The sequence below is a fragment of the Saccopteryx leptura genome, chromosome 1, assembly GCF_036850995.1.
Source record: "Saccopteryx leptura isolate mSacLep1 chromosome 1, mSacLep1_pri_phased_curated, whole genome shotgun sequence".
NCBI classification, from domain to species: Eukaryota; Metazoa; Chordata; class Mammalia; order Chiroptera; family Emballonuridae; genus Saccopteryx; species Saccopteryx leptura.
This window is the reverse complement of record NC_089503.1, coordinates 132,887,685-132,939,825: the sequence shown is the minus strand read 5'-3', so window position 1 is coordinate 132,939,825 and position 52,141 is coordinate 132,887,685. Positions and strand designations below refer to the sequence as shown.

Below are 52,141 nucleotides of genomic sequence, written 5' to 3'. Positions count from 1 at the left end.
GGCTAGGCAGCTCTGCTCTGTGCTCCTGTGAGACAGGCTTCCTTGTCTTAGCTCCAGGGACAGAAAACCCATTCTCCAGCCTTGGCTGGATCAGAGGGGAGCTGGCTTATATCCACCAAAGTCCCTGCCTCTAGTCTCTGATTGGATTGTCCTCATGCGGATTCTGCTGGCAGAATCAGTGCAGGCAGGCAGTTCAGCACAGGGGCAGGTAGTTTAGAGAAGAGGCTTCCCCACAAAGTGCAGTTTATGTGAGAGGCCCCTGTGCAGAAATGGCTGCTAGGCTCTGTTATTTTGGTTTTTTGTTTGTTTGGTTTTTTAAAATTTGAACTCAGCCACCCAGGGTTCACATACTTTACCTGCACCTCACCTGGCTCAGGTCATCTGGCTTTAACTAAACTGTCACAAAAGGCAGTGACCTAGCATCATTGCCAAGAAAAAACAAGATGAAAAACAGTGGGAATGGCATGGGCACAGGCTTCTCCAGCGCCAGTAGCAGAGTGGCTCCTCCTTATCCTGAAGCATTGTACACCCCCCCCCCGTGCATGCACATGTGTGTGCACACGCCTCTACACATGTGCATGCACATAAACACCTATACCACTCAGCCATGTAACAGGATCTCTCTGCCATGACACTAGTGACCGCAGTGGATAATTTTCTTTGTAGTGGTGCACATGTGTGCTTCAGATCCTAAACTCGGGAGATGGGTGTCCAGTCTGAGGGCCCCCTGAGGATTAGATGGAACTGCCAGCAGAGGGCCTGCACAGAGTAGGCACTCCCTTCAGTGTCGGGATTTAGGATTTGGCTCTTCCCACAGCGGTTCTGACAGGCAACTGCTCAGGAAGAGAATGGGGGCATTGGCTCCTGAACCCTGAAGGTGGCTGCTGGGAAAGGGTGTGTGGCTGTCAGGGGGTCCAGGCACAGCCGTGGTCCTAGGAAGAAGGACATCGACCCTGCAGATCGATCATATGGATCTGATTCCTAGTGAAGGCACTTTATTCCCTACATCTAACTGGAAGCCTCAGACAGGAAATAGAGTTTAACTTCTCAGGCCTGCATATACCTAACTTCCTCTGAGTGAATAACTGAAACTAAAAATCTCCTGAAACAATTCTTACCCATGCTACATGCAATCCATGGTTGTGTTTTCCAACTTGTGTAATAAAAAAAGCGTCTGTCACTACTCATTGTACTGATTCTTGATCCACTGCTGGCTACCTCACGCCCTCCTGGTTGGAGGCCATGGTCCCTGCATTTCAGGTGGGAGCACAGAACAGGGCGGCGATGTCTACTGCATGCAGGCCTCACTGCACACTTCAGGCCTCTATTGCAGGAACTGGGCATGTGCTGGCCCATTGCCTCTATTTCCTCATGTTCCCGTGAGATTCTCCCATCAGTGCAACCACAGCACAGCGTCTTCCCAGACCCCACCAGCTGTGCTCAGACATGAGGCTTGGGGCTCTTTGCGCAGCTGCACCTGTACATTTGCTGGGGAGGTTACTCAAGTTGAGGGTCTTGCTGGGTGGCCTGTGAACCCCCTAGGACTTGGCCATGTCTGTCTGAGGCCCATTGTCTCTGCAGTACTGCACAGATGCCTGGTATCTAGCAGGATGTCACGTGTGTTCCCTGATTAGATAATAAGGGAGGAGAGGTGTATGAGTGTCCTGGGGCTGCTGTAACCACAAATCTGGAACCAGAAGTTCGAGGTCAGGGTGCTGGCAGGCTGGTTCCTTCTGAAGCAGTGAGGACACTCTGCTGCAGGCCTCTCCCATCTTCTGGTGTTGCTGCCGTCAGCCATCATTGATGTTTTGTGGCTTTTAGAGCATCCTGTCACCTCTGCCTTCATGTTCAGGTTTCCTTGTGTGTGAGTCTGTGCAAAACTTCCCATTTTTTAAGAGTAGCAGTCCTATTAAACAGGGTCACCAACTCCAGAGAGGAGGGGAGGCAGAGAGACAGACTCCCGCACACACCCTGACTGGGATCTATCCGGAAAGCCCACTAGGGGGTGATGCTCAGCCCATTTGGGGCATTTGCTCTGTTGCTCAGCACCTGAGCTCTTATTAGCCTCTGAGGTGGAGGCTATGGAGCCATCCTCAGCACCTGAGGCCAACTCACTAATCGAGCCATGCTGTGGGAGAAGAGAGAGAGGGAGAGAGAGAGAGAGAGAGAAGCGAGAGGGGGGAAAAGTGGAGAAGCCGAGAAGAAAGTTGAGTGCTTCTCCTGTGTGCCCTGAGTGGGGATTGAACCTGGGACATCCACACGCTGGGCCGATGCTCCGCCATTGAGCCAAATGGCTAGGGCCCAGCTTGGCCTTCTCTTAACCAATACATATACTAAGGTCCCATTTCCAAATAAGGTTACGAATACAGGTACTGGGGTCAGGACCACATCATATAAATTTGGAGGGCAAATGCAGCCCTGTTAGGTAGTGGGATCATGAAATCACAAGGGTGCTGCTCAGGTTGCCTGCCCGTCCTCTCCCCTGGGCCTCCTGCCCATGCTCTTTCTTCAGTCCCAACTCAATTCGACAACACTCAGTCCTTCCTGGCCAAGAGCTTACAAGCACACCAGACTCAGCCAATTCCCAGACCTGAACACAGGAAGTTCAGTGGTCACTTCAGGGTCCCTTGAAAGCTTAGACCCCCCTGCCATGGGGCTACTCCTCTGGGGAACATGGAGCCCTCTGGCCTGTGCTGACTTGTGGGGGTTGTAAGCCCCACACTCACCCTCATGCCCCATCCAGCTCAGCTGTGGTTTCCCAGTCTGTCAATTGTTCGTATGAGAGTCGCTAGAACCCACAATGCAGTGTAGTCCTCTGGGAAGGCTGGGGAATGAGGGTGGGAGAAGTCTGCCCTTAGCCCGGAGTCTAAGCATTGGCCAGTCAGTTGGCTCCAAGTCAGGGGGTGCTGGGTAGCATTTTGACTCCTGTTGGAAGCAGCCAAAAGGAAACCAATATGCACTGGAATCAGAGGTGAGGTCTGGGGTCTGGGACTCAGGGCAAATCACTTGTGGGGTGGGGGCATCTGCATGTGCCCCTAGGCTCAGCCAGGCATCCGCTGAGACACCCACAGTTGCAGCAGGTCCAGCTGCAGTGGGCCCAGAGCACTCTCCCATCCCCCACCCCACATTGGAGGCTGCGGGGGATGCTGATGCTGTGGGAGGCATGACGTTACCGTAGAAGGAGACCTGGTCACTACTGTGGACAATTTGTGACCAGGGTAGAAGCTCTCCATGGGAAAGCCCTGGCCCATAGTGTTCCAACTCTCAGCACCCAGTGATGTGCGAACATGGGTACCTTTGCTAAGTCAGCAGGTGACATGCCCACAAAGCCACGATGGTGCTGAGGTCAGAAACAGAAACAAAGGCCAACTTATTGGTTCAGATAAAAGTGCATTTCTAGTTAGAAATCAGAAAGAAGCTATAGAAAACTATTACCTGGGTTAAAAACAACTTTTCCCTGTGCTAGCAACAACTAGTAACTGCAACAGATAATGTGATCTTGTTAGCAAATCACTGGGAAAAGCCAATGAAAATGGCACTACATCAACCATCCCATGATCCAGGCTTCCCAGCACCAGGCACTCTGAGCATGCTCATACTTAACTCATTTAATAGTTTCAAAACCTCCAGGTGGGCCCAGTGAGCATCCGCTTACAGATAAGTAAACTGAGGCACAGGTAGTCAGGAACCTCACTAATTAACTGGGCAGTGGGCCCCTTCCCATCCCTCCTCCCACCTCCCACTTCCTCCTCCAACAGCTTTGGGGTGGACAGAGTACAGGGCAGACATGGGGTCCAGCACTAATACAGTGAGACAAAACCCTGTGTCTCAACGAGACGCAGGGACATATTCAAAGTGTCGACATTTACTTTGCTGCTGTGGGGAACGAATCTATAGGTGACTTTCCCCCTTTTTCCTCCTAACCTTTTAAAATGATCATTCTGTGGTATTGTAGAATATTTAAAATTTTAGATTTAGTATCTATGTGTGCAAAAGGCTTAAAGAATATATCAGAACATTAAATAGCTGATGGTTGGTAATGCCATCTTTGAACACGTTTATGGAAAAGCTACTCAAATATTAACCTTTCATCCAGACCAGGGCTATCTCCCTGTGAGGACCCTCAGGGCATTGCCGGCTGGCACATGCGGCTATGTCTGGGCACATAATTTAAAATGGGATAGTGTGTGACTATGTTTACCATTCAAATTTAACCTAATAAATGTTCTGCCTGATGCACCTCTTCATCTATACGACAAATAACTTTAAGGTAAGAGAAACTTAGCTCCCGGAATAAATAAAACGATTTAAATTCTAGATAAATACGTTCAGTGCATGAGTGGCTTTTTGGCTTTTAAAGTTCAGTTATATAAACGGAAACAGAAGCTTTTTGTATTTAATTTGGCAGAATGAGTGTTCCAAGCAAATAGGGTTTGTGGTATTTTCTCCCATGCCACCTATTTGCTGGGTGGGCAGCCTCCTCAAGGAAGACCACCCTTACTGAGAAAGGGGAGGGGGCTCCACTCAGGGTGGAATTTCCAAGGGTCTGCACTCATTTCGGTTACCTGCCCACACCTGGCCAATCTGCACTGGTTTGATGCCCCCGGGCGCTGGCCCCACTGGAGCCCTTGCTTTTCACTGCAGATAGCAGTGCATGTGAGCACAGGGGGGTTGTGAGTGTCCTGAACAAGAAGTTACCTTGATATTTTCTATTTCGTTAAAATATTTTAAAGTATGTATTGAGCCAGACTCACTAAATTGAAGTACTCTGACATTTTCCCATTCTATGTGATGACACCAAAAACTGCGGGTCTAGCCCAGTGCAGTGGTTCTTTTTCTTGTCCACATGGGTTACCTGGGCAGCAGTTAGTTGGCCTGGCCCCTCCCAGCTACCTGGAAGGAGGGGGTGGGTGGCTGGAGGGCTGGAAGCCGGTGTGTGGCTGTCTGCTTGTGTTTTGTCTTCCAGCTCTGGGTGAGCCTTCTGTGCAGCCAGTTAGCACGGGCGCACTGGGCTGGTCTGAAGGACCCTGATCTGTGAGGAAAATGTGGTGCCTCAGCCTCCTCCTCTGGAATCAGGGACATGGAGGTGGCATTTGTGACCCTGAGGAAAGAGGAGGGGAGCAGGTAGATCAGGGTGTGGCAGTATCATCCATGAGAACAACTAAACATAGGACTTGCTAATTAACTGTCTCAAAAAGGGTGACCTTTTTTTTTTCTGCTGCTAGTAATCAGGATTTAGATAAAGGCTGTGAACTTTGGGCTGGTCAGATTCACTTCTAAAGATTAAAGGAGGATTGTGGAGTAAAAAGCAAAAAAGTCAAATGCAGAGAAATCTGTTTACCCTTTAAATCATTGATTTCACTGTTGCTGAACCTTAAATTAAAATGCTTCCCTCAAAGGAAAATCACATGTCTTTTCTGGGGTTTAACTTGCAGACTTTGTGTCTAAAGGTCATTTGGCAAACAATGTAAATGTGACAGTAAACTATAGGATGGACAGAGGGCTCAGACTACCCACTCAACAGAATTGGGGGCACAGGCAGGCTGTCCCTCCCAGCGACCTTGGTCTCTGAACATGTTGGCATGAGAAGAACATACTTCTTCAGGTGTTCTGAAATGGGCAGTATTAAAGAGCCTGGCATCTCCTTGGAGAACAAATGGCAAACACAGCATTCCTGTGTCTAGCCCAATAGGAGGGTCTGTATTGCGCAAGAGTAACAAACTTTTAGATGTAATATAGGACTGTCCACCCATCCACCTACCTGTTCATCCATCCAACTTCTCCTCTGTTTACCCATCCACCTATTATTCATCCCTCCATCATTCATTCATCCATCAACCCAACAACCTGCATGTCAACCATCCATCCACATGCCTTTCCATCTATTCACCTATCCCCCCATCATCTGTCTATTCATAATCCATATCTACCTGCCCATCCATTCTTCTACCCTTTCCTCTCTTTCACCCTCCTTTCTCTCCTTCCTCTTTCTATCTACCCACCTATCCCTTTGTATCCATCCACCCATCCACCAAACATACACTTATGCATTCACTCACTTGTTCTGCAAACACACAAGTGACACTGTGTACTGTGTGCCAGGAGGACTATTCAAGATATTGGTAGAAGTGAATGGGACCAACTCATGTCTCGTTCTCAGAGGAGCTCCCAGTCAACCAGGAGGAGAGATGAGGAGCACCCCCTCTTTCATGAGACACCTGAGGAGAGTGGGCATTCAAGGAGCACTGACCTGGGGCTGGCACCCAGAAGGAGGGATTGGAGCAGGCTTCCAGAGGTGGAATGCTGTTAGGAGTCAGTGGTTGGGAAGTGAGGGATGAGTTGAAAGGAGATGATTCTAGACAGGGAACAAGTGGGAGGCTCAGGAATCTGGAGATGTGTCCGATTAGGCTGAAGCCTGGAGTGTGGTCTCAGGGACCATAATTCTACTCAGGGTAGATGCTCTCTCTCTAATATCCCAGCAGGCTCACCTGTTTTAGTTTCCTGAGGCTGCTGGGTCAGCTGAGGGGCTTAAATCAGTGGAAATTTATTTTATTTACCTTATAAGAAATTCACCAATTTTACTCCATGGTTCTGGGACCTGAGTTTGAAATCAAGTGGTTGGAAGGGTGGTTCCTTCCACAGGGCCCTGAGACAGTCTGTTCCACGCTTTTCACCAAGCTTCTGAAGGAAACTAGTCATCCTAGGCATTATGGGCTTGTTGCTGCCACTCTCATCTCTCCCTTGGTCATTACATGACCTCTCCCCATGAGTCTCTGTGTCTTGTCTCTCTCTTCTTCTTATAAGGTCACCAAGTCATATGGGATCTGACCTTCCCCACTCCAGTATGACCTAATCTTAACTAATGACATTGCATTAAATGTATCTTCTGTGTGGGAATATCACTGCACATCCACAATATTTAACACTTAAAAGATGACAACTCTTTGTGTTAGTGAGTTTGTGGAGCAGCAGGAACTCTAACACTACCCATCCTCTAATACCCCCATATTCCTGTAATGCTACACTCTAACACTCTTGTATACCCTCTGGTACTGCACTAAGTAATAGTAACGATATATTTCCAATGAGTTACTGGGGGTTAGGATTTCACTGTCTCTTGCTGGGGCACAGAAGTTAACCTCTAGTGCTCCACATAAATCAATGGCATCTGCTAACAAGTTCTCCCTTACTAGTTGAAATGTATTTACCCCATGTTCACCAGAGATCCGATAGTTTCCCATGTTCCATTCATGACCCCTCACAAGTAAAGTGTGTCCTGACAGACACACGTGTGTGTGTGTCCTGCTGGGCACGTGGTTGGGAGTGGAATGGTTGTGTTTGGAGATGTACTTCTCCTTAGGCTGGAACTCCTGAGAAGCAGACTCAGGAAATGAGGGTTCCCTAGACTCAGTAGAGGGAGCTCTCAGGAGAAAATGGAAAGGAAGTGGGGCAAAGGGGAGGAGGCTAAGAATAGGTATGGTTTCAGGAGCAGTCAAACCCAGCCTGCCTCCAGGGCACTGTGGGCACAGACCCACCTCAGACCAGGGCTGGGCTTCTGCACACGGTCAGTGGTGGGCAATCGGATTCCCATCCCCAGACAATCCTAAGCCCAAGCCCTAGGAATCTCTGGGCGAGGGACTCAGTCACCCAGACAGCCCCTGGTCATTCCAGGTGTGAGCTGTGCACACTTGCAGCAAGTGCTACATTTTGGCAAAACAAATCCCCTATCCCGGATGGGGAGCTTACAGCGTCTGCTACTATGATTCAACCTCACAGACACACAGTACTTTCCATGTCACATATAATTTACTCTCTTGCCCCAAATGTGTTGGAGTTCCCATTGCTGAGCCTGCTCAATGATGTGGGGACTGTCCAACCTCTCAGGTCTGCCTGGTGTGGCAGGCTGAGCTGGAGTCACACTGTGGCAAGCCCTGCATGTCCTAGGTTACTGATGAGGTTGAGCATCTCTTCATGGGGCTGTTGGCCATTTGCACTTGCCTCCTCTTGTGTGCCAGTTTAGATTCCTGCTCACTAATGGGTTGTCCCTTTTTTTCTTATTGATTTGTAGGAGTTCTTTACATATTCAGGTATAAGCCCTTTGTCATTTCCAATTGTGGCATAGTTATGGGTAGCATGTGGCTGTCTGGCTGGTTGTCTGGCTGGCTGTCTAGGAGGCAGCCGAGCCCAAAAGCTTGGAGTCAAGACCATGGAAACTTCCACTGTAACGAGTGGCTGCTGAGACAACAACCAGAGCAGTTCTTGGGTGGCCTGGCTCCATGGAACCGCTCCCTGGGTCTGTCCATAGAGGTGTGGAGTTCCCAGGCTCATCATGAGGCTCTCTGCTGACTGCAGTGGATTCAGTGTATGACTGTATATCTGTACATATGCATGTTCATGTGTGACATGAAGCATTCATTGCATGTGCTTGTATGTATGTGTACATGCAGGTGTTCACATGTGGTATGGTATATGTAGGATGTACAACATATGTATGTGTGTGACACATGTAGCATGTGTGCTGTGTGTATTTGTGCATGTGTGTCTCTGTGTGGGAGGATATGCAAGAAAGAACAACGTGGCCCCCGGGAGTTCTCCCTACCCTGGAATGTCACACCTGGAAACCTCCATGTAGGCTCTCTGGCCACAGTCAGGCCTTTGTTACATGACCTTCTCCCAGGGACCTGCAGGTGTCCACACTGCACCTGGGGCGAGGGCACAGCAGAGACAGAACCGGCCAGAGTCACGTAAGGCTATGAACACTTGGTCAGAGTGGGCCACGCTTGTTCCCGAAGCACTCGGTGACCAGGGAGTAGAGTGTACATGATGGCGCTGAGGTCAGCTCACTTTGTCTCCTTGGGGCAGGCTCTGTGTCTAGCCCAAGGCCTGCTGTGATGGCTCACAGAGGTGGAGACAGCTGTGGAGCAGAGAGCGGGAGGGGGTGGGTCATAGCTGCAGGGCAGGCAGCAGCCCAGGGAAGCGGCAGCAGCAGAAAGTGCTGGACAGTTGAGGTGTTGCTCATCAGCATGTGGCCAGATGGGTGAAGCCAAATGGACAGATTCTGTATGGGTCTCGTGGTCCCTGGGACAGTGAGACCCAAAGGAAGTGAGGATGTCCTTTGGGGACCTGGGGCAAGAATAATCACATAGGGGCGGGGGCATAAAGTTCCTGATGTGGGTATGTCTGCCGGATACCCTGGCTGAAGGCGGGGCTGGAGAGCCTGGCAGGAGTGACCAGTGTCCTATCATGTGGGCCACAGCCTGGCAGGAGTGACCAGTGTCCTATCATGTGGGCCACAGCCTGGCAGGAGTGACTGGCTACCTGACCACATGGAACACACAGAACTGTCATTTATCCCAAGTTTAATGACAAACCACAGAGGTCTCCTCAAAGCTGTGGCCTGAGCTGACTGGTCAGGCCACTTTAGCTATAGAGTGGATGAAAGACCCTCAGGGTCCAAGGACAGGGAGCCACTTAAGACTGCTGAGATATCCCTGGAAGAGGCACTTGACCCAGGTAGGAGTAGTGGTCAGAATGCAGGGCCAGCGCCTGGCCATGTAGGAGCCTGCAGGGAAGCTGATGAGGCACATGAAGGCTTGAGAGAGGCAAGCAGGACAGTGCTTGGTGGGCCTGAGCCAACAGGCACCAGGGAGCCTGCAGGCACGGGCCTGGGGCGGGGTCCAGGTTAAGCCCAGCAGACCTCAGGGCCCAGGCTCTGCTCCCTCTGGACTGGGGAGCAACAGGTGAAGAACTCACGAGGAAGTGAAGCTGTGAGCCCGAGGCAGCCGGCCCGGAAAAACAATAGGGTTTAGCAAAAATGTGGCCACACAGCCAGGGTCATCTTTCTCAGATACATTTTTTATTGTTGGTGATGCTGAGTATGGACGCAGACAGACACTGACAACACTGGTGCTCTATGTGGAGCGCTCGGTGCTCCCCGAGAGGAGAGGGCGGACCCAGTTTCTCTGGGCTACGTTGCAGACAGCCTTCAGCTGACAGGCCAGAGTCCCTTCCCCCACCTCCCAGCAGCAGGTCTACACGGCCTGGGGCCATGGTCCAGGGCAGGGGACGCCCAGAAGGCTCTGCTCAACCAGGACAGGCGTGGGATTTGTCCGCGGGTACAGAGCTGTGTCTGAGTGTACAGTCAATATGCTGACCCCAGGGCCACGTTCCCTCAAAGCAGACATGAGGCGCTGGGAGGAAGGTCCTTGGTCAACAGACTTTACTTGGTTTTGCTAATATTCTAATAAACAACAACTGGAACACCAGCAAACAGATCTTCAGAAACTAACCCTGCATTCTGAGAATTAGTTTTGATTTACAGGTAAATATGATTTAAAAAAGCCATTCCCTAACTTAAAAAGTGTTGTTATTGATGTGATGTGTGCCTTAGAGAAATAAAATTCTGGCGGGGTCTTATTCCCAAGGTCACGGCTCACGGCTGCACCTAGCAGGGTCATCGGGCTGCCTGCCTTCTGGGCTCTGCATGGGTCCACAGGCTGGGGACACACTCCTGCTCACTAGGAGCACGCTTTCTCCTGGGGCCAGGGTCCACAGGGAGGTGACCATGAGCTGACTGGGCCCCATATCAGACAGGGGTGGTGGCAACCACACAGATTCCACAGGGGTTTTGTTTTTTTTTTTCAGCTACAAGCAAATAAATAGCGTTGTGGTCACACAAGGGACCCTCGCCCTCAGTGGCTCTGAACAGACTGCGTGTGTAATGTGGAGACAAGAGGCCCCCACTTTATCACCTTCTGCACAGTTTCTCCCATTTCACCTTCTGCACAATTAGGCAAAATGTGATAGTTGGCTTTTTTAACATGAGCAAAATAAACGACTTGGGAAGCTGCTGTGAGCATTGGGGCTCTCGCAGAGCGCACCTATAATTACCGTATTTCTTCCCGGCACACAGAAGGAGTGAGACTTGTGCTCCGGGCAGCGGCCGGGGGTTGGGGGAGCCACGTTACGGGAGCAGAACATGATGTTTCTACCTGTGGGAACGGGCACAGATCTACTAAGTGACACAGCGACACAGGATGAACGGCAGGCCCTCTTCCTGTGGCACAAGGGTGTAAACAGCAGAGAAAGCTCCTGTGTGTTTCCAGTGAAGCAGAAGTTAAACAGAGCAGCCCTCTTTTCTGTCCAAGCTCGGACTCTTGGTCTCGGTTTGCTTCTCTCCGCAGCGGGACAGCTGCCCAAGGTCTTCCTGCTCCATGCCCCTCTACACCATGAGCCAGTGGCGCAGCTGTGAGGGAAACAGGGGGATTGGGAAGTGAATCCGGATGCCAGAGGTTAGCTGGTAGCTGTGAGGGGTCTCAGCAGAGAGGAAGGCGGGGACGCAGCGGGAAGTTCACGGGGGCCGGGCCAGTGCTGTGCCTGGGGCACCCTAGACCTGATGCTTGCTTAACCTCATCTAAATGAGTCATCACTCGACAAAGAGAAGTTGGGGACCACAGCTGCCATGATGGGCCAGCTCACAGACTGGCGCGTGGTGGCCTCGACCAGTTGCTGGACAAACTGCACACCAGCAAACCTGGAGCTGGTCTCAGAGGACACCCCAACCGGAAGTGTGTCCTCTGAGATCCCCCGCAGCCCCCACAATTACCATCCTGGAGCCTCTGGAACATCCCAGTGAAAGGCTGCGCCCTGCAGTTCCATCTCGCTGATGTGATCCCGGCTGGTGTGGAAGCAGGCCTCATTACCGTTCAGGAGGGATGAGATCGACAGGACAGCTGTTTAGGCTTCCTACAAATGTCATTGCCTGTTGCACAGCTAGGAGTTTAGCCTATTTTTGAGCACAAGCCATTCAATCACACTAAATGGCAAGAACCACGCTTTTAAAATGTTTTCAAAACAAGAGCATGCAGGGCTTCTTTCTGACCCAGTCAGGATGAGGATGGGAAGATGCTCAGTCTGCTGCTGCCCCACTGCAGGGCTCGTCCGTCAGCCACACAGGGGTGGGCGCTCGTGGGGGCCCGCAGCGATGGGCAGGTAATGCCAGCACTGGCAGAGCCCACGTCCTCTGGGAAGGAAGCTGGTGGGCAAGGGAGGCCATGCCTGGGACCCCAGCTCTGAGCCCCAGCTCTCTGTTCTGGCCACGGACAGCAGCAGAAGGTGACCTCCTCTGGAGGAAGACGCTCTTAGGGACAGCTCAGAACTCCTATAGATTAAGATTGAGCCATGAGATTGTGAATAAGAAGACCAGGAACATGGCTGCAGCCCACCCTGAGTGAGGTCAGAACAACCAGAAACTTCAGAAATTTCAGATCCTACAGAGCAAAGAGGTTGTAACTGTCAGATTATGGGGTAGCTATGTAAGACATGTCTTTTTTTTTTTTTAATTTTATTTATTCATTTTAGAGAGGAGAGAGAAGGGAGAGAGAGAGAGACAGAGAGAGACAGAGAGAGAAGGTGGGGAGGAGCTGGAAGCATCGACTCCCATATGTGCCTTGACCAGGCAAGCCCAGGGTTTTGAACTAGCGACCTCAGCATTTCCAGGTCGACGCTTTATCCACTGAGCCACCACAGGTCAGGCAAAGTAAGACATGTCTTAAAAGTGATATATGCAACTTATAATGATGCACATTTCACAAGAAACAGGTGGGCCAAATGCAACTTCCAGGGATGAAGTGAAGCGTAACTGTCGGTGATGTGGGACAGAGTCAGGGAGCCATGAGATGGCGGATAGGTGATGTGGTTGTGGCAGGGTTACACAGTGAATGCCGTGCACCCGGCAGAGGGAGTGAGCCACAGCCAAACACAGAGATACTTCTGGTCAGGATGGAGTAACAGGGACTGAATTTATTCTACCATCTGAAATTACCCCAAATGAATAAAACATACATAATAATGGTTGTCAAGACACCGGGCATCAAATGACAAGGACAGTGGTAGTGAGAGAAATAAGCATGGGGGCTGTCAGACTGCCCAGCTGGATGCCTCCAAGAAATCTCTAGGCTGCTGTGTAGGGGAGGGGAGCCCGGCACAGCCTGTGTGCCCCCCGGTGCTGGGGACAGAGCCCGGCACAGCCTGTGTGCCCCCCGGTGCTGGGGACAGAGCCCGGCACAGCCTGTGTGCCCCCTGGTGCTGGGGACAGAGCCCGGCACAGCCTGTGTGCCCCCTGGTGCTGGGGACAGAGCCCGGCACAGCCTGTGTGCCCCCCGGTGCTGGGGACAGAGCCCAGCACAGCCTGTGTGCCCCCTGGTACTGGGGACACCAGGGCAGCTAGAGTTTGCAGGATGAAATGGCCCCGAGTAGAGACCTGCCCAGGGAACCCTAGGTGCCCTGAGAGAGCACAGGGTCCCCCACTGAGGGTTCAGCTGAGGACTCAGTGCACATGGGGCCAGAGAAAGAGCGACCCAGCAGGATGAGAGGGAACAGCCTCTGAAATGTACCCAGGATTGGAACCGTACCTGCTTCCCCGTCACAACTGGAAAATCCTGGGTTCCTGGGGCACTGGGAACAGTACTCATGAAGGTCTCATTTCAGTAGCAGGAAATAGCTCTACACTCAATGCTGCTCTGGTCCCACCTGACAAATCTTAAAAAGCAAGTTCCCAAAAGATCACACTGTCCCCAAGTTACTTGACAACGTCCCAGGACAGAGCTTGAGAACATTTAAAGGGATGCAACAATACCCAGCACCTAACAAGATAAACCTCACAACAGTTGGAATTGAATTAAAAATCACCAGATATGCAGAGAAACAGCAAAATTCACTCCTAATGAGAAAAGTCAACCAATGGAAACTGATACAAATGTTAAAAAAGCATGATTATACCGTAATTGCACTCAAAAAGTTAAGCAGAGACAGGAAAGCTGTGGAAAGATCCAAATTGAACTTCTAGAGAAGAAAAGTACAATATGTGAGATGATAAATTGCTGGATTATCAGAAAATTAGATACAGCAGAGAAAACAAATAGTGAACTAAAATAAAAAGCAAAAGAAAGCATATGAAATAAAAGTCACCAGAAAAAAGAAAATTAAAGTGGCCTAATATATGTATGTAATTGGAGGTCTTGGAAGAGGTGGGGCAGAAAAATGCTGAAGAAATGATAGCCAAAAATTTCCAAATTTGCTGAAAATGATACACACAGAGTTACAAGAGTTTCATTGAATGGTGGGTATAAGAATCAGTAAGACAGAAAATGTGTGCTGTTACTACACATGGGGAAAAACAAGACCCCAAAGATTAAGTCAGAATAATTCCCTTTCTATAAAGTCCAAAATAACTGAAGAGATGCCACAAAAAATATATCGTGCAAAGGACATGGGAATGTTCCAAGCAGATTGAGGTTGAGATGGTGCTTACGTTAGGGGCAGATGGGAGGGGGCAGATAGGTGGGTGAATGTGGGTTACTATCAGTGCAGAGTTTTCCCGTGGGAGTTCCTAGAGGCTTATTTTGTTATGCAGATAAATAACTAAAAAGCAGCTGTGTGTACTAATGATGAGAGTGCATCATACAGCTGTGCTCCTGAGACACAAAATTAAGAAAACATCTGAGAGAGTAGGAGACCTGGAGGACCCTGGTGAGTCTCACACACCAGAGCCCCGAAGGAAAACAGAGCAGTTGGCTGTGACATTCTTGGAACTGACAAAGATCACGGACCCACACACCCTGGACACATGAGCTATCCCCAGAGAGATAAATAAATAAAACTATTTATAATATTTTTACAATAATACAAACTTTAAAAAAAATCTATGCCCAGGCACACCACAGGGAAATTGCAACACCAAAAGCAAAAGAAACAGAAAAGGGCCCAAGGCACGTGGTGATCACGCCCCACGGGACTGCATGTTCCTCAGTGTGACGATAGAGGCAGCAGTGAGAATTAATGTCTTCAGAATGCTGAAAGATGATGCCTGTCAATCCAGAACTCGGTGCCAATGAAAACTCTCTTTCATGAATGAAGGCAAAAGAAAGGCATTTACAGACTTGCAAAAGTGTGGACGTTTATCAGAAGATCGTCTTAAAGGAATGTCTGAAGGAAGTGTTTTTGAAAAGCAAGAAAATGATCCTCAAAAGAAAGATGTATTTGCCAAAAAATATGACGAAAAAACAAACATTAGACATGCACATTAATCCAAGGGAACATTTTTGTACAAAATAGCAATAGTAATAACAACAATAATCCTGTCTAATTTATGGGTTTAAAAAGACAGAAATGGGCTATGGGGCACTAATAGCATATTAATCAGCAGAAGGAAGACTTAAATTCTTATAATATTTTGAATGGGGGTTGAGACATTGTTTAACTATATACTTGAGATGAAATATGCATGGTACAATTTCAAGTATTGCTATTAAAGGAATAGAATAAAGTATATTAGTCCTAAAGATTTAGAAAGAAAAAAGTAGAATAATAAGAAAAATTTCCCCTAAACTCAATCCATAGAAGAGTAACAAAGGGGAAAGTAAACATTAAAAATGGAACAAATAGAGAGAAAAAGATAGTAAAATCAATACTTACAACAAATGTAAATGGATTAATCTGCCTGATTGTCAGAGTAAAAAATTCCAAGTGAATGCAAGTTTTGAAAAAAAAGAAACAAAATCCCTGAAACTCTAAGATGCAAAGTTGAAAGTTAAAAGTTTGCAGAAGATATTTCAGGCAAACTCAGAAGAAAACTAGTGCAGCTGTATTTGGTTCATACTAAAAGAACCTGAAGAGAAAAAGTATCACACGGGAGAGAAGATGGCTCAGATGGACAGGAAAGTGTGATCATCCTAAACATGTAGCTACCCCAGAAAACAGCTCAGACACATACAAAGCAAAAACTAGTACAACTGGACACATACACTATCAAGGTGGGATATTCTGTAAACTTCTCTTTATTACTCATGGTCAAGCAGAGTGAAATTAGTAAAGTGATAGAAGATTTGAACAACAGGATATATAAGCTAAGCCTAAGGGCAGAGGGAGAATTATGTATCAACAATTAGAGATACACATTCATTTAAAGTTACATGTAATGTTTATACATTAATTAGGTATTCTGCTGTAAAAAAGGCTCAACATACTTCAAAGAATAGGTAGCATAGGTGTCTGGACACAGTTTATAATTAATTTATAAACCAGTAACAAAGAGATAAATAAAATATCCCTACATATTTGGGGATATTTATTCAAGCGGACTTGAATAAACACAATAAATATTAAAATGTGCTTAGAACTGAATAATAAGGAAAATACTGTTAAACATTGTAGAATACAGTCAACAGGGTATTTTGAGAAAAATTCATAGCCTTAAAGCCTTATTTTAGAAAGCTAAAAGGTTGAAAATTAGTGCTCTGAAGTTTAAATTAAGATTTTGACAAAAGTATAACAGTAAATACATAGAAAGAAGAATGAAGAAATAATAAAAAAAGGAGCAGAAATCAGTGATAAAAGCAAAGCAAGAATAAGTACCCTGCACCCAGTCATCTGCCTTTCAAATTGTGTAAGAGAAAGTTCTCTGTCCCAATACACCTCCCTGGTCCACCCCTGCCTAAAATCATGCCCCTTGGATGGCTTTTGAGTCAGTGCTGCATTCAAGTCCTCGAAAGACTGGCTGCTCCGCATAAGCAGCTGACATTAGCATCCTGGCCCAGCCCTCACCTGGTCTGGGGTTGTCTCACAGGTGGTGGGAAAGTGAGTGCCTGCCAGATCACCTTGCACCAATGAGCTGTGTGACTGCAGGGTGTTCCTTAGCCTCTCTCTGCTTCAGGGGCCCTCATGGTAGACAGAGTGATGACTTACCTTGTAGGGTATGGGAGTTAAAATGTGTCACACATGCACTCTGGTTCTCAACAACGTTAGGGCCATTTCTGCAGCTGCTCCATAGCATGTGGTCAACACATGTGGAAGCTCACACATGCTCAGACGGCTCCCAGTTGTAAGGTGAGGAGGAAGGATAAACGCTGCCACGGGCTTGGCATGATCCCCTACTTTCTCTCACCTGGAGCCTTCCCTTAGCTCCCTGCAGCCCCACCCCAACAGAGCAGCCTTAGTGACCCTGTGAAATGTCAGCAGATCTGGGCTCCATCTGACCCCAGCTCCAGGCCTTCTGGGGCCTTCTCACCTCCTGCTATGACCAGCGAGGTGGCCTGGGCTGCTCTAGGCTTTTCTTCTTCACTTGTCCTGCAGGGAGGCAGGCAGGTCCTTTGCTGATCCTACTGTTTGCCCTGTCTACCTCTCAGGGCCTTTCCCTGTGATGTGCACCCACCTAGAAAGAAGGCCCCTCCCTTCACACAGATATCTGCTCAGTTGCTACCTCCTTGGTGGCCCCCACGTCATGGTCACGCTCTGCCCCCTTGCTGCTTTCTTTCTCCCCAGGGCCGTCTGCACCTGATACATTTCTTCTGCTGCCTGCCCCTCCTCAGGTGAGGGGTTCTCAGAAGGTGTTGTTAGGGAACGTTTGCTGGATGACTAAACGAGCCTCCCAGCTTTCTGAGGGCTGTGGTTCAAGGTTAAGGCTTGCTCTCTAGATCCTTCGGCATCCAGCCGAAGGGACAGTGGGGAGAGCAGCACGCACTCACCGTGAACTGGCGCACCTCCCCGCTGTCCACCAGCTCTCGCTCCTTCTCAGGGGTGATGGCGTAGGCCACTTTCTAGGAGAGATGGAGAGGCCATGGGCACCAGCATACACTCAGCGAGGTGACTAGGCTCCCCGGTCAGCACGTGGTCAGCTGCAGGCGCTAACATCGGGTCCCCTAAGGCCCTGGAGCAGAGTCCAGCACAAGCTGGAAAGGTAGATGCTGGAGAAGTTTAGTCTCTGCCTCAGCACACAGTGGGCTCCGAGTGAAGGTAAACAGCACGCACCCCCACTGGCCCAGGTCGAGCCCCAGGGCACCTGGGGCTCACATGCCACGCAGGAGGAAAGGCACATTCAGCTTCGGAAAGCTGGCTTTCCTTCCACGTCCTGCCCCACACGGCCTGTGCCCCAGGGCCTGGACAGAGAATGGCTATGTTCTTTGCTGGTCCTCCAGGGCCCCTCTCAGCAGATGTCATCTCGGACTCTGAGGCCAGGTTTCCTCTCCAGTGCCGTAGCCCTAGGGCACCTTCCCACAGCCTCACCTGTTTTGGGTACTGAGATTTTATGTGGTTTATGTTCAGAGTTTGGCTGGTGAGAGGTGAAAGGCCAGTTAAGGTAGTTGGTGGCCTCACGACCAGTTGACCGGGATAGGTCGGGGATCCTGTCCATATACGCACCTCCCGCAGGGACCCAGGCAAGCTGCAGAACTTGTAGGTCGCATAGATGGGTACCATGGACATGGAGGACGCTGCGATGGCCCACCCCAGGGCATTGGCCCACTCAGGGAAGATGTAGTCTCCGTAGTGTGGGGGCCTGAAGGTCACGATGCTGACCACGACCACAAACTGAAACCAAGAGCAGAGGTCAGGTGGCAGCAGTCGGCTGGCAGGTAGGACGTGTAGAGGTGGAGCGGAGCCAGTGCCCGGGCTCCGGAGGCCACAGGGCGTGTCCCAGCCAACTCAGCCCTAGGGGCCCAGACCTGCAGACCAGGGACCTGGGCAGTGGGCTTATTTCAGCAGCTGTTTGGTGGCTCCCAGGCTGCTGTCACAGGATGGCGTCCCTGAGGTGCACATCCCCTCAGTTCTCAGTGTGACTGGTGCAGATTCCCTCAGCTGTCCTTTGACAACCTTCTACCTTGCGTATCTGCCCCATCTGGGGGGCCCAAGCATGGAGAGCAGCACGCGGACACCTTGCCTGTCTAGAGTTCGCACACCCACCGCCTCTACCCTCTGGAGTGCAGGGAGGTGGACATGCTGCACAGGCCTCAGGCTGCCGGGCAGGGCAGGGGCGAGGCGGACAGCAGCTCCCACACATTTGGGCTCAGCTCTGTGAGAAGCGCTATTTATATCAGGCGCTGCTCTCCTGATCCCTCCAGTTCCTTCTGTCTCACTAGCCCTCGGGCTGCCCCTGACGGGCCTGTCCATCCCAGGCCTGCCCAGAAGACCGGTGGGCTCACTGGGCTGAGGAGAGCCAGGGGTCAGGGGCTGCTCATCTCTGTGCACAGCTCCCAGACTCTCCACTCAGACCTGGACTTGGCCTCGAATGGCCACCTGGAGTCACCTGTCCAGACCTGGGGGACAGTTTAGGCGTCGAGAGCCATCGGAATCAGTCACAACTGCTGCAGTGTGGAAGGAACCATGCAGCCCGTAAACGCTGGGTGGCTGTGTTCTAACAGGACTGGCACATGTGGAAATGGCCCAGGTGGTAAAAGCCAGGCAGAGACTGGATGTGAGAGTGCTGCCTGTGTCCGGGTTCCCGAGGGCAGAGCACTGTGCCCTCCAGCGCTGGTCACCCCAAAAGGTCTACATTCTATCTCAGTCTCAAGGCAGGAAGTCAGTACCTGCACTCATCTTGGGTCTCCCCTCCAATGCAGAGGTGTGGCCGAATGCAGGACACACAGGGTCTTGATGGGGGAGATCACCCTGGATCCCACACGAGGGTTCTCAGTGGGTCTGGGGGTGGTGGGGTGGAGCAGGTCTTTAGGAGACCAGAGGATTTCCGGGGCCAGCCTGCCCTGCCAGCGTCATGCATGACGGCTGACTCCTCTGCCTCAGAGACCCTGGTCTCCAGGCAGCATGGAACCCCCTCCCTCAGCCACAAACACATCCACTTGCTCAATGAAAACCCGCCTGCGGCCACCAGGACGGACCCTGGGGTAGGTGTGAGAGCTGGGGCAGAGCAGGGACACGCATGGCCTTTGGCCCCTTACCAGGAGGAAGCAGGGACTGACGAACTTCCAGCACAGCCGCCAGTAGAGGCTGGGCCGCTGCCCGGTCATCTGCTTGATATCATCGCTAAACTGCCGCACGCCTGGGGAACCAAGCAGGGGGGTAAGGACGGCACTTTCCCTGCGGCCCAGGCAAGCACCTTGGTGCTTGCTGACCCCCAGGCTTACCCCACTGGACCTCAAGCCCAGACTGCCTTCTGTAGGGACCAACCTTACTCCAGACCGCCCACTGGTCTTGCCGACCAGGGGTTCCTCATGCGTGTCCCCCATGGTGACACTGGGTGACATTTGCTCCTCAGATCTGATGATCACTCGGGGAGGGCTGTGGGGTACCAGCCACTCCATCTGCCCACTCTCCACCCTCTCCCTCAGCTCAGGGCTTCCTCCCCGTGTCCCACAGCTGTCCCTGCCTCCCCCCTGCAATCATTATTTGTTATTTTTCACCTAAAAAATTGGCCAAGTATATATAACATAAAATTTACCATCATTAACCATTGTTCTGTGAACAGTTCTGTGGCATCACGCCCATTCACATTGTGTAGCCATCACCTCCATCGATCGCTAGAATTTTTCCATCTTCCCAAATTAAGACTTGCTCTCATAAAAGAGTAACTCCCCCTCTCACTTCCCCAGGCCTGGGAACCGCCCTCCTATTTTCTGTCTCGAGGAATTTGACAACTCTAGGGACCTCTTGCGAGTGATTGCACACAGGATTTTCCCTTTTGAGGCTGGCTTATCTCACTCAGCAAAACGTCCTCATGTTGTAGCATGTGTCAGAGTTTCCTTTTTTTAAAGGATGAGTAGTATTTCATTGTAAGTATATAATCATCATCCCTTAAGAAAAGCTATTTCTAGATGACCAGTATTTTCTGAAGGTGATTTCTCCTGCTCAGAATTTGGCCAGGGTTCTGGTTGTAAAACCACGGCTGGTTTGCTGAGCTTGTTGGGATAAGTCATATGTGGGGACATATCAGAAAGGCCCCTCCATTCAGAATTCCTTCTCACATTCCAACCCCATCAAAACCTTGGACATGAAAATGTCCTGGGGGGTAAAGGGGAATGGACTTGGGCAAACGCAAAGGCCAGAAAGAGGGAGCATCCACCTGGGTCCCCTTGGCCCTCTGGACTTGGTCTCACGAGCAGGTCCAGGGTGGCCCTGCCTGGCACTGGGCCATCAGCTCTAGGACCTACAGGGACTCTCAGTACACTGAAAAGGTTGGTGTATTCTGGTACAGTCTTATTGGAAGTGCAAACTTTGTTTCACTTAGATTAGAGGAAAGTGAGTTGCTGTTTGGAGAAATGATACAGACCTCCGTCCTCTGAGGCTTTGGGGAGCACACAACCACCGTCCAGCCAGCTTCCCCCCAGCCTCCACCAGCTAAGCTCAGGGCTGTGGGTGCAGGTTGGAAGCTTCTCTCTCTCCATGAGGTATTATTTTGGGGATGGGAAAGAGATGACAATATAAAATGATAGACAAGGTACTGAGTCAAGGTACTGATGAGAGTACAAGTTCAATGTTTCCCTTTTCTGTAGAAAAAAACAAATTGAAAAAATAAAACATCTCGCAATGCAAACTATCAGTGAAGCCTCTCAAAGCCAGGGCATGTTAACAGGTTGCAGTGTTCATGGCTCTGAGGCAAAGATTATGACCCCTTCTCTGACACGAGGGGTCATGTGAAGCTGGGGCTTGTGCAGCACTGGGCCGTTAGCTTCAGCACATACATGTATGGAGCTATGGGTCTGTTTCCAGAGCTCTCACTGCCCACTCCCTCAAAGGCACCTGGCCAGGTGAGCTGAGTTGGCACCATGACCCGTTTTATGGAAGAGAAAACTGAGAGAGGAAAGGTGGGTGGCTTGCCCAGGCCAGTGCTCAGGGACGGGACAAAGCCTCCTCCAGGTTTTTCTGATGCTGTTAAATGACACTCGGTCACCACCCCAGGAGGGGTGAAAGGCCAAGGCTGCAGGCAGGAGCCAAGCCTCATCTGGGGGCCATCTGCTGACCAGCAGGCCCCAGCCTTGGGGGGCTCATAGTTCTTACTCATGAAGAAGTTATCTGGATGTGAACACTGAAGTCAGGTCAGCAGTGATGTCCCTGAGGTGTAAGGAATTCTGCACCTGTAGGAGCCTGATGACAGGGTCACTTTGACACATGATAAGTGATGAAGAGCATTTGTTAGTCACATTCCCCGGTGAGGAACAGGCTCGGCTTGTTTCTTTGGTGTCTTGAAGGCTAGTCACCTCCTGGTTAGCTGGACATGAACTTCACCTCCACCAGCGTTAGTGTCCCAACATCCCGGGAAACTGTTCCTTCTTAAGAACCAATCAGAATGTCTTCACAGCATAATTAAGTGGCCACACTGAACCCTTCTGATCACAGTGAGGATTCTGGGATACCATCTGGGCAGTCATTGATTCAATGGAATGACAGTTGCCAACCATCTCATCTCTGTGACGCTGTGATCACCATAAGTTAAGCTTCCCAGAATTAATACGCATCTCTTTTCAAGCCAGATTTACCGGAAAGGAAGCAACACCACAAAGCAAGAGGCACCAGCCCTGCCAGTCACAGGCATGGCCGAGTGGCTAGGTCCTCCACCCGCTAACACTTACCAGCCTCCAGGAAAAGTTTTGTCCTTACCATAGAACCAGGCCACCCCGATGGCCTCAATGAGCACCCCAAAGAGAATGGAGGTGCCGGCTGCGAAGTGGTCCAGCAGTGTGAAGACGTAGATGCCACCCTGGAAGAGAAGGGAGCGCCTGCTGAAGCCCAGCTGCCCGGGCGTGGTGTGCTGGCCCCGGAAAGCCTTGCCCACACAAGTGCTTTTCCCCAAAATAGACCTGGCCTGTGGGTTCCGTTTACAGACAGATTCTGTTTTATTCCCTATAAAGTTCCATTTGAGTCACTAAAATTCAATCCATATGCAACTTCTTATGGACGCGTCTATTACAAAATAATTATAATAATAATAATAGAGACGACCTCTCTTCTCCTTTCTCAGGGTTTCAAGTGCCATTAGAAATAAAAGCAACCAAATGCCAAGCTTGGCAGAGCCTCTATAGGGAGAGGGGGTGGCCTAGGCACCCTGCACCCCAGAAATCAAACAGGTAGATGGCTTAGCCAAAGGCTCCTCCGAGGGAGCTGTCCAGGTACTGAAGTAACTCTAAGCCAAGTTCTACTTGTGCCATGGCTATTCCTTGTGACCATGGCTGCTATGTGTTACCACTGCTACCCTGAGTGTGCTCGTGACTACCTGAATATGACCACAGCTACCAGAGAGTGACCATGGCTGCACCATGAATGACCTCATATTCTTCATGTGTGACCATGGATACTCAAGTATACAAGTTGAGTGTTGCTTTTTGGGAGGATGCAGAACTTAGAGAAGTTGTGGCTCTGTCTGGCCTGACAGCACCAGCTATGCCACCCAGTGCTGAGTGCTAATGAGACACTTGCAGGTGAAGCTGAGCCTGTACGTACATTGGTGACACAGAAGAGAGAAAGGAGGAAGGTAGCCAGGACGATGAAGAGGGTGAAGAGCTCCCGGTGCCTGTGCAACAGCTGGAACTCATCGATGAGCCCGGTAATCACCGACTCCATCCCGCCCATCTGCAGACAACACAGAGCAAGGGATGTGCTGGGGGCACCTGACACCACAACCTGGTGTGATTTACATGTAATTCAGTGTATGTTCAACCAAGAAATGAACACTGAGTGGGAACTGCACAATGTCCAGGGTTCAGAATGCCCTAAGACAAGATAACTCTCACAAGGGCTTCTCTCGTGACATGGCCACTGGAGAGAGAAGACTGCGGGTGGACACTCCATCCACAGGTGGTGACTTTCTCAGCCACTATGAAGTCTTGGGGTTGGGTGGGGAGAAGTGTCATGTGACTAACATACAAAGCCTTCCTGACTCTGAGTGTCATGATTCAGGGTTGCCCACATGGCCCTGGCTGCTTGGGGATCCTCTACCCCCCTCTGTCCATATCACCTCCCCCAGGAAGTGCCACCATGGCTGTAAACCCACCAGACATGCTCTCTAAGGGCATGGTCCACCCGAGGGCCAGTGACTGGGCTGGTGGGAGAGGAGGTGGAGAGCTATGCAGTGTGATCAGAGCAGTGTGATCAGTGTCCTTATGGGGGGGGAGGGGACTCTGCACTTTCCAGGAAGTTCAGGTGAAACATGAGGACCTGAGGCAGTAGCTGTTGGTCATGAGCAGGCAGTGGGGAAGGAAGCTGAGGGAATCTAGGGGGCCCAGGGCTGAATGAGGGCCCACAGCCCATCCCCCTAGCATACACTACACACACACCCACACCCATGCAAAAGACACACACAAAGGACCACACATAAGATATTATGTGTGGGCCAGGCCTGGACTATGGCTGGAGACTTCTCCCTACATTGCAAATGCAGCCATCTCTCCTGGCAGCTGAGGGGTCAGGGAAAGTGATGAGTCATGAGGAGCCTGCCTTGATTCTGTGTGGTCATGTCACCCTGTTTTCCTGTGCATCCCTCTAGTTTCATGTGTGTTTAAGGTCCATGGTGGCTCAGGCAGAGGGTGCAGCTGGTGCCCCCAAATGAAAGAAGAAGGAGTGAGTTGGTCTGAACACCCCATCCCAGGAAGGGTTTCAAGTAATTGTGGGACCCCTCTCTGCCCCACCTGTGGAGGTCTGTGGGATCACAGAAACTTTAGGGGACTGCCAGGGAGCGTCTGCGGCTGCAGACGAGCCCGGCTGTCACAGGTGGGGCGTGGGAAGGGCTGGTGTCACTCACAGCACTGTCGATCCCCAGGGTGAGCAGCATGATGAAGAAGACCACAGCCCAGGCTGAGGACAGCGGGAGCGTGGCGAGCGCCTCTGGGTAGATGATGAAAATCAGGCCTGGTCCTGAAAGCAGAACCTGTGGTTGCCACCGAGTGTCACTTCACATTTACACCCTCTCCCCTGCCCCCAATAGGCCAGTTCAACCTCTTTCCAGTGCAAAATCTTTCCCATTGTCACCTCTCTTTTCCTCCCTCCTGTGAATTTGGCCCCTGGCCCTGGATTCTAGAGAATGGAAACAGAACCAATGGGAGACAGATTCACCTGCCCCATTCTCAGTGGCCACAGCCATGCCCCAAATCACCCCTGTCCCAGCTGTGGAGGATCTGGAGGAGGAGAGGGAAGAGCTTTGGGGTCCTGCCTGTGTCCCTGAGCACACAGAGACCCTCTGGGTTTGTTCTTCCTGACCAGGTCACAGACACACAAGCACACATACTCACACACTTGCATTCACTGTGGGTCATGAGTGATAACGCTTGTGCACACACAGTCGTACACACTGTGGCTCATGAGCGATGCACTGTAAATATTTCCTGTGCCATAAACTATTCTAAGAGTGAGCTTTAAAAACCAGAGACTGAATGCAGAGACCACACTCAGGAATGCTGTCTGGCGCGTCTCTGGGAAGGCGTCGCTCCTGTGCGCACACCAGTTCTCCCGGATCTGCCCTTTTACAACATCCTGGGGCTGGTATTGCTGGGTCAGGACAGGCGCTGTGGGCAACCACAGCTGCTCCTCATCCCCAGAGGTGGGGGCTGGGTGGAGGTGAATGCCGTGCGCTTGGACAGAGAGGGGGATGGGAACAGCAGGATTCACCTAAGATGAGATGCAGTTTGGCCTTGAATGATCCCAAAGTAAAAAAATATACTCACAGGAAACTGGTAATGACTGTTGGTTGTCAGTTGGTTGGTTTAGAGTATGTGCACTTAGCTGACTAGCACTGCCTGCCAAGTTTCAGCTGACAGAGGTGGCTTAAAGCTTTTCTGATTTCTCACAGGCCTGTGTTGGCACCAGCCAGGAACGGGGTATTTATGGTCTTTCTAGAGCATGCAACAAAGGCCAGAGACAGGCCAACTTCCCAGAGGCTCAATGGACCCTGAGGTCAAGCTGTGGGCTCCGATTCCTGATGGGCCATGGAAGGGGCACCGTTTCCAATGCAGGGCCTGGGGGTGGCTCTTTGAGATGCTCTAAAGTCTAAATGTCATAAAGCCAGGAGCCCAGAAAGATATGCGTCAGTTCCATTGAACTAATGTCAACACCCTCACCTTTCATTTCTGTACCTGAGTTAACATTTCACCCTGTTTTCTTGAGAATTAGAGCCATAAATGACATTTACTTTGCTTGTCATGTAAATGCATAGAAGACATTCACCTTTCCTTTCAGGGGTTAATAGAGGTTTTGGCAAGTTATTGCTATTTATCATAATAAAGGGCAAAGAGGACGGTGAAATGCATAAATGCAAGTGAGTAAATTTCACTCTTCTGTACTTATTTGCATTCTGTTCCCATTCTCCCACCTTTATTAAATTTTCTTTTTTTCCCTAGAGGAAAATATATGTGCTTGAAAACATGCAGAGGTTTCATCCCAGCCCCTGCTTTCTCTGAAATTTCAGAGGAGTCCTTTTGGGTCTGGGTCTGGGATTCTCTGTTCTACTTTCCAAGTGGAGGTCTTAAAGCTCAACTCTCCAGGAGTCGATGGGATGATGAGGCTGCCCGCTGAGAGCTCAGGGCATGGGTGGAGTGAGTCCCCTGCTCCCTGCTCCCCTGCCTGAAATTCACTGACTCAAGAGTAAAAGGACCCAGGAAGGTCCATTAGTGGCACTCACAGGGCTTTCTGAGTCTAAGGAGCGGCTCCAGCAGAAGAGGGGACTTCCCAGCCACCAGGAGAAGGGGAATGAGGCCTTCAAGCTCAAGTTAGGTGCCCCTGAGCCTGGCGTAGTCTCCAAGGGGAGGTCCCTCACCGCCCACCTGCTGAGTAGTCTGGAAGGCAGGGGAAAGGGTGCGGCCATCTCAAAAGGCCCGCAGCCTGCACTGATCCCATTCACGCTGCCTATGCCACGGTTTCCATCACAAACTAGAATCAAGCAGACCCCCAAGTGCCCAGGGGGCTGCAGCAATCAGAGTCCCCCCTCAGCATCGGCATCTGTGCCCAGCCTCCCAGCTCCCCCTGCCTGGCACACTTCCTGCTGGGGCCGAGCCTCCACCTTGCCAACTCCCAGTGCTCAGACACCCTGTGCTGGAGGGTCCAGGGGTTCCTCTGAGTGCTATCCAAATCCCATCGAAACGTGTCGTGGTCGCTGGGTGCATAGAGGCAAAAGCTTTGGGACAGACTAGCTGCTCATGTCAAAAACGACCCAGCTTCTTTTTGGCTGACACGCGGAAGCCCAGGGCCTTGCTGCTTGGAACAGCTCAGCTCTGCCAGCCCTGCTTGTCCCTCCTCAAGGTGTAAACAAAGACTCAGGGATCCAAAGTAACTAGGGAACCAGACCTTCATTCTGCAGCCCAAGTGGCCTCTGCAAGAAGCATGCGGAGAAGAGACGAAGAGCCGCTGGCTGCATTGTCCCGCAAAGGGGGCGGGAGTGGGAGGAGGCGGTGCTAGAGGTGTCTTGCTTCCAGGTATTTGTCTTGCAGGAGTCCAGCCCTTGAGCACGTGCAGTCGTTCAGATAGCAGCTCATGCTACCAAGGCCTGTGCGTCTCCCCCTCATTTTGCAAAAAAATCACCTTTTGAAAACTACCCTAGAGCAGGCGGAGGTTTAAGGGCCCCAGCCTGCCCTTGGGGACTCACCATCCTTGGCCACATCCCCAATGGGCACGTTGTGCTTCTGGGCCATGTACCCGAGGAAGGAGAAGACCACGAATCCAGAGGAGAAGCTCGTCAGGGAGTTGACCGAGGTGGTGATGATGGCATCTCTGTGAGAACAAGACAAAGACACCCCGTCCCAGCGCGGAAGCAGCTGCAATTTCCATTGTTCTCAATTTACTGTGTCTGTTTCTCCACGAGCCGCAGAGCCTGTCCTCTGGCTGCCCTGCCTGTGGGATGAGACTTCCCACCCAGGATCTCTTGCTGTAGGCTCTGGGTTCTGGGCATGTTACTATGGTGACCAACCATTATATTTGCTTATATATTGCACAAGATGCTCTTGGGACAAATGACTTAGTGCTGAAGGCAAGACAGTTCCCACCAGCAACACTGGAGTTCTGGGTGGATAGAACAAATAGCCATGAGGGTCCCCATCTGTGCTGAGGGGGTTGTCAGGCAGGGGAGACATTGTTCAAATGCAGGATCTAATGGGGTGGGTCTGGTGGGCTCCAGATGACCTGTTTTCCTGCTGCTTTTGGGGGGCTGGTGCTGCTGGTCTGGGGACTCCACTCTGAGGACCAGAGGAGAGCAGGGGGAGATGGGGGTGGGTCAGCCTTCCTGGGAGCTACATGGAAGTATATCACAGAGTGCCCTGCCTGGGGGTGCAGGTGGGTTCGGCAGAGCTCTCTTTGGAACCGCCATCCAGAGTTCACCCCCTGTGGGGCCCAGGCAGAAGTCTGTCTGGTCATTTTGCTGTGCACACTGTCTTTGTATTTTTACCCCATTTTATCCTTAAGATATGAAAGATATAAATGTGACCCTGCAAAGGTCAAAGAAAGCAGATAAGTTCTGTTTCCGTTTTTAGAAGGATTTTGGATCCAGCTTGTGGCTGCAGGTAAGGCAGGTCATTCTGGGCCCGGCGGCGTAGCTGAGATGCTAACAGGCTGTGGGCACATGATGCCGCCACTTTCCTGACGATGGGTCACCTTGGTGCCTCTGCACAGGGTCTGGGACCCAGACTGCCAGGTGCAGACCAGAGGACACATGCTGATGCTTTATTGTGGGGAAATCTGGGTGACAAGCCTGAGCCTGGGCTTTGGGAGGAGGAGGGCAGCAGGGACAAGCAGGGAGGGGGTGGAGGAGGGAAGCAGGCGTGGAGTCTCGGGGGGAGTCTGCTGCTCCTGGAATCTAGGAGGTTTCCTTGCAGGGAGGCGCTAAACATCTCCACGTGTTTTAAAATCTTCCTTAAAGCAAGAATCAACATTTTGCCTGTAATTTCCCCATTTTAATTTCCACTTAAAAAGCCATCTGGCCCAGAGGTTTTGCATGCACAGTTTATTTTCCCCTCCCTTCAGCCAGGGACATATTATGACACCCACCCCCATATCAGTGATGCCCCCTTGATTTTGCAGACCCTCTTATGGAAGGGGGCAGGATGGGAGCTCAGGACCTACCTATAGCAGTTATTGGTGAATTTATTATAACTGGAGAAGGCGATTAGCACCCCGAACCCAACGCCCAGCGAGAAGCATATCTGGGTGGCAGCGTCAATCCAAACCTGCAGCCAGAAGGGAGACAAGCGGCTGTTAGAGATAATTGCAGGAAGGGAGAGCCAGATGTCACCGAGGCCTCGCTCCCTGTCCTCCCTGCCGGTATCCCCAGCTGAGATGCCTCCAGCTCCATGGAACAGAGTTGAATTTAAACTCAACATCATTATCAACTCTATGATCAGAGGCAAATAATGGATCTCAGGGAATAAACCTTCCCATGTCACTGGCCGGATGGAGTGTGATGAAAAGGGAGTCGCATCTTTGTGCATTCTCTGCAATTTCTCTTGGACTATCAGTACCACTTTCCCACACAGCCAGTTAACTTGTGGTGAATTAATGCTGGCCTCAGGGCTGCTTCCTCTTGCGAGCCGCTCAGCGTTGTGCTCCGGGGCTTCTGCAGCATCTCCTCTCTCTTTAGTCATCCCGCTCCCTTTCTTCACACCCGTGGAACATGTGTCTAGTGTCATGGCCTCACCTCCTGTCTCCATGTGGGCTCCCAAGCGCCACACTGCTGTCACCCACCACTGTCCTCACCTTATAGGTTGGGTGTCCTGTTCGAGGAGACTTCCTCCCATGGCTCCTGCAGCAACTTCCCTCCGGGGGTTTCCTGGGGACCTGGGGCCATTCCTGCTCACCCTGCTGTCCCATTCCTTCCCATTTCTGCTTCAGGGCTGCTCCTTCCTGATGAGCCTTATACCTGCCTCTCATTGCAACCTAGCAGCATAAGGCAGCCATCTTCCAAAGGGCCCCTGCCCCCAGCCTGGACCATCCCCTATGGCAGGGGTCCCCAAACTTTTTACACAGGGGGCCAGTTCACTGTCCCTCAAGACTGTTGGAGGGCCAGACTATAAAAAAAAACTATGAACAAATCCCTATGCACACTGCATATATCTTATTTTAAAGTAAAAAAACAAAACGGGGACAAATACAATATTTAAAATAACAAGTAAATTTAAATCAACAAACTGACCAGTATTTCAATGGAAACTATGGGCCTGCTTTTGGCTAATGAGATGGTCAATGTCCGGTTCCATATTTGTCACTGCTAGCCGTAACAAGTGATATGACACGCTTCCGGAGCCGTGATGCGTGCATCCTGCGTCACCGGAAGTAGTACTGTATGTGAGCGAAGCTGCTACATACAGTACTCCAGGAGCACAGGATATGGATGCTGACCACCAATGAAAGAGGTGCCACTTCCAGAAGTGTGGCGGGGGCCGGATAAATGACCTCAGGGGGCCACATGTGGCCCGCGGGCCGTAGTTTGGGGACCCCTGCCCTATGGCCACACACTCCCTTCACAGCTAGTTGAACTCCCCTGGTGGCTGTTGGAGCACCACCATCTGCTCCAATCTAGCCCACCTGAGAAAGTTACTATTCCTATCACCCCTACACCCACCCGCCAGTGGCCACTGCCACCTCTGGGCTGTTCCTCTGCAAGGCCGCTTCTTTTCTCTTTCTCAGGAGATCCCTCTCCATGGCCCGCCCACGCCTTCTCCCTTCAGCAGGCTGTCTCCAAGTATTTCTTCCTTTGCAGCCTGACTCTGGACTTAGTTTTTGATATGATGTGGCTGAGATTGCGCTCCTGTGCTGTGGGCACCTGGGGTGTTTCACTGTGGAGCTTTGGCTTCCTGAAGAGGGAGCTCTGCTTCCTGCAATGCTGAGATGTTTTAGCCTTGCTGGGCCGATGAACAGAGAGCTGGAGCCCCGGACTGTAACCCAGGTGAGTGGCAAAGTTGTCTGGCACAGTCTGGGCTATGCCCCATTGTTGTTTATCCAGGGGACCCAAGAACATGCCTTCAGAATGTGGGACACACCATGGGGAAGAAGTCAATAGGCAGCATCTTTTGATCTATTCCTGCAGAGACCCAGCAGGTGACCTGCTCCCCTAACTGCCTTCTCTTGGTCCACTCAGTTCCCCACTATCCCCACACATCCCCCTTCTGAACTAGAGGGTGGGGTCAGGTGTGCATGTTGTCCTGCAGAACCTCACACACAACAAGGCAGCCAGCACTGGCTGGATTTTTAGAGCAAGTGAGAAATTCCAACCAAGCTGCTGCCTTTGGGTTTTCCTGCCCAAAACAAGGGGGGCCCCTTTGGCACCATGACTGCCAGTCCACGTGGACTTCAGGGCCGAGAGTGGTGGGTATACTCACAGACGCCTCACAGAGCCGATGGAAGTCAACGCTTAGGTATGCTCTGATGCCATCCATGGCTCCGGGAAGGGTGATTCCTCGCAGGAGCAAGGCGAAAAGGACCACGTATGGCATGGTGGCCGTGATCCACACGACCTGGGGAGAGGACAGCATCACCGGGCTACACAGGCCACCTGCTGGCAGGGAGTGGGCACAAGGTCACCCTGATGGTTTGTGCTGAGAAAGAGGTGGCCTCTGATTGGGAAACCCAACATCCCAAACATTCACAGGATGCTGGCTCAGCAAATGCTCCCTGGGGCGAGACTATAAATGCCTTCTATCCTGTGCATCTTTCCCGGGGATTAAAGAGGACAAATCATTTGGCAAGGAAGGAACATTCCTGTTCTGTGTTTGGTCTGTCACAGTAGGAGCAGGCGGGAGTGGCTGAATTTCTGATGAGTGAGATGCGAGTGAATTTCACTGATTGTGCAAATGTACACCTGGATTATGTGTAAAGGATGGACTCTGGGCTGCGGGCAGGGGAAGGAAAGGCACCATCACTATCAAAAGGTTCCCACGTGTTGGCACTCGACTACATTATTATCACAAGTGATGAACACATTTTGGTCAAAATTGCTTTGGGTATCCAGATAATAACCAAAATATTTTCATCAGCAAAAAACCATTTATGTTGTGCTTGTTTTAATGCTGAATGCACTCTGCTATGGGTGCTTGCCATGACATCATTCTTTAACCACAGTCATGTGTTGACTCCCCAAAATGACTATGGCCACCTGTCCACTTGCCAACCTAACCTCACCCACCTGTCCACTCCCCAACCTAATTATGGCCACCTGTCCACTTCCCACCCCAACCACAGCCACCACTGTCCACTCCTAAACCCAACCGCAGTCCCCCTGTCCACACCCCAACCATGGCCCTGTGTCCACGTCCCAGCTGGCGAGGCTGCAGCCTCACCTTCCCGGAAGTCTTCACTCCCTTCCACAGGCTGAAGTAGAGCAGGACAATGACCAGCACCAGGCAGGATGTGAGCTGCCAACGGGGAGGGCCCAGGTCGTCGATGCCGCGGCTCTCATGGAGGTGCAGCACGCCACGCCTAGAGGGGAACACGGGTGGGGTCCCAGAGAAGCGGTGCCTCCCCACCCAGAACTGCAGCCGGACAGCGGAGCTGCCCAGAGACCCTCCTCCCTGACTTGGCATGGCAGAAAGGACCCGGCCTGACAGGACCAGAGACCCCGACCCAGAAGGGCCGGCCCACCAGTCCTAGCTGAGTTGCAGGGTCCACCCTCGAGGTGAGAGAAGATGGGCGTGGCATGCTGGAAGGCCACAGAACTCACAGAGGCCCCGCCCTGGCCTCTCAGCACCCTGCATTTGGAGCTGGGGGGAGGGAATGGACATCTTGGGTCTTTGAAAGAAGGTGTTACAGTAACCAGAATGAAGGTGCCCAGCAATGCAGTGGCCGCTGCTGCCCACAGAAGGTCCCGGGTCCCTTTACGTGGGTGAGGCTGAGTGGACTTGAAGCAGCAGATGTCTGTGCTGTTCTCTAAGGTGACAGTTGATGAGAGCTCTCCAGCTGCTTTGAGGAGAAACCCGCAGGTAACAAACTCAGGCGTCTGCTCTCGCTTTGCTCAAGAACCATCTGGTAGAAGGAGTCCACCATAAGGGCAGAATGTAAGGTCATGTGGAAAGGGACAGAAGTAATGGCCAGTGGAGACCTTTGTGTGGGCCAGGCAGGGGTCTGGAGCACTTGCCACACAGTATCTCATTAAATTCTCATGATAACCTGAGGGAAAGATGCCACTGTGCACCTGCCGCCTCACCTCCCCGGGCGGGACTGCCAGTCAGAGCTGACCCAGACACTGTGCTGCTGCCCCAGCGGGGGAAGAGCCATGTTGTGAAAGGGGCTGTCACTGCCTGGACTTGTTGAAGTCTGAGCAGATCTTCCTGACTCTCATGGGAGAATGCCACAGACCCCAGCTTTCCAGAGCTTTGCAGGTATCACGGGGCTACGTTGGAAAAGTTCCTTTCTTTAGTCTTGGGACAGGAGAGGCTGTGACAGGCACAGAGAGCACAGCGCAGCACTCCTGTTCCGCCCAGGACCCAGCAAGGCCCAGGCTGGCCTGCGGGGCAGACGCACTGTCTGAACTGTCATCATCATCTCTCCTTTACGGAGCACAGGCCATGTGCTACAGTGGAAGGAGCCCGCCCCCGTGCTGCCTGCTGCAGGCACCATGTGAGGCCGCTCCGCTCCTGGGGCAGGCGGGGCGGCTGCCTGCTGCATGCACAGTGTGAGGCCGGGACTCGGAGCTCCCGGGCAGGCGGGGCGGCTGCCTGCTGCAGGCACCGTGTGAGGCCGGGACTCGGAGCTCCCGGGCAGGCGGGGCGGCTGCCTGCTGCATGCACAGTGTGAGGCCGGGACTCGGAGCTCCCGGGCAGGCGGGGCGGACACCACTCAGCCTGCCGTACCGGCCTGCCCTCCTGGGACCTGCCCTCCTGGACCCTGCATCACCTGGGGCAGTAGAATTCCCAGCGTCTTCATCTCCTTTTCCTCACACCTCAGCCTTGGCTCTGTTTCTGCTGCCCATGCTTTCCCCTCCCCACTTTGTCCTGGTGCCACCAGCCAGGCCCTATCACCTGAAACCTCACTTCACCAATGAGAGAGGTCTCCTTGGAACCATATCCCTTGCTCAGACCAACCCCTCCATTCAGTCCAGCCACACCTTGGCATCCTCTCAGCACCATGCGCACACAAGCCTGGGTTATACACCTAGCCTGTTGGCAGATGGCCGCTTATCCATTTGCCTGGGAAAGGACAGCAGTGGCCCGCGGCAGTCTATAGCCTCTGAGGCCTGAGAAGCCGTGGCTGGGGAGAGAGCGTGCGGCTCCCCTTGGACACTTACTCATGGAGCTGCTTCCAGGGCACTGCACACGCTGGTTTCACTTTAAACTTTTCAAGTTGCTTTGAGAATCAACACCTCGTCTACACTGGTCAATTCTCTTATCCAAGACTAAAAAGTCCCCTTGTTTAAAGTCATATGAAATCCCACAGACACTTCAGAGGATGGGACACTACAGATGCTCTTGGGCAGGAAGAGGAACCACACCGGTCCCGACAAGACCCCGCAGGGCACAGGGAAGGGCAGGTGCTTCCCAAGGGCAAGCACATGGGGAGATGACAAAAAGATGTCTGGGTAAGGTGGTTTGGGGCTGAGACGCAGACATTTCTGGATGTAAGTTGCCTGGAGGACCAAACATGATGGCCTGGGATGTCACCAGCTTTGGCAAAGGTATAACACTTCCACTTTCTACTGCATTTCTTCTGCTTCTGTATTTATTGTCATGGTCCTTGGACTTGGATAAAGGAGCATTTGAGGTTTGCCTGGCACACACTGGGCTTCACCTGCACTGTCTCACTGCATCCCCATTGCAACAATCTTGCCCCATTTGCAGACAAGGAACGCAGGGGCTGAGAGGGTAAGACCACTAACCAACCAGAGTCAGCCGGCAGCAGAGCCAGGACCTAGACCTGACAGCCTACCTCTGAACCCATGTTCTGCCTGGGGGGAGATGGCGGCCATGAAAAGGAAGAAGACGCAGGTGTAAATCTTCAAGACTTTGGGTTTGGCAGTGTATTTATACACTGCCAATATTAAAAATATTCAATTTATTTAAACAAACAAAAAACAGTTTGCACATTTTTTCTAATCCCCATCCCCTACCTCTGACAGCTGCCAATCAGTTCTCTGTGTCTATGACCTTGGTTTGGTTTTGTTGTTGTTTTTCTTTCTTTTTAGCTATGGATTTTTTGATATGACATTAAAAGCACAACAAATAAAAGGAAAAAACAGACAACGATACCAATAATTACTGATTGGAAACTGATTAAAAGGCGGAGATTGTCAGGCTGAATAAAGAAGCGAGAACCATCTCTATACTGTCTACAAAAACCCCACTTTAAATCTGACACATGTAGATTAAAAATACAAAAGGTGGAAAAGAAAGCTGAGAGAATCCATGGCCTGCAGGTCTGACCTATAAGAACCGCTCAGTGAAATTCTTCAGATGAAATGGAAACCTGGCATAGCACAAGGGTAGGGGAGCACCCGGAATGGTGCATGCATAGACCAACAGAAAACACCACTCACGGTCAAGTTTGGGTGATCATACACATTAATATCAGACAAAGCCAACTTTGGAATGAGGAATATTACCAGGAGTGACATTTCATAACGAAAAGGGGCCAATTCAAAGAGTTGATGTTCACAAACATATGAGCACTTCATGACAGAGCGTCAAAATACATGAATGAAGCAAAATCTGATGGAACTGTGAAGAGAAATAAGCATACCCACAATTATGGTTGAGATTTAGCACCCCTTTCTCAGTAACAATAGAACAAGTAGAAAATCAGTAAGGAGACTTGCACAGCACCCAGGTCCAACATGACCTGGACACACAACTCTGAACGCAACAACCGTAGGGCACACATTCTTTTTAGTTGCTATGGTACACTCACCAGTACCAACCATATACTAAGACATAAAACAAGCCACAGTATATTTTGAAATAATAAAGTTTTTTTAAGTATGTTATCTCACCAAATCAAAATTAAATTAGAAGTCATTAACAAAAACATATTTATAAAACCTCCAAAGATTTTAAAATGGACAAACCTCCAAATATTTCTCATGAGTCAAAGGAGAAATCACTAGGTATATCAGGGAACACTTTGAACTGAATGAAAATGAAAATACAACATATGGAACTTTGCAAGAGGCAGCTAAAGCAGTCTCTTAGAGGTAAATTTGTAGCTTTAGATTTGTAGCTTTCTAATTTATTCTGGAAAGTAGGTGAAGCTGGTATTGATGAGTGTTTATGGGACTGAGGGATATCTTAAATCATGGGCCTATTTGGGGGCTTCCAGAACTCAAATACCCTTTCCTGGTTCAGATTTTATATCTGTCAGTGTGTTCACTACATTATGATTCTGGAGTCACAGCCATAAACTTCTTATTTCTGCTCTGAGCCTATCCATTTTCTTATGCACACCCACTAGGGACTGCAGATGGAGGGTCAGCAAGTATAGGGACTAATAAAGAAAGAGGTTGTGGGTGAGAAATGGTGACTCTCTAAAATGGGTAAATTGAGGGTGGACTACTAAAGGGTTTCTATCAGATAAGAAGAATGAAAATAAAGAATACTTCATGGGCTAGAAGTTTTTCACTATCCAGTCTCCAGGCTGGGTTCTCACATTGGTGGAGTCATCCCCACTATGACTGCTTCTTTTCATTTGCCTTAGAGGAAGCTGCTGTAGAAAGGCTGCCAGAACCGCCAGGAGCTGGGGACACAGTCCTGCAGGATTCTCATTTGTCTGGGAGAGTTTCATTTACAGAGTCTGTGGAGTATTCATGGAAAAACTGCACTGAGCCTGCACAGCTCAGTCCAGGAAGGTGTGAGTGCTTCCTACTGACCAGGGATTGGTCATCTTGTCAAGACCAACAGTTACTCTCTGAGGACCTGGCGAAGCCCTTTCAGATCTACCCTGCTAACATTCCAGTTAACATGGTAGTTTTAACTTGATATATTGCACAGGGACTGGAGTCCACTGAGGGCTAGTGACAGAGCCACATACGCCCCCACTGTAGGACTTAGAGCTTTACTATTTTATGTATAGTTATCTTGCCCTCATGGCCTGTCATGGTGAGCTCCCTAATTACATGTTCTGGCAGGAACATGTAATCCTTTTCACAAGGATCCACTTTATAAAGTTGGTTTAGATTCCAGAGAACACCCCGACCTTTAGGCCTGATGGCCACAGGGACTTGTTCCAGGGAACCCTAGTCACCACTCCTAATAAAACCATCTGCAAAGTGCTTGGGGAGGGGCACCAGGGCTCAGAGACATCACTAATCCATGACTTTGTTGTAAACCTTCTTCAGATGTCCCACCTTTGTCCCATCACCTCCAGCAACCATGCAGCGTCTGCTCACGCAAACACGCCGCTTTGTGAAGCGGGGGCCTGAGAACCTCCTGTCTCAACATCTCTCTGCCAGACTGCATGTAGATTTACAAGGAGATTTCACTAGTCTGGTTTTTTAAATGTCGTGAATCACATATATTCTTTCCCTCTAGCGTTCTTAGTCATAAATCACTAGCGTAACCATTTCCCCCCTCTAATTTTCTTATCTGAAAATCATTTAGATAAATGAACTCTTTCCACACTTGCTAAATGAATGATAAGCAGTCCCAAAACAGTGTCACTCGGCACCTTTTGACATCTCTTCAAGCTTTCCAGATGTTTTAAGTGGCACTAAGACCCATCTTGAAATTGTAAAAATCATGCTAGCTTGACCACTGGGCCACCATTTTGTTGGCAAATGATAAATGAAACCCAGCTCCATCCAGCAGCAGCTGTCTCTGAGTGTCCTTTCGTGTGGCAGGGTTTGACTAGGACATTCCCAGCTCTCAGCACAGCCACCTCTGTGGGACTGCCTTCTGTGCAGGGCTTCCCCACCAAGTCTCTCCAGCACACACCAACCCTGACAGTGGGGCCACGTGGGTGAGGGCACACACCCCTTGGCCTTGGCCTCTTAATGAGACACTGACATTTAGGAAACATAGTAATAAACAGGCCAGTGTCTGTTTGTATGTTTGTTTGTTTGTTTTGTCCCTAAGAACAGCAAAATCACTTTGTTGAATGCTCTGATTTTCTACAGATTTAAACAATCCTATCATTTCTTGGTTGCTTGTCACACTGAGTCCAATGCACATACATAGGCAACTCTGCCTATGTCTCCATTTCTCTAGGATACACCCACTCCCATGATATGGAAATCGATGGGACAGATCTGTGGTGGACCCTTCTCCCAGTCCCATCCTCTGAAACCAGCTCACCCCTCTTGTGAGCTTCATGAGAAGAAAGCCACCAACCCATCTCCCTCCGCCAGGCACATAGATTCTTGGCAGGCCTCTCTCTCTCCTATCATGGGAGCTCCCTCCCTGTTCTCCTCGGACACTTTCACTCTGTTTAATCCCAAACTACCTAAATGGGTGTCTTCCTAAAAACTAAGCCTGGGCCCTGGCTGGTTGGCTCAGTGATAGAGTGTTGGCCAGGCGTGGCCTGGGTTTAATTCCTGGCCAGGACACACAGGAAAAGCGCCCATCTGCTTCTCCACCCCTCCCCCTCTCCTTCCTCTCTGTCTCTCCTCCCTCCCCTCCCGCAGCCAAGGCTCCATTGGAGCAAAGTTGGCCCGGGCGCTGAGGATGGTTACATGGCCTCTGCCTCAGGCACTAGAATGGCTCTGATAGCAATGGACCAGTGTCCCAGATGGGCAGAGCATTGCCCCCTAGAGGGCATGCCAGGTGGATCCTGGTCAGGCACATGCTCTGCCTTCCTGCTTCTCAATTCAGAAAAATACAAAACAAAGAAACATTATAAGCCCATTACACAACCCCCATGCCCAAACCACCATCTTCTTAATGATGCTCTAAGAAAACACCTGATCCTTTTAGCAGTCCCTCAGGGCCCTCCACACCCTGCCTCATGCCTTAAGGAAGGAGGGGAAGCCAAGAGCTGACACAGTGCCAGAAAGCATTCAGAGAATACATTTGAGGAGAGGGACGGGCCTACCGGTGGTGGGGGCCACCCAGTGTGCAACGCCGAGGGCGTGGCGAGGGGAGATGAGAAGTGGGACACCGGGAAGGCTGTTGCACACTGGGACCGAGGAGACACCCATGAAAAAACCATGTTGTGTTTGTAACAAGAAAAGAGTGCCTCATGAAAAGCAGACAGTAGGAGCCCCTGCAGACAGGGTCTGTTTAGTGAGGCTGCGTGTGGAGAAAGGGCAGGTGAATGAGAACTCAGAGCCCAGCCCCCTCGGGAGGTGAACTGCAGTCCCCAGGGCCGAGGCTCCAGCAGCCTCCACCCATACAGTATGTGTGGTACCTCTGGACAGCCTCCTCCCGCCCCAAACAGGGAATAGGACAGAGCAGCCATGGGCCCGCTCAGCCTTCCGTCCCTGCTGAGGACTCACGCTAGCTTTGCTCCGCAAGAACCCAACAGAACAGAACACAGGCACAGGACGAGGAAAGGGTCCTCTCATACCCCTTTGGGGCAGCAGCAGTGGTGGCTGGCCCCTGGGCTGCCACAGAGAGCTCGTCTCTGCGTCCTTCCCTTCCTGGGGCAGACACAGCACATGAAAAATCATCCAGCCCCGAGGAGCAGACCCCCCACTTACTCAAAGTACTCGGCAGCAGGCGTGGTCCTGAAGCTGTCGTTGAGGCCGGAGCCATCACTGGCGTTGCCAGAGGGGGCGTCCGTGCAGTTGGGGCTGTTCCAGGTGTTGTTGCAGTGGGTCCAGGGCAGCTCCATGGTGAAGGAGGAGAAGAAGTAATGCAACGCCCAGGCGATGATGACATTGTAGAAGAAGCCAACGTAGAGTGAGATCAGGATGACTGTGAAGCCCACACCTAGGGCGGTGAGAGCGTAGAGCCACTGTCAACAGAATGCCGCTTCCCACCTTCCCTTACAGGAGACATTGGGACTCTGCCTAATACCAGGCAACGTCATTAAATACACAGGGGAAGAGAAGTGAAAGGGTAGGTGCTAGACTTTATGAGTGATCACTGAGAAGATGTCCCCCTTCCAAAACCATCTATGGCCATCTCTGTTCACGTGGAGATGTTCAGGGTGTCTCTGAGAATCATTCAAGACCTGAAAGGCCATCCAGGATTATTGGAGGGTATCCAGGACCACCATGGTAGGTCCAGGGATATGTAGTGTCATCCAGGAAGATGTAGAATCATCTAGGGCCACCCTGGTAGAACCAGGTCATCCACACACATACAGGGTAACTAAGGGCCATCCATGGCTATCCACTGCCACTCAGAATCAAACAGAATCTTCCAGGCTCACTTAAGGTCATCTAAGGTCACTCTGGGTCACCCTGGTAAATCCAGCCAGAATTAGCCAGCACCACCAGACCACGCAAAGCCATCAGAATCATCCATTGTCACCTATGACCACCCTTGGTACTCAGGGTCATCTAGGGACATCAAAGGTTAAAAAAAATCACCAAACACCAACAAAGGCCACTCAAACCATTTAAAGTCACCCAGAAACACTGAGGGTCACCCATGCAATAGGTTTATCAAAGGCTATCCAGCTACATGGCCACCCTGCAGGGCCCTGGATAGATAGCACGGGGGACTGAGGATGAGGCGCAGCCGCGGAAGCAGCTCACTCTCACTGTGGATTTCACCACCTGACTTTCTCAGGGGCAGGTCAGCGCTGGCCAGGTGCAGGGGGCAGCTCCTAGGTAGGCGAGGGAGGGCTGGGGGAAGCGAGCTGTGCGAGAGCTCGGCTCCAAATGCAGGAGAAAGCTTTCACAGGGACCTAGACATACCGACTAATAACAATCTTTCAGTCCCATAATAATTATTTGGGACATTTTAACTGATGTCATCATTTACCATGTGTTACCCCTATGGAGTGACACATGATAATACAGGCAATTTTATTAATTGACTTTTTTTTTTTTTAAGACAAAGAAGGAAAGAGAAGACACACGTGTCAGGATGTCCTGAAAAGCATGGTTTGCCTCACCTAATTTAGGAGCAATGACCATCTCCTATCAAATGAGCATCATGTGGTTATGATAAAAGCTAAACACGCAGGAAACTACCCGCTGGGGATTGCAGCTTGGTAGGCATTAAACAACTCAAGGTGTCTCTTCTCTAAACTTGAAAGTCTAGTGTTCATGTGCTGATGCGTTTGTCTCCCTGACAAGCACAACCCTGTGTTGACTGCACAGATTCCCAGCTCAACAGCTGACTTTGTGTGGTTTGCAATCCCCTCAGTCGCGGTGATGACGTGGGTGACCGGGCTCTGACCAAGATTCTGCCCACATGGGCCACATGGGCCACATGGCGCTTCTTCCTGTGGCCTCACTTGGATGAGTTTCCAAAACTGGACAAAAGCCGATGTGAGCTGCCAGAGCGTGACTGTGAGGCTCGGACTTGAGTCAGTTACTGAGGTGTGCGACACCTGCCGACTACTCCTCCGGGTCCTGATGTTGCTATGATGTTGTGTGATGCCCCCACCTGTGGTCTGAGCTTCTCTAGAATGCAGTGCTGCCAGTCATGTTTCTTATATTGACCCCAATTCATTAGGATTAAGTAACACTTTGAAATTCTTAGAAAGCATTTATAGACATTTTATAATCTGCAACGTAGCAAATCACTTTGGCAGCTTTGTTGGAGAAAATTCTTCTTGTGGCAGGAAACAGCTGGACACCAGCTTTCACTTGCTGGCCTCCAGCCTGTGGGGCCACCTCTCCTGCAGGCCCTCACCCAGGGCGGTCAGGAAAGAGGCAGATTTATTTTGATTCAGTGTTAGATTCCCCAGTGGGAGGTGGGGCAGAGTTGTGTCATGTAAGAAACTTATGACCGACATACTTTGGTCCAGAAGAATATGCTTCTTGAAAATCCAGAGATGCAAACTGGTAAGACCACAGTCTGCATCACCATGGGAGGCATCCTTCCTAAACGTTTTCCCAGATGGTCACTTGAGGATAGACATGCTTAATTTCCGACTCGGTGCTTTAATGCTCTATAAATACTGACCACAGCGAAAGCTCATTGCAGTGCACAACCGCATGACATGTTAGTGCTGCCCAGCAGGGCCTGGGAGAACCCAATTAACTCATTTGTGTCTTGTCTGTTAGCTTGGGTTCACTGCCCTCGATGGCACCAACACTGTGCCAGTAAACAGACGCTGCAATGTCCAGGTTGACACCTGCATCTGTTGCTAATAAGTACCTGGTATCTTCAGGTACCTGCATATTTCTCCACTGGGGAATTAATGAGGGTGCCAGCAGCGAGCCTCAGGCAACTCATCTGAGCTTTGACTTCTGTGTGCAAATTTCACAAGGGAACACTCAACCTCTGGCATCTGAACTCAGAGGTGCCTAAATCTCGCTCTGTAGTTCCACTTTAGGGTGGGCCTCTGAATCATTTAACCTCAGAAAAGATTGCTAACACGGTAAGATTCACCCAGCAGACCATTAAGCAGGAATAACACATGGCACCTGGAGCAGCTGTCATGCCTGGCCGGTCTCAGTATTTCCACTGTGTGAGGACGACTTCCCCCCATGGAGACCGACCTCGGCGGCTGTGCGACGTCCTCACTCCTGAGGCCGGATCAGTTTCTGTCTGAGCACACACCTACCGACCCACCCATATGGCATCCTTGCAGACACACTGGGGTTTCCACTCTCCTCTAAACACCAACTTTTTAGGAATTTCTGAGAAAATCTAAAGCTTAATCTTTTACTAGCCTTTTCTTAATGAAACCAGGCACTTCTCTGGTCTCTTTGTAGAAATATCCTTGAAACCCCCTGAGCCATCTGTTCCTATTGGTCCTGTGGGAAGTCGGATGGGTCTGGGATCAAATCCCACCCCCTGCCCTTGACAAGGTGTCAAGGGCCAATTACTCAAGCCTTCTAATCAGTGTTCTAATCAAGCCAATTCTCAGTGCCTGCATCTCCAAGACGGAGACAACACAGTCTGTGCCCTCTCCTGGGCCCTCATGAAACTAGAGCGAGGTGACCACAGGAAGGTTAGTCACCAGGACTCAGCGCGAGGCATGCCTGCTTCACGGTGCCTTGACATCTCAGTAGCAGCCCAGAGGCTCTGTGAATAACTAGATAGATAGATAGATTATAGATAAATGATATGTAATAGGTAGCTATGATAGATAACAGATAGATAAAAAGCGATAGACAGGTAGGTAGATAGGTGAGCTGCTAAATTACTGAAGTCAAGTAGATTAAGGCATGAGGAAACCATTTTGTTTGTGGTTTAAGTAGCCTGGGAACTTAAACCTTTGAATTTTCCAGTCCTGTATCAAAGCCTGGATACACATCAAACCTCCTAATAATCCTGATTATCCCTTAGAGGATTAGAGGAAGGTGTCTGAACCACTGGACATTCAGTATTCAGACCACTGGTCATCTCAGAATTACCATCTCAGACTAATCTATATGCTAAGAATGCACAACGGATTCTTCTCAAGAGTGCACTTTTTACTATAGGAACCCTCCGCTTTGTTTTTCTTCTTCAGAACAGTCTGGGTGTTGCCTAGTTGTGTTTCTAACTTGTAAACCCTAAGACCCTTGAATAAATCTTAATCATTTATTTCTAGCCAAAGCTGCCTGATTTTATTTATGTTCAGTAGACATTTAATAGATGATAAATAGATATCATACATAAGTGATAAATAGGTAGGTAGATGATAGATGGATGTATATAAATGATATATAGACAGATGGACAGATGCATGCATAGATGATAGGTAGATAGACAGATAGATAGATAACAGATGGATAACAAGTAGCGGATAGATGGATAGACATAAAAGTTTTATCTTATTTATTATTTTAACACTTTGACAAAATAACACCATTAATGAATTTAATTGCAAGGCAGCTTCACCTGGAAGCAAGAAATGCATTCTCAAATTCTTGGTCATTACAGATCATTAGAGTAGGACTAAATTCAAACGGTGTGTTCACGTGCCTAGACAGATACCTAGCGAAGTAGGACAAGGATGAAACGCCATGAGTTGGGTGGGCTTTCCTTGAAGGACTCAGCCACAGCCCTGGTCTGTGTCATGCCGTGTCTGCGGCGGCATCCCTGTCGTTACCTTTGAGTACGGGGCAGATCTTCCAGACGCCGGCGGCTCCCTCCCTGTTGAACTGCCCGAGGGCCAGCTCCATGTAGAAAAGCGGCATCCCCGCAATGACCATGAAGAGCAGGTAGGGGACCAGGAAGGCGCCTGTGGGGACACGACAGCACGGTCACTGAGGGCCTGAAGGTCTCATCCATCTCCACCAACCATGCATGTCTTGGCCCTGTTCCTGTTTCCCCTGAAGCTCCCTGCCTGGCCACCCTCCGAAGGGAAGCCACAGGCTGGGGTAGGTGGGCCTCCTCCCTCCATGCCTAGCCCCATTGTCATCAGTGCTCCAAACCCCTCTAAAGCTTTCAAAGCAAGCCCATCCCCAGTGAACTCCCAATGTCCTGGCCCCAGATTATGGGGTCAAGTCCCAAGAGCAGAGCAGAGGAGGCCCTGACCACACCTTGGCTCCTTCTTCATCTCTGCCCTTGCTTGCTCCTCTGTGGAATGTCTGCCTCTCTTGAGTTGTGACTCCTCTGGGATCTGTGGGCCACCTCTGACCCTGCATGGGTTCTGTCACCCATCCCAGCTCCCAGCATATGAAACCTGCTTCGTGGGGGGGCTGCAGTCCCTCCAGGGAGGTGCCTTGTTCCTCTGGAGCTGCATCCCGCCCTGAGCACAAAGTTCACGGCCCCATGGCTCTCTTCTTGGGATGGGAAGGGGGCAAGGAGACCCCACAGCTCTGTCTGTCCTTGGGCAACTTACTGCACTGCTGAGGCCTCAGCCTTCTCCCCTCGATCTGGGCAGAATAATGCCAAACTACCCAGGGCATGCTGGAAGGACCTCCCCAGGACATCTGCGGTGTGCTGTGGCCAGTGAATCAGGAAGGCTGTCAGGGAAATGGACCAAGAGGGTGGGCATGAACTTCAACTTAACTGGCCACCAACTTGAATTCTGGGGATGATCCTGCCCTGTATTTCAGTTTCTACCTTGAGTCCAGGGACAGTCATGGTTCTAGAACTCACTGGGTGAGTTCAGGGAGTAGGAGGAGTAAGGAGTAGGGTAGAGCACATGTCCAGGGCATTTTCCACTACTCCAAGCTCAAGGGCTTCACTTTGTAAATACTGTTTGAAATCAGCCAAAGATACCCTTCTGTGGGCCTTTTCTTTCCAAAGTGAAAACCACCTCTAGAAACAGAAGGCAGACCCATGGTGCCTCCAACCGCTAACTCTGGCTTCCTGCTCTCTGGCCTCACTCGCCTTAACTGTGCAGTCCTGACACAGAGTGAGACTGCTCTCAACTCTCTTTCTGTGGTTCTGTGACATGCCGCTGGGGAATCTGTGCCTGGCTAATGCTAAGTCACAAAACAGTGTCATGTTGCCAGAGTGTGTGTGTTTCTCAAAAGCTCTGCCTCCATTGCCCTGGACTCTAGCCCAGCGGGAATGCACAGGGAGAGCAAGCAGGAACTCACCCCCGCCGTTTTTGTAGCATAGGTAAGGAAATCGCCAGACATTGGCCAGGTCCACTGCAAAGCCAATCACAGAGAGGAGGAAGTCTATTTTCTTGCTCCATGTCTCCCGTTCCTGGGCCTCCACGGGGGTTTGTGGGGAGTTGACAAGGGTGGAGTTTGTGAACTGCACCCCATTCTGCTCCTTGACCAGGACAAGTTCCACCGCCTTTGGGCACATGGCGTTGGGCTCCTTAGCTGGGGCCACCACGGAAGGCATCAGTCCCACTGGGCATTTGCTCCTATTCATGGGCAGACTGGATGGAATCTACGTTTCTGTGCTTCTTCCCTCTTGGTCTTCAGCCAGTATGAAAAATAAACACACACAGGAATGCAGTGAGTTAGTAGCCAGAACTACGGATGCACCCAGTGGCAAGAGCAAGGAATCAAGGCATTTGTATTCATTTCTTTGGGGCAGAACAAATACATTCCAAGCAGCTAAGATGACATGGTCAGGGTTGAGGACAACAGGAGATGAGAAGGGTAGGGGAGCAAAGCTGTGGAAATCCCAGGATAGACATCTGCTTTGCCCCCTTCCCCTGGCTCTCTTCTCCAGTCCAGCGAGGGTGCAGTGCCTGTGTAATCTCTAATTTTCCTTTTAACATTAATGCAATGGTTACCTCTACCATACATTTACAATCTTCAAATAGTATTCAACAATAAGCCTTTATAAGAGTACACACGTCTTCTTTCCACTATAATCAAAATTACCCACAGCAATGACAAGTTATAATAATTATAGCAGTTCATTCAAGGAATGTCTGCATGATCTGCGTACACCCATGGCCCAGCGGCTCACCGGCCCCCACCTGGAAGTCAGCAGAAATGAGAGCAAGTCAGGGTTTACCTGAGGGACCACAAGCTCCTATACTTAGCAGCTTTACCCGGGAGCACATTTCCAAATCACTTGCATGTACCCTGGGCAATGTCACTGGGGAAGACAAGAAACTCCACACATGCACACACCATGGTTGAAGCAGGAGCACAACAGGAGGGGAGTTTAATGGGTGGATTTTCCACCGTATCCAAGTTTGCAAAAAAATCCACAACTTAAGTTATTTTAGGCACCACCTCTCTGTGACCCCTTCACTTCTGGTGACAAACCCAACAGTACATTCCTGAGACGAATGATAACTGGGCCGAAGGGGCTGTATTCTCTGGGGAGCAGGTGGGTTGGGTTCCTACCCGACGCAGTTGGAGGGCCCAGAGCTGTAGAAGCAGTGAATTGGGGCTTTTTCGCTCTGCCAGGGAAGCCTACACCCAGCATTTGGGGTGAACTGACCCACTCCTGGAGCAAACCGTGGTCTCTTAGAGAAACACAGCTGGCTCATGAACTGTGGTTCTCTTGTCTGTGCCTGTAATCAGCCTGGACGTTCAGAGCCCGCCACTCCGCGCCCCCACTCTCGCCTTCAAAATCACAGACAAACCCTGCATAATGGAGCACTGGCTGAAAAATCACCCCGATCAGTTCCAGAGACCGCTCGGTCCAGGTCCCCTTCACCCTGCACCGCGTCTTGTTCAACACGCAGGAATGAGTCACAAGCCGCTGCGCGCCCCGGTGCCGCGCCACAGGGCGGCCGCCCCTTCCCGCGACCCCTGGAGCCGAGCGCGGCCGTGGGAGAAGGCGCTCCACCTGCAGAGCCCGGGACAGGGGCCGGAGGGCGCGTATCCACCCCGCATTCCCGCTCGTGCACACATCTCTCAGTCACCAATCGCCTGAAGGTCTCAAGCACTCTGTCTGTCGGGGCGCGCTGTTCACCCCCAGCTATGAACGACATTTGGATACGCTATCGTCTGAGGAACGCGGCACCTTCTGACAGTGCCTGTCCAATTACTATGCCCGTCGGCTGCAGCCCTTGGGGTCCACTGAGAGAATGGCAAGCCCTGAGGATGCGCGGGGGTGTCTGTACCTTCAAGTCGCCCACTGAGTGCCCCGGCCTTACCTGCCCTCCTGACCTCGGTTCTTCTCTGGGGTCCTGCCACCTAGTGTCCGTGAAAGCTCGGGCTCCGATCCCACTCCGCTGGGCGGTCTCGGCCTCCGGGCTCTTATCCTGTCGCCTGACCCGCCCTTGCCCCGCCCGCCGTCGGGGGCGCAAGCCGGTGGCTCCGCTTCCGCGCCGCCCCGGGTGGGCGGGGGACGAGCCTGGCCGCGCCCCAGACCCGCCCCCGGGACCCAGACAGCGGGCAGGAGCGAGTGGCCAATAGTACGCGGCCGGCAGGACACCTGCCCAGGCTTTGTGCGTCCTGGAGCATCCGACTCTTGGGAACGGGGACACCTGTGGGTCCCAGGCGTGGAAGAACCCGATGGTCTGTTTCCCAGTGGAACCAGTTTAGGGCTCTCTCCCGTCCTCGTCTGCATCTGCCGGGGCTGCCCCGCGCACCGGCGTCTGCTCGGGGCCTCCCATCGCCCACCCAGCGCTCAGCCTTAGAGAGGCAGAAGAGGGGCACACGCCGGCGGGAGGGATCGGGAACCTGCCGGGCTCAGCCGGGCCAAAACGCTGCCCTCCAGCACCCCCCACCCCGGCCGCTTCCCAGATGCTACACCGACCCACTCTTCCCAGCCGCCCAGTCTCACGGACTCCTCTGCACTACCCCTCCCGAGGTCCGGCACCCTGAGGACCTCTCACATTGAATACAGCGCGGGCGATGTCTTGTCTGCATCTGCAGCCGAGCCGCGCTGACCTCTTCTCTGCTTCGCTTGGAGGCCGAGTACCCAGGCCTCCCCGCCCCGAGGTACTGGATAGTCACTGGGCTGCGGGGACGTGGGTCCTGCTGTGGTCGGCAGCATCCTATGAGCAGCGAGACGTCATGGCGGTTTGCCCGCATGAAGGGCATCGGTTATCACCAAGGGGCTGGAATCACACTCACAACGCAAAACGATTTCCCCCCGCGGCTTGCCCGTCAGTACTGGCTCCAGGACCTAACACAACTGGACTTCTTAGCCAGGAAGCCCTTGGCAAGATTTCACATCATGAGGCAGAGGAATGGAAATCACAGGCCACCAAATAAGGTGTAGGTCCCCCAGGGGTGGGATGGCTGCAAGGTAAATGTGACTTTTGGCATCGTGGCTTGCTTCAAGTGACCCAAATCCCAGGCGTTAACCATCTCCACATAGGTCCTTTGATTTCCCCACTGTGTGCTCGCTTTAGGGGGTTGTCCACAAGAGTCCTTGGTGATCCGCAGTGTCCCCTTGGTCATGAAAGCAGTGCCTCTTTGTGACACCCTGTCAAATCCACAGTACCATTTCCCCACTCATGCTGCTTCCCCACTGCCTTACCCACAGCCTCCTGACCATTGGGCTGGTGCCAGAAACAGGACTGGTACCCAGCTGAAGTGCCAAGACACTGTTCTGCTGGGCTGATTAGAATCACGCATTAAGAACCAATGACTTAGTGTATAAGTCTGCTCTAGCTGCTTTAACAAAAATGCCACAGAGAGGGACTTATAAAGAACAAATATTTCTATGTCACAGTTCTGGGGGCTAGAAGTCCAAAATCAAGGCAGGGACATAATTGCTCTCTGGTGAGGACCCACTTCCTGGCTCACAGACATTTCCCTTCTGTGACCTCATGTGGTGGAGGATGAGGGGCTCCCTGGGGCCTCTTTTATAAGGGCACTATTTCTATCACAAGGGCTCTACCTTCATGACCCAATCCTCTCCCAAAGGCCCACTTCCTAGCACCACTGCACTGGGTGTTAGGATTCAACATGTGCATTGGGGAGGGGACACAGTGTAATCTACAGCATTTAGGGAGGTGACAAGTATTTCGGGATGTGTCACCTTGACTGTATACACTAGTGACCATCACACAGCCTGTCTTTCCCCACACATACTCAATAGTACAGGTTTCTAGAAACAAGAGAAATCGGTGATGGGGCCTTAACCAACAGTGTCCAGGAACTAAATGGCCATGAAGGAAACAATTGTCCCTTAAATAAGGGAATACAGGGCAGGGCTCATGAGTTCAGATATGTATACTTAACAAAAAACATCAGGCAGGAATGCATGCCTGGCAAGGGTGTGACTGTGACAGAAGCCAACAGAATACAAGAAAAGAAGTAGTCACTAGGACACATGGGGGCGGGGCGGGGGAGTGGTATGTGACACAGCCTGAGTGCACCAACCCCAGCATGCAGCTCCTAGAGGTGAGTGACCACACTCATCTAACCAGCATCCAGGCCAAGAAAGAGAAGAGCCCTGCACCAGGAGCCCATCACCCTCGCCACAACCCTCACTTGTAACCACACAAATTAAGATAAATGGTAAGCCCCTTGGCGGGCTCTTAGAGCAGAAAAACCTGGGACCTGGGCCGCAGCCTGGACCACGGGTGACAAAAAGAACGCAGAGCTGTGGCTCCTGTGTGTCATTGCCCCCTGGACCTGCACAGTTACAGTGTAGAACAGGTGCGGGTAAGAGCTGATTAATCCTGATTAAACAACAGCCTTCGAATGCTTGGAACTTTGCCCTAAGTTTATCACCCTCATGGCTGCTACTGTTCTCACATAGCCACTAGAAGGATAGTGGCAGAGCAAGAGCATTGTCCCGTCTACCCACAGGGCAGTTGTTCACCATCCACTGTGGGCCAGCCGCAGCTACACAGCACATGGGAGGGTCTGGGAGAGGAGGCGAGATTTTAAGTTGATTCATTTGCTTGTCCCACATGACCAAGTGCCAGGGATGGGTCACATAAACAGAGAACTGTTCTCTCTCAGTTTTGGAGCCAGAAGTCTGAGATCAAGGTGTGGGCGGTGCTGGTTGCTTCTCGGGTTGTAAGGGAGAATCTCTGCAGGCCTCTCAGCTTCTGGTGTGTGCTGGCTGTCCTCGATGGTCCTTGGCTTGTAGAAGAATTACCCCGCTCTGCCATCATATTTGCATGGTGTTCTGTATGTGATTGTTTCCAAGTGCCCTTATTCTTATTGGATCTGGGCACACCTTGATGCTCTTATTTTAGCTTGATCATCTCTGTAAAGATCTCTAAATAAGGCTGCATTCTGAGGTCCTGGGATTCCAACATATGAATTTGGGGAGGCACAATTCAACCCATTTGAAAGAGGAAAACCTTAATAGGCCTGTTCTGGGGGGAGCTACGCAGAGCATAGCAGTGCCCCAAACCATGCTTACTGCTGGGCAGCCCCTCACCACAGGGGAAGAAGGGAGGTGGTGCAGAGCACGGCCCCCAGCAGGAGGACTTCTGTGGGGAAAGCCACCAGAAGACCAGGCACACCTGTTGGTGCTCCTCTATGAGCAGGCCAACTGTTGTCTTTAAGCCACAGGCTCTTTGGGGACCACTGCAACCCAGATTGCCACATCCCCATGCATGTTATGGCCATCCTGACAGATGACTGGTCTCTACAACACTATGCTACCCACAGCGTGGCGGTTGGAGGCCAAGAACTGCATTTCTCAAATGCCCTGGCCAGCAGGTCAGGGTCTGCCACAGGTGGGCACACCTGCTGAGTCTGAAGGGGAGGAGGCCCAGGCAGCTGGGGTGGGTTCCCTGCAGCTCCTCGACACTGGGTACTGCCACCCCTCCCACCTCTGCCTTTCCAAACCTAGTTCTCTGCATGACATCCCTCTCTGCTTATAATTTGTACAGCTGGTGTTCCTTAGTCAGCTTGGGCTGCTATAACAGAATGCCCCAGGCTGGGCACTCAAACAACAGACACTTATTTCTCTCAGTCTGGAGGCTGGAAGTCCAAGATCAGAGTGCTAGCATGGTCCGGTTCTGGTGAGGACCTTTGGGCTGTGTCCTTATGTTGGAGAAAAGAGAGATTGGGGGGGGGGGAGTTAGCACACCCTCTGTTCTCTCCTTATAAGGCCACTGGTCCTATCACAGGGCCACACTCTCATGACCTCATCTAAACCGAGTCACTTCCCCAAGCCCCACCTCCTAATACATTCCCCCCAGCCCCAGGACTTAGGCCTTCAACATGGGAATCTGGGAGGAGCACAAACACTCAGTGCATAGCAGTCCCAGACCGTAATGTTTCTATTATTTGAACTGATCTATAATGTTCTAGGATTTCATTCCCTTACTTGGAAAATTTTTATTTTCCTTTGAGTTAATAATTGCGTATTTTTCCACTGGTTAATTTTCCACTTTCCATTCACTAATTCATCTCTAAGCTCTCCAACGGAAGTATACATCTCCTCTAGGTGTACTGCAACCCAGGCGGCAGTCTGTTCACATTTATTGTTCCTGTTATTTGAGCCTCTGCCGCCTCGCTCCAACTTGAACAGCTCGCCCGCCAGTCTTGCTGGCCAGATGGTGTCCGTACATCTCCCATCGCTGCACGTCTGGGATGTGCTCAAACGCTTTTCTTTATGGTGTGGGTTTCTGGGATCCCCGTGGGCTGCTCTGTATTTTGTTGTCTTGGCATCACCACCACCCACTTCTCAGACCTCTGTACCATGAGGGAGAGGCCGGGGCAGCTGTCTCCCAGAGCCCCTTCCCTGTATGACTCTCTGTTAGTTTGCCCGTGACAGACAGCCACATGGGATCGAGGAGGGGAAGCCATTAGTCCCCTGAGGTTCCAAGTCAAGAGTATTGGTGACTGAAGTTCCTGGAAGCACCCTGGTGAGCTCTTTGGAACCACTTGCTGTGTCCGAGGCACTTGCTGGGTGGCCCTCTGCTCCAGTGTCAGCTGCGAGGTCCTGACTAGAGCGAATCCACACAAATCCTGGTCTATGCCGCTGCTGATACAGTCAGCTCCAGCCCCTCCCAACTCACACTTGCTCAGAAAGACCCAGAGAGACAGTTTCCTTGCACGTAACAGGAACAGCAGCACGCCTTCCCTGTCTTGTCTCAGCACTACATCAACTACCCTGCCGCCACTTCCCGTCAGAGACCTTCACCGTAGTCCTGGCAGTCCGCAGCAGATCCCGTC

At 51.1% G+C, this 52,141-nt stretch overlaps 1 protein-coding gene across 3 annotated transcripts; it reads right to left on the bottom strand.

Annotated features, from left to right (window-relative positions):
• Positions 1-9,834: 9,834 nt before the first annotated feature.
• SLC6A3 (solute carrier family 6 member 3) lies at positions 9,835-47,288 on the bottom strand. Of its 3 annotated transcripts, XM_066374878.1 has the most exons (15): positions 47,197-47,288; positions 45,218-45,550; positions 43,777-43,908; positions 39,311-39,542; positions 32,031-32,169; positions 31,074-31,208; positions 28,822-28,925; positions 27,353-27,477; positions 24,521-24,633; positions 23,224-23,352; positions 22,384-22,483; positions 19,728-19,828; positions 18,196-18,363; positions 17,523-17,594; positions 9,835-11,245 (listed from the first exon to the last, which is right to left on the bottom strand). In XM_066374878.1, exons 2-15 carry the CDS (start codon positions 45,501-45,503, stop codon positions 11,222-11,224), a joined length of 1,860 nt encoding a protein of 619 aa, XP_066230975.1. In that variant the 5' UTR covers positions 45,504-45,550; positions 47,197-47,288; the 3' UTR covers positions 9,835-11,221. The 3 variants fall into 3 exon arrangements, with proteins under 3 accessions (XP_066230975.1, XP_066230985.1, XP_066230995.1); XM_066374888.1 differs by lacking the exon at positions 23,224-23,352; XM_066374898.1 differs by lacking the exon at positions 31,074-31,208.
• Between the last annotated feature and the right edge of the window lie 4,853 nt (positions 47,289-52,141).

Bases quoted from the DNA above. Each gene is read 5' to 3' on its own strand.
- SLC6A3 (XM_066374878.1), bottom strand. From the start codon at position 45,503: ATGAATAGGAGCAAATGCCCAGTGGGACTGATGCCTTCCGTGGTGGCC. The intron at 43,909-45,217 runs GTGAGTTCCTGC...GTGTCCCCACAG, and splicing joins ATGCTACAAAAACGGCGGGG to GCGCCTTCCTGGTCCCCTAC. The intron at 31,209-32,030 runs GTGAGGCTGCAG...TCCTCTCCCCAG, and splicing joins GAGTGAAGACTTCCGGGAAG to GTCGTGTGGATCACGGCCAC.